Source organism: Theobroma cacao, chromosome 10 (genome assembly GCF_053813885.1).
Source record: "Theobroma cacao isolate CCN51 chromosome 10, ASM5381388v1, whole genome shotgun sequence".
In the NCBI taxonomy this organism is placed as follows: Eukaryota; Viridiplantae; Streptophyta; class Magnoliopsida; order Malvales; family Malvaceae; genus Theobroma; species Theobroma cacao.
The window spans coordinates 18,777,947-18,850,035 of record NC_142648.1 but is presented as its reverse complement, the minus strand read 5'-3'; the positions used below and the strand labels follow the sequence as shown (position 1 = coordinate 18,850,035).

General features: G+C 35.6%; 1 non-coding gene and 1 pseudogene across 1 annotated transcript; one reads left to right on the top strand and one right to left on the bottom strand.

Annotated features, from left to right (window-relative positions):
* Positions 1-32,051: 32,051 nt before the first annotated feature.
* Positions 32,052-45,114, bottom strand: LOC148760399 (uncharacterized; annotated as a pseudogene).
* Positions 45,115-47,747: 2,633 nt separating this feature from the next.
* LOC148760398 (small nucleolar RNA R71) lies at positions 47,748-47,854 on the top strand. The gene has a single exon (XR_016023316.1). It is a non-coding gene; the product is annotated as a small nucleolar RNA R71 (small nucleolar RNA).
* The last annotated feature ends 24,235 nt before the right edge of the window (positions 47,855-72,089 follow it).

Sequence of the window (72,089 nt, the reverse complement as noted above, 5' to 3'; positions counted from 1 at the left end):
TAAGAAAACCTTTTGACTAGTAGCCAAGCTTAAATGCATTAGGATTTTGCTCACAGTTGTTGTATACCATGATTATGAAATATGGCAAATGGATGTCACAATTGCATTCCTTAATTCAAATTTGCAAGAGGAAGTGTACATGACACAACTTGAGGGTTTTACATCCAATGCTAATGCCAATAAAGTGTGCAAATTTCAAAAGTCTATTTATGGACTTAAACAAGCTTTTGGAGTTGGAACATCCATTTTTATGAAACTACCAAAGGGTTTAACTTCATAAAAAATGAGGATGAGCCATGTGTCTATAAAAAGGCTAGTGGGGGCACTATTATTTTCCTAGTATTGTATATGGATGACATATTGCTCATAGCAAATGATATACCATTGTTGCAATCTACTAAGATCTAGTTGTCGAAACAATTCTCAATGAAGGATTTTTGAGAAGCAACCTACTTTTTGGGAATGAGGATCTATAGAGATAGATATAAAAGCTTGCTTGGTCTTTCCCAATCCACAAACATTGACAAGGTGCTAAAGAAGTTTAGCATGATGAAGTCCAAGAAGAGGCACTTGCTTATGTTGCATGGCATCTATCTTTCCAAAGAAATGTGTTTAAAGAACCAAAAGATGAAAGATTGCATGGATAAGATCCCATATGCTTTAGGAATAGGATCTATCATGTATGCAATACTATGCACTAGACTAGATGTATCTTATGGTCTAAGTGTCACAAGTGGATACCAAGCTAATCCTGGTGAGCATAATTGGAAAGCTGTGAAAAACATCTTGAAGTACTTACAAAAAACTAAAAATGTGTTTTTGGTCTATGAAGGAGGCAAACTCCAAGTTAAGGGTTATGTAGATGTAAGCTTTCAAACTGACAAGGATTAATACAAGTCTCAAAGTGGATATGTATTGATGCTCAATGGAGGTGCACTCAGTTGGAAGAGTTCCAAACAAGAGTTGACCATAGATTTTATAACCATGGCTGAATACATCTTTGCGTTTGTGTCATGACCCAAATCCCGAGCCATGACCGACGCATGGACTCAATGCACATAGCCACTAAGCCCAAGCAAGCCTATCTATGTGACTCCATTCATCGATTTCATCAAAAGTTGCTAAAGTTATATTTCATAATTCCAATTCAAAATAATGCTAACCATTGCCATCTCATAGTGGCATCACTAATCAAAATATACATATATTGTCTAAAACATATATCTTAATAATTTACATCGAGTTTGTCTATACACAACAAAAGGGATACTCAATTTCCAGCGGAGAGATTGGGGCGAAAGTTTGGCTATTGAATGCCGAGATACCTACCAAGGAAATGAATCTGCAAGGACACCTCGACCTAGTTACCGGCTATCTCTTGATCTGAAAAGATGAAGTTGAAAACAGTGAGTATAAACCCAGTGAGTGAACAAAGGAAGGGAACAAGCAATCGATAAGAGAAATTAAGAAATCATGATGCACTTATTTTAAAAAAAATTCAATTTAGTTTAATTCTTATTAAAACCCCTTATTAAGCCCTCAATTGGTTAATCGCTTGATGATGACGGATCCATACATATAAAAGAATTTGGAGAGTGAAAGCTTTAGTAGCATTTAAGCAAGTCAAGTGAAATGACGAGTCTTCACTGTAGCGGAAAGGCATTCTAGTTGTAGCAAAATTTGGGCTCAAATTATCAACTGACCAAGGGTTTCTTAGCTGGTCGAGGGTTTCTCACTAAAACCCCTCATTTTAAACTTAATTAATTAATTCCTTGATGTTTGAAGTCCATGATCAACTATGGTGCTAAAAAAGTGGAAAATAGGGCAGCAACCACACAAGGTATCAAGCAAAACATAATGTTTCTCGTTGCAGCAAGAAGCATCAGCAACTTTCTCGCTACAGTGAGAACCAAGCCATTGTAAACCTCCAAACTTGAGAGTTTTTTGCTGAAGTGAGAATGAATCTCGCTGCTGCACGAAACAGGGCACCAACAACAAGTTTCCATTCTCTCAAGAAAAGGCCATTTTTACTGCAAAGACAAAATCAACTTGAAAATGCTTAAAAATTTCCAAGGTTCAACATGCAAGATTTCACATATATTACAACCATATACCATACTAATGAACTTTCTATACCACACTTATTTATATATATGCATACATCATCAAGCATACCATCCCGCCACACTCAGCTCAATACGATATCATCATCATGTGTGCACTTCCTACTCGTACACTTCAACATCATCACGTGTGCACTCCTTACTCGCACACTCTATCATCATCAAGTGTGCACTCCCTACTCTCACACTTCAACATCATCACACAACATTATTCATCAGTGCACAACATATATTCATATATATACATACCAACATAATATAGGAGCACATGGATTCATCCTTTTTACACATTTCACATTTTCACAACATCAAAACATTTTATGAAGGGCTTGTTCTCCGACACACATTTTTAAGGAAAAATTGGATAAAATCATTCAAATGTTTCACCTAAATACATCTACATTTTCCAAAGAAATTTTGAAATGCAAGTTCACTCATTAGTCTTTATTGATGTTTTGGTGGGCTCTAACTTCGACTAAGGTTCCGAATGGAGGTGTGGGGTTTCGTTGGAACCTATCACACACAACAACATCACTATCAACCCAACTTGGCATTAATACTATTCCAAAGCTACTTTTTAAATTGAGTTCTACTAGTCATTCCTAACTAGCTTTCAACTACCATTAATGGCTATTATTTGCACTACTCTAATCACACTAAAAATGAATAAACAATCTCAACAATAAAACACTCACAAATCTAATTACTAGACATTATCAACACTTAAAAATCAACTCTAAGTCACTACTCACCTTGGTAGCTTTGTACTTGAAATTCCTTCCAAAAATTTTCAAGCTATTATAGAAGCTCTCTTTTTCTCTCTCTAAAACACCTAGCTAGTGAGAGAGAGTATGGAAGTAAGACTTTTCAAGGGTTTTAAAGTGAGAGTGAAATATCACAAAGGTTTTATGAAAGGGTGCACAAAAACATTAAAATTAGAGCTAGTTTGAGAGAAGTTATGGAGGTTTCAAAACAAGCTTCCACGAAGGATGAAAGCAACGTGAGATGGGAGGAAGAAGAAGAAGAAGAAGCTGTTGGAAATATGAGAAGAAGTTGCTGGAAGATGATATTTATAGCTCAAGCTTATCTAACTCCACTTAAATTATGAAAATGCCCTTAACAAGTTGGCTTGTTCTAATCTAATCCTTGATGCAATCTTTTTACTCTTTTGACACTAGGACAAGGTCCATAATAGTCTAGAAATACTCGGGTTCATGAAAACTTAAAAATTTTTAGTCAAGATGAAAAATGACAATTTTGCCGCTACCTTGGAAATCATCATTATTTTTATTTCCTTCATCATTTACCCTTATTTTCATCATTAATTTATGACTTAGGCCTACTTAGGTCTTAATATTGTTTGAAAGCTTACTTCTAGGGATTCACTAAAGAAATTATGAAATTACCCCTGGCCTGTGTTATCGCGTTTACACCTAGTTACAGGCCTATAGGGGTCAAGGTCTCATAGTTTAAGGTGGCCAAAGAGGCTATTTGGATTAAGAAGTTCATGGTTGAACTTGATGTGGTTTTAGCATTATTGATCTAAAGACCATTATATTGTGATAACAATGGATCCATTGCACAAGTAAATGAACCAAGGTCTCATCATAAATCCAAACATGTATTATGACGCTATCATGTGACCAAGGAGATCATTAGGAGAAAAGGCATTAGCATAGAGTGTATACCCACAAGGATAATGTTGTCGGTCCTCTTACTAAAACATTGTCCCAATAGATTTAGTCGAGTTCTAGAAATTCTCGTGTCAGTCAGTGGAGTTGTTGAAGTTAATGTAGAGTGTTGTTTATGGTTTGTGACTGCAGTACAAGTCATAGACAGAAGGCTATATAAACTCTTAGTCCTAGTAACCTACCCTTTTGCAATCATCATGTAATGATCATAAGTGGTGCCGTTGTTCGGGGTTCGAGATGCCACCAGAGACACGAGCTATTCTTGGAAGGATTTTAAAGCAAATGCTCATAATGAACAGTTACTATAATAACACATCCCTCCGACTAAGGATGGAGGAGAGTGGAGTTGGACTGATAGGTCTGAAACAGCTTAGTCATTTGGTGGAGTTATAACTTGAGCCCATGATTGTCAATGGGCTGAGAATTAAAGGACTATGGATTATATTTGAGGCTAATATAAAGGAGGACATACGATAATGGTAATAAGGGGCATATTTTGACTGGAATAAATAGTGATTGTTGAGATTCAGTTGAGGTTTATAAATCTAAGCCTTGTGGGAGGTGTAACCCAATACTTATGTGCACGGAGGTAAGTGCACTATGATAATTAAGCTTGTTATGCCCATATATAAATGGTGTTGGGCTTCTGAAATATTTTATATGTGAATATGTGGTAAATAGATGTATAGCAACTTAGATGGAGCTAATTTTGATTTCAATTAAGCGATTGCATGATTTCAAGATTTGGTTTGAACTATTATGGTTTATAGTTATAAGTATATGAACTAGCTTAAAAGTGAAAATCAGTGATCATTATAATTGATGTGTGGTCGTGAAGTAAAAGGTTAGTAAGTAAATATGCTCATAGGATGAGCTTAAATTTTGCTATGCTTAGTACGAAGCCAATGAATTAAGGGACTAGACGTAAATGTGGTAGTTTAAAGTTAAATGACTTAAGAAAGTTGATTCTAGTCTAAATGCTTTATGGAGTTTTATAATTGAGCTTGATATACAAATTGCTTTAAAGATCAATTTAAAAGTCTATTTGGTCTAAAGTGTGACTTATGATACAAGTGATCGGTCTTGAATGTGATCTCCTCAAAGTAAGGAATTTAAAAAATGTTGATTTTTGGATAAACTCTAAGAGGGAGCTTCTGCATCTTAAGTTTAGGAAATTTTAGTCTTATGACTGCAAAGTCAAGATACAACAATTAAGTCAATTGTCCATCTTAAAGATGTAATTGGTGAAGGATTGATGAGTAAAGTTAAGATCGCAATGCGAGGTGATGTACACTTTGATATTATGTACCTAAGAGTTATTTGGAGACAATCGTTTAATCAAAATTGCACTAAATGTTATGGTAAGGGAATATGATTGTTAGTAGTGAAATATACCTAAACGATAATTTTGGCATACGACAAAAAGGGTGAAATAAATATGTTGGTATTAATGTTCTGATAGCGTACAAATGATAGAAATTTAGTTTGTAAATTGTAGTTTTCATGATCAGGAAATGTATGAAGGTTATCAACATGTGAGCATACACTTGGAGTTGTAATTTATGAGTTTGGAGTATTTAAGCTATGATTGAAGGGAATTAGCATTAGTCAAAGTATATGAATCTTTTAATTAATTTCTGTGGGGTATGAATGATAGTAGAAAGAAGGCACATAGTGCCATGATACTATATGGTGATAATTGACCTAGAAATACACTATTTGAAGTAAATATGGAAGTAGGGAAAGAGGAAATTCCTAAATTAATAATAAGGTAAACAAATGGTGTTGATCCAAATGGATTAATTCATGACAATTTTAAGTTGAAGTGACTGGACTATGTGAGTTGCAAGATAAAGGCATGTTCGACACTTTAATAATAAGTGATAATAATTGTGGAAGGTACCACTAATTTGATTTTAAAAGATAATAATAGCCATAGATGAAGTATACTAATTGAATTAAAGGTAAACAAGGTGGACAAACCAAAATTCCTTATAAAGAAAGGAATGAAATAGGAGCCTAGAGTGGAATTAATGAATCAACGTTGACCTGAATTCGAGGATGAATTCTATTTAAGTGGGGGAGATTGTAATACCCCGTGTGAAGAAATGTAAGGGGGCTGGCTGAACAAAAGAAAAAGGAAGAAAAAAAATGAATAAAGAAAGAAGAAATGATGGTGGGGCCAACCAAATGGATAGAAAATTTTTGGTAGGGGTTGGCCAAAAACTAGCAAGGAAAAAGAAAGGAAAAAGAGAAAGAGAAAGCGAAAAAAAAGAGCTGAAAGAAAGAGAAAGAAGAAAAAGCTTGTAATGTCGGCTGAAAAAGAGGGAAAGAAAATCTGCCAAGCCGAGGAAAAAAAAAGAAAGAAGACAAGAGAAAGGAAAGGAAGGAGAATGATAGAAGGAAAAAGAAGAAAGGAAAGAAAAATAAGAAGGAAGAGAGAGAGAGAGCAGCGGTGTCGAGGAGAAGAAGAAGAAAGATGGAAGAAGAAAGAGAAAGGGAGCAGCGGCGTGATAAGGAGAAAAAGAAGATAGAAGAAAAAAGAAAAAAGAAAAAAGAAAAAAGAAAAAAGAAAAAAAAGAAGAAAAAGAAGAAGAAAGAGAAAGGGAGTAATAGCGTGCCGAAGAGAAAAAAAAAAGAAAAAAAAAGGAAAAAAAAAGAAAAAAATATAAATATAAATATATATATATATATATATATATATATTAAGTGGGTATCAATATTTAAGAGTAATAAGTAAAGATGGTGCGCTGTGGTGGCAAGTTGAAGAAAATAACGAGCCATTGAGAAGTAGAAATAGTGATGTAGCGTCCCGCTATTTTAGGTGAGTGGGTGTTAAATTTCAAAATTATATCTCGATAAATATATGATATATGTTATATTTGATAGTTGATGAAATTGTGGAAAACATGAGTTGGTAGAAAGCCTTAGGTTGTTTATGATTGCAATCAAGGATTTTAAATCCGTTTTCTCTATAGTATATATAAATATATATATCTACATGTTTTTAATTATGGGGAAACAAACCTTTGATAGGCTTTTCGCTTCAAAACCATACCTTGCAAGCTTGTGTGATGTTTGGGCCAATGGCCATAGTATTGATTTGTAGGATTTGATGTTAAATTATTTATTTCACTTACCATATCGATTTGATAGATATGCCATGTTTTTGAAATAAATTATACACTAAATTGCAATGATTTCCATTTTAATGTAATTGAGATATTCTGGGTAGGACCAGTTACCACATCAGGTCAAGTGTGGTTTTTGTGTACAAAGTAATAATTATTGATTATTGATTTTTTATTAAAAAAAAAGGGACCTAAAGCCCCGATTTATATATGGTGACATGGGTAGCTCCCACTAGTAGGTAAAGGGCATCTTGAAGCCCCGATTTATATCTGCTGATGTGGGTAGTTCCCACGAGTAGGAAAAGGGAGATCTGAAGCCCCGATTTATATTGAGTGGCATGGGTAGTTCCCATAAGTAGGTAAAAAGGGGGACCTAAAGCCCCGATTTATATATGGTGGCATGGGTAGTTCCCACAAGTGGGTCAAGGGGGACCTGAAGCCCCGACTTATATATGGTGGCGTGGGTAGTTCCCACGAGTAGGTAAAAGGGGAACTTGAAGCCCCAATTTATATTGGGTGGCGTGGGTAGTTCCCACGAGTAGGTAAAAAGGGGGACCTGAAGCCCTGATTTATATGTGGTGGCGTGGGTAGTGCCCATGAGTAGGTGATGATGTTTGAGAGAGTAAGCCTAAGGGCTATACTAAACCTACCTGAGGATGATGCTCACTTATGGATTTTTATTACATAATGCATGGCATTAATACTTGAAATTTACTATTAAATGGCAAGTGAAATTTACATATTCATTGTTGATCAATTATTTCGCATTTTTTTGTTTGAGACTCTTCATTCTACACTTGCCATTGGATTTATTGTTGATGGACATCAAAGTTGAAAGAATTTTCTAGTACCTAAAATACAACCATTTTCATACATGTTTACTTGTGATTTATTATTTTTAAGACTAGCAAGGTATAAAAACAAAATCCCTCAATTTAATGGAGTTTGTTTTCTATGCCTACTCTTGGTTTTATAAATATCCCATCTTTATGTTTGTTTCCCCTCCTCGCCTGCTCATGGGTTCGATGATGATCACTGAGTCTATGAGACTCACACCCTTTTTATTTCCCCTTTTTCAGGCAGGGATCAGCTTAGCTTGTACTCATCGGCGTGTTCAGTCTATTGAGAATAGGTAAAGGCATCTCTTAGCCCCTTCAAGTCACTCCGCTGTCTAGGGTCAAGTTACATAAGAATTTTTTTATGTTGTGAATTATTGTTAATTCATGAATATGTATTGTTAAAAACCTTGCGGTTGACACTTAATTGTCATTATTTGAAATGGGAAAATTTGTAGTATGATTATTATTATTATTAATCGCTTACGTATGTGAGAGCATATTTAATAAATGTCTCGAGAATTTCATAAAGGCTTGTTCGGGACTTGGCGGGATCTCCCGGAGGTCTCGGACGTAAGTAGCAACCGAGGTTGGGTCGTTACAGGTTAATAGTAAATTCATGTTAAGCGTAACAACCATTGTTTCATTCTTTTAATCTCCTTACTTAGTGAGCCTCTATGGGAGGTCTCACTTCATAATCCACCTAAAAGGATTTATCCTTTCAGAGACCCAGTCCTTCATGATCTAGATTCATGTCCGCCTGTAGGGAGTGACATGTTTCACATGCCAATGGGCCAACAATGGAGACCGTGGACTCTAGAATTACTAGCATCCTCTCCCACTCAATATTTTTATACTTAGGGTTTTGATTGACTTTTTTACCGAATTTTCTAGATGCATATTTAGAATATCCTAAGTCAAATTATGGGCTTGGTATTGTTTCCAACTAAACACTTTTAGTATATAACTAAGTCCATAATACCATCTTGTCTAGATGTGATTTATTTTCCTATATTCATTATGCATCTCATAGTATAAAACTCCTTTTAAACTAAAATACATAATGTATGCATGGCATTCCTTAAGAGATGTTAGCACCTTAATTCTAGATGACATGTTTTTAAGCATACAAATAATATCTAATATCATTCATATAAGTATTTATATATATATATATATATATATATATATATATATAATAAGCCACATTAATATCCATCTTAGAAAAAATAAAATAAAATTACAACTTGTAATTCTCTTCAATCTTGCTTACTTCCGCTGCTTGTTAGGATCACATCCATTTAGCACTTTTTTGAATTTTATGACTATTTAAAAATCCTCAATTTTAATTTTAATTTTAACCCAATTTGAGAAAGTAATTTTATTTTGTTCAATTAATTAATCTCATTAATTAATACCAAAATAAAAAATATATATATTTTTTAATCCAAGGCTAAAATTAATTTTCCAAAATAAAAAGAATTTTAGAAAAAATTTTAAGAATATATATAATAATATTTAAATATATATATATTTAAAATAATTTTATTAAAAAAATGGAAGAGGGCCCACCTTAATGGGCTGTTGCCCAAGAACAATTAATGTGAATAAACTAATTAATATATATATACTAATTGTTGGAGTAGGATCTTAGTGAATTAATGTGATTGTGTAAAGCATGAATTTAAAAAAAAATTACTTTTTATAAAGGAAGCAAGCAATCAAATTACACAAGGGAAAACAAACATTATTATTATTGCAAGCAATATAATCACATAAAAAAATAAAAGAAGAATCTATTAAATAAGAAAAATCATACCTTTATTTTGAGATTCTTACTTTCGGACAACACAACACCAATGAATGATTTCTCAACCAAATAAGTTTACCACTTATTCTTTAAGAATATTTTCAACTTGAACCTTGAGTGGACAAGGTGTGGACTGCAAGGTTATAAGATGGCAACCGATTTTATTCTTTTTTCTTTGAAAAAGCTTGGAGGAGGAAAATAGAAGAGATGGCTGAAATGTTTTTTTTTTTTTATAAAAAAGTACGTTCTCACATTTTCTTCCAATCTCTTCTCTTTTTATTAAAACTCTTGCTTTAAAGTTTTAATCAAAATGAAACACCTTTGAATCAATCTTGACCATCCATTTAGAGTTATGGAAGTATCAAACATGCTCCATAATTATCAAAATAAAAATTAAAGATAAATAATTTAATTCTTTAATTATCATTTAAAGTTCTTGATAAAATAAAACTCCTTATTGAATTATAACTCTTATTTTATTCTTATCCATCTTTATTTAAAAAGAATTAATAATAAATAAAATAGTAATATTCAAACATGGAATCTCTTTTTATCAACATGGATGTCTAGATTCATTTTGCAAGAATCTTCCTAAAATTATCTTAATTTAAGACAACTCTTATCTGTAATTAAGACAAAAAAATATTTTATCTTGTCTAAATTGAGAGAAATATGTTTTCTTGTCTAAATTAAGACAAAAATGTTAAAGCTGCCATTTTTGTACACAATATAATTAAACAAATTAAAACATGTATTCCAACTTAAACAAGTTGAATTCTACGAAGCTAAGTGGGGAATCTATTTGGACATAGACATTCCAAGCTCCAATAAACATAGAATTATTCTTAATCTCATTAAAAATAATTCAAGCTTATTAACCATGAAATCACTCCACCATAGATTCATGGTTGCACTCTTGGATTAACTATAATTACAAGAACAATTTAATACTTGATATTAACTGTTAGTTGTCCAATTGCAAACCTTATATTGTGAACCTTCATAACCATCTAATGACAAAAGATGAAATTACTGTTTTACCTTTTATGTCAATTTTATCCCCTAGTCTCAAATTTCATCCAATTAGTGATTCAATACTCTAGTTCTAATCTTTTGAGTATCCAGATGTGATGAGTAGCTAATTCATCAATCCACTAGGCCCAGATTAATCACCAATCTTCTTGAAATCACTAGAAGTGATGTTAATGCTATGAACTCCATTATCTGGATATATGTTCCCAGATGTTCATCTCGATTATAATCCTAAAATACGAAGTCTAGATCAATGCTTTATGATGATCATGCTCATGGTAAATCAAAGATTATAAGGAGATTAAACACGAGTCTACTATCCATCAGGATTTCGGTTCTACTATAAGCAAATGCATAAGTGTGAGATCAAGATTTAGATAATGGTAAAACTTAAATTTGATTCTCACATGATTCCAATTCATGTTATAGTGTCATTACTCGAAGTCAACCATTTCGATGATTTGAGACTCATCATTCCCTTAAAATGAATCACATTCATTTCGTTGCAAGTAATCTGCACACTATAGCCTTAACATAATAAAGTGACCAGCTTTATTAAATGGCCGTGAACAATTTTTTTTAGATTCAATTAAAATACATGTCTGTTATGTATGACTCTTCATACAAATGTATTTTAATATCCCAATAGAATCTTGGTACCTTAATAACTAGATAATGAATGCTTGCTAAAACAAACTCTTCATCTTATTATCAAAATATACTTTCATTACAAATAAATTTAATGAATTTAAGCATGAGAATATACTTGCTTTCTAGGGCACCATATTGTCAAAATTCCTAACAATCTATTTTTCTTTAAAAAAGATAAATACAAGAAAAACTCCTTTTTCAAAAAAATTAATAGTCATAAAAAATAGAGAGACCAAATATTATCTAATTACCCTTTTCCTTTTGTCTTTGAACTTCTTTTTCCATGGATGCACTAAATACATCAAGAAATATTAAAATTACATGGGTTTTCCTAGTTACATAAATCTAATGAAAAATAATAAAAAAAAATCAAGGAGGAAACATGGCGATGATAAGCCACCCTTCTTGTTACATAACCAAAAGAAAAATGTTACATGTAAAATTTTCTAGGACAATTAATGTGGAAAAAACCTTGAATCATGCATCATAACATACAACCATATATTGATCACATCAAGATAGTTAAACATATGCAAAGGTGCCAACCATGCAAAATAAATATAGGAAACAAACTTGCAATAATCCCTACTCTGATACCAATTGTTGGAGTAGGATCTTAGTGAATTAATATGATTATGTAAAGTATGGATTTCAAAAAAAAATTTCTTTTTATATTATAAAGGAAGCAACCAATCCAATTAGACAAGCGGAAACACATATTATTATTATTGCAAGCAATATAATCGCATCAAAAAATAAGAATCTATTAAGTAAGAAAAACCATACATTTCTTTTGAGATTCTTATTTTTGGACACCACCACACCAATAAATGATTTCTCGACCAAATAAGTTTACCACTTATTCTTCAAGAATACTTTCAACTTGAACCTTGAGTAGACAAAGTGTGGAATGCAAGGCTACAAGATGGCAACTGATTTTATTCTCTTTTCTTTGGAAAAGCTTGGAGGAGGAAAAGAGAAGAGATGGTTGAAACTTTTTTTTAAGAAAAAGTACGTTCTCATTTTTTGTTCCAATCTCTTCTCTTTTTATTAAAACTCTTGCTTCAAAGGTTTAATCAAAATGAAACACCTTTGAATCAATCTTGACCATCCATTCAGAGTTATGGAAGCATCAAACATGCTCCATAATTATTAAAATAAAAATTAAAGAATAAATAATTTAATTCTTTAATTATCATTTAGAGTTCTTGAGAAAATAAAACTCTTTATTGAATAATAACTCTTATTTTATTATTATCCATCTTTATTTAAAAAAAATTAATAATAAATAAAAGAGTAATAGTCAAACATGGAGTCTCCTTTTATCAACATGGATGTCTAGATTCATTTTGCAAGAATCCTCCTAAAATTATCTTAATTTAAGACAACTCTTGTCTGTAATTAAGACAAAAAAAATATTTTATCTTGTCTAAATTGAGACAAATATGTTTTCTTGTCCAAATTAAGAAAAAAATGTTAAAACTGTCATTTTTGTACACAATTTAATTAAACAAATTAAAACATGTATTCCAACTTAAACAAGTTGAATTCTACGAAGCTAAGTAGGGAATCTATTTGGACATAGATATTCCAAACACCAATAAACTTAGAATTATTCGTAATCTCATTAAAAATAATTCAAGCTTATTAACCATGAAATCACTCCACCATAGATTCATGGTTGCACTTTTGGATTAACTATAATTATAAGAAATAATTCAATACTTGATATTAATTGTTAGTTGTCCAATTGCAAACCTTATATTGTGAACCCTCAGAACCATCCAATGATAAAAAACGAAATTATCGTTTTACCCTTTATGTCAATTTTGTCCCCTAGTCTCAAATTTCATCCGATTAGTGATTCAATACTCTAGATCTAATCTTTTGAGTATCTAAATGTGATGAGTAGCTAATTCATCAATCCACTGGGCCTAGATTAATCACCAATCTTCTTGAAATCACTAGAAGTGACGTTAATGCTATGAACTCCATTACTTGGATATATGTTCCCAGATGTTCATCTCAATTATAATCCCAAAATATAGAGTCTAGATCAATGCTTTATGATGATCATGCTCATGGTAAATCAAAGTTTATAAGGAGATTAAACACGAATCCACTATCCATCAGGATTTCGATTCTACTATAAGCAAATGCATAAGTGTGAGATCAAGATTTAGTTAACGGTAAAACTTAAATTTGATTCTCACGTGATTCCAATTCATGTTATAGTGTCATTACTTGAAGTCAACCATTTCCATGATTTGAGACTCATCATTCCCTTGGAATGAATCACATTGGTTTCGTTGGAAGTAATCTGGACACTACAGCCTTAACATAATAAAGTCACTAGCTTTATTATATGGCCGTGAACAATTTTTTTTAAATTCAATTAAAATACATGTCTCCTATGTATGACTTTTCATATAAATGTATTTTAATATCTCAATAGAATCTTGGTACCTTAATAACTAGATAATGAATGCTTACTAAAACAAACTTTTCGTCTTATTATCAAAATGTACTTTCATTACAAATAAATTTAATGAATTTAAGCATGAGAATATACTTGCTTTCCAAGGCACCATATTCTCAAAATTCCTAGAAAGATTAGCCTTGAGGTAGGAGAAAATTTGATTTCCAGATGAGGCACTACAGTAGCCTTCACCAAGGTAGCATAAGGAGGAGGAATGCCTTGGCCTTGTAAAGCTCAATGCCATAGCGCTTAGGAGAAGCAGCATCTTGCATGCAATTTCCTGAGAGTATAGTGCCATAGTGCTCAAGAAGGAGCAGTGCGACACTAGATGGAAAACGAACAAAAAAAGTTATATAAGCCAGGAGTGCCACAACGCCTTTGGAGCAAGGCCACGACGCTTTGACGTGGATTACTAATTTGTAGCCAATCGAGAAATGAGTTTTTAGGGTTTTTTGAAGTCTATAAATGGGTCTTTTTCAATAGCTAAGAGATGAGGTTCAGAGAGGAAGTGAATGGCAACTTTTGAGGAAAAAAGAAAAAGGACTCTAACGAGGGAAACAAGAAGAAATCGAGGATCAAGAATGAAAAAAAGCTTTGATATTTATTTACTCGTCATTCCCTTCTTGTTATTTTGCTATAGAAATGGTCTTTCTCTTGATTTAATCATGTCTACTACCCTGAACAATGGTGCACTAATTTTTTTTTCTAGGATTATGAGTAATTTCATTATGTAGTTTGACTATTTGATATTTCCTTGCTTGGTATTAATTGAAATTGCATGGTTTATTCAATTTTGCACTTATTGCTTTTCATTGCATTATCACTATTTGAAATGTATTGGGTCTTTAAAAAGAACTAAATAGAGGTAGTTTAGAATAGACCATCATTTTAGATAGCCTTTGTTCGATTCACTTTGGAGTTTGATGATAGTTTCGTGTTTAGGATAAACATATAACTAATTACCTTAGGGATCCAAATTAGAACATGAACATAATGAAATTTTCCTAATTAATTTGCATAGACATATGGAATTAATTTAGAAAGCTATGTGTTCATGATCTTGACAAAGACATGTACATAATGTGGATTCTAAGTTAGCCATATATTACGTTAATCTAAGTTAAGGAGAATGATTTAATTCATATGAAGTTTTGAAAAACACAATAATCCTACATTTTGAGTATATATTTCTCTTAGTGATATTTTGTTATTCTTTAATTATTTAGTTAACTAATTAGTTTTAGTTTAATTAATCATTTAAAATCGAGTGCTTAGATAAGAATACTTTGTTCTAAAATTGATACTTAGTGAAAAATAGGTACAAATATTTATGGGAAACGATACTCGACTTACACTTTATATTACTTGCATGGCCATGTGCACTTGAATGTATTAAACCGACAACAAAGAGAAGCACTAAAAGGTTAACGAAACCTCAAGACACAAGTCAAAAGTCCTTCATAGAGAAGCTTAAGCCAATTTAAAGGCTAAAAAAAAGTAAAACTTGAAGATTACACAACTATAGTAGACTATGGAGGAAGCATAGTCGACCTCGACAAGTCAAAAGGCAAGAAAAGTCAAGATTACACAACCATAGTTGATTGTAAAGGAAGCAAAGTCAACCTTGACAACTTAGAGGCCAAAAAAAATCAAGATTACACAGCCATAGTCGACTATAGAGGAAGCATAGTTGACTATAGTAGGCTAGATTTGCAAAACACAAGCTCTCTCAAAGTTGATCAACTAGAGGAAGGTTATAGTAGACTATGAAAGCCTTAATTGTGAAATTTGAAGAACATAGTTGACCTTAAGAGCATTATAGTCGACCTTCAAGCTTTAGCAATGGTCAAATTTGATTCAAGCTTGTGTCTAATGGCTTCAAACATTGCCCCATCTATAAATAAATGCATTTGAGGCATTTTGAAGTAAGAGAAGGCCTAAACCAAAGCTTTGAACCTTAGAGAGACTACCCAAAGCTCATCTTCACTTTCTAGCATCTTTTTAGTCTTCCACTAAGCTTTCAGAGTTAAATTCTTGCTTCAATCAAGTTGAAATTTCTTATCTCACTATTACACCTTGGTACACACATCTTTTAAATGTTCTAGCTTAACCTTGAAAAGCTATCTTGTAAGGGTTATCACTTTTTATTTAAAAAGCAAGAATCCCTTTGTGGATTTCGTAAGGGTTATTGCTTAATCTTGTAAAAAACCATTGTAAGGGTTACCGCTTAATCCCATTTAAAAAAAAACAAGAATCCTTTATGGATTGTGTAATGGTTATCGCTTTCCATTAAAAAGAAAGAATCCCTTTGTGGACTCTATGAAGGTTATCACTTTCCATTAAAAAGCATGAATCCTTGATTGGGGAATTTCAAATACCTCATATGATTAATAATTCGACTAAGACATGTTTTAAATTTTTATGTATTCATGTTGATGAATGTATGTAGATATTTATTGACTTAGGCCCAATATGATTATGTTGTAATTGAAGTCTATTTTATCTCAAGTAGTTTGCATGTGATAAATTTATTTTATGCGATTTAATAAATGCTATGCAATGGAAAATAGTAAGCATGTGATAGATTTGTTTTATGTGATTAAATAAATGCTATATATGAAAAATGAGACCTTAATAAATTTGTAAAACAAAATCCCTCATGAAAATATTGAGTCACATGCTATGCATGTCTAAGTTACCTTACACCTTATAGCAAGATAAGCTAGCTGCTCTTTGAATTAGAGGCTTGTTGAGCACACTTAAGGCCACACTTTTACACAAGTATGTTTGAGCTATTGGTGGGTCTTACTCAATTAGTTTCATAAAATTCGGATGCTTGGAAACTTGATTGTTATAGAGCCTAGAGGCAATAGTTAGGCAAAGTATATATGATATACTTAGATAATAAGTTGTCACCTAATTGAATTTAAGAGTCACATAAGAGGTGTGATCAATAAATTAAGTTATCAACCCAATTAGACATATAATGGCTTGCTGAGCACATTCAAGGTTATGGTGTGTTGAACGAGGTCTTAGCCCACTAGAAAGATCTTCAAAGAGACTTTCCAGAATGTCTTTAAGGGTTATCATCATGTAGAAAATAGTGGGAGAACTATTTAAAATTTTAAAACCTTGTTCTAAATAGTTTATGCATGATATTTACTTATTGCTTTATTTTATCTATTTAGGCATAATTTATATACATGGTAAATAATTTGTCACTACGGAGCATCTTGGATGCAAATAAACTCATTGGACCAAACTTTCTCTATTGGTTTTGGAACCTCCAGATTGTCTTGAAACAGGAAAAGATATCCCATGTCCCTGACACTCTTATTCCACCAAGTCTTTGCTGATGATGCTAATGTTGACGCATGGGAAGCATATCACCATCACAAGGATGATGATGAGTAGGTAGCATACATGATGCTAGCTAGTGTGATCCCTAAGCTCCAAAAGGAGCAAGAACACATGGAAGTCCAATCCATGATTCTTCACCTTAAAGAACTGTTCAATAAGGAGAGGCACACTAAAAGATATAAGATCTCTAAGGAAATATTTCGATGCAAGATGATAGAAGGCAATTCTGTTAAACCCTGTGTGCTGAAGATTATTGGACTCATCGAGAGACTTGGACAATTGGGATTAATGATGGATAATGAGCTAAGTATAGACTTAGTTCTACAATATCTTCCTGACAACTTCAATCAGGTCATGTTGAATTTCCATATGAATCGATTGAAAGCCATTCTTCCTAAACTTTTGAATATGTTGGACACGGCAAAGAGGTCCATCAAGAAAGGTCAAGGATTGTTGCTTATTGTTTTTTCTTTAAAGGCTCATATGTAGCAACAAAAGAAAAAAACCCAAAAGTGGAAGAAGGTAAAATCCCAAAATAAGATGGCACTCAAGCCTAAGGGAGGTGCCAAAAAGGACAAATAGAAGGATATTTGCCATCATTATGGCAAACTTGGGCATTGGAGGAGGAATTGCAAAGAGCACCTAGCTATTGTGAACAAGAAAAAGAAGTTTATTGAAGTTTTTCATTCAAGTACCATTTGTTAAATAATTCTACTTTATATATTAAAGGAATATGATACCTCAAAGTTGGTTCTCGTATGTTTGACATACTCTAGGGACCAAAGATAAAGATGAGTAAGATCTTGGCTGAGGAGTTGACCACATAGACGGAATACATAAAACATTAAATGCTACATTGGATGGTCTCACTGCTATTTATCTAGACATGTTGGATAATTTATTGGGATGTTTTTGAAACATTATGTCACAGCCCAATTTTCGGGCCATGACTGGCGCAAGGGACCAATGGGCTCAACCTACCAAGCTCAAGCAAGCCTACTTACATGATCTTATATGTTAATCCATATTCCTTTAGAATCCGAAATTCATAATGCTCAATTACAATTCCTTTGAAAATAACTCATAAAACGCAGTCATGTATTTATAATGGCATCATCAACCATTATATACATACATATAATTTGACAAGTGAATCTCAACATTTCACAACAAATAGTCATATACACGTAATTAGAACTTGACCGCCAACGGAGTGACTCTAGGCATGGTTGCTAACATTTAATGTTACATTAAACCTACCAAGCAATGTATAGGGAGAAACACCTCGTCTTAGGATCCAATCTGTCAAGCCCAACTCTATAATATATTTATTATGCCATTCCTACATAAGAATACATGTTTGCTTACTTGGGTACCTCAAAAATTGTTAAAGGACGACATGTACCAAATGGTACAATTAAGTTGAATTAAGCCTTGAACTAGTCCAAATTGAGATTTTAAGATGAAATTGAGAATTTTAAAACCTCAAAATGACTTAAAATGGTGATTCGGAGTTTGAGGACCGATTTGGAGTCAAATTGGAATTTTTATGACCTAGGAGCAAAATGGTCATTTTGCCACCCAAGGTTAAGGTGTGAGTTTTGGATGAAATTTTTGACTAAGATTGATCATTTGGAGTATAATTTGAGTTTGAGAAGTGAAAATTTTTAATTTCGACATTTTTTCGAGCATAAGGGGCAAACTAATCATTTTGTAACCTAGGGGCAAAATTGTAATTTTATATCACCCAACACTTGTCCAACACATGAATTTCACCCATTATTATTATGGATAATTGAGGAATTTTAAATGGTGGAGAAAGATTGCTTAATGGGTAAGTATGACACATGGGCCAATGTAATGGTGACATGTGTTAAATTTTCATCCATTTATTGTTTGGCTTAAAAATCAGCCCATAACCCTCCCAACTCATTTCTCTTGGTCAGCCAAAGGAAGATAAGGGAAGAAAAGAAGAAGAACAAAAACCCTAGCTAAGAAATTCAAGAGAAATTCACCAAATTTCAAGGAATCAAGCCATTAAAGGTAAGATTTTTCAATTCTAGCTTGTGATCTACCTTTCCTGTGCATTCTTTTTCAATTTTCATGGTTGAGAATCAAGTTTGCATGAGGATGCCTTTGTTGCCTGGACATGGGGGGAGGAGTTTTGAACTTGGATTTGGTTAGATTTCAATATATTCTAGTATTTTTAGTTAGTTAGTGATGTGTAGCATGAAAAGCAAACAAGAAAAATTCATTTTCTTCCATCACCCTTCATTGGCCGAATCTTCCCTATGGTGTGTTGATGGTGGACTTGATTTTATTTCAAGTGATTTGGTTAAGAATTAATGATTTATGGTGTAAAAATCAAGTGGGAAAAACCATAGTGTTCATGCACTTACCTTGGCCGAAATTCCCAAGAAGAAATGTGAAGATGATCTTGCTAAATTTTATGTTACTTGACTTGAGTTTAATGATTTGGAGTATTGGGAGAGAAATGGAATTGTTTGGAGTTGAATTGGACATATTGGCCAATTAATCGGGTGATGGATCGAATTAGGCTAATACCATTTTATTTAGGTACACAATTGAACTTATATTGAGTGTCGTATTTAGATGGTTACCCAAGCATTTCACATCCCATTTCATGCATTAGTATAGAGCCTGAATTGGTTTTATAACAATTTAGCACAAATGTAGTAAATGGCTTATTATGAATTATGTCTAGGTGGTGAGCATTCTAGCAAGAGTAAAGAGATAGTACCCGAGGGTCAAGAATCGGAGTACTTGGAATTCAATTCCCATTACAGTGAGTAACCTTATCATCATCTTGATTATCTAAAGCGAATTTTAATTCGTTTTTGTGATTTTATGGAAAATGAGTTTAAATGGTAAATCTTTATATTTTATAAGCAAAATGTAATTAAATGAAATGATTTTATAAAATTGTCTTGAAATTGAATGATGGTTTTGAAAATAGAGTAATTGGATACCACTTGATGTGTTGTAAATTTATGGTTCTAATTAATTGGCTTATGGCAATATTGGCATGAATGGTTAAATTAGTAAATGTGCTGAAAATGTATGAACTGTTGATTTGCCTTGAGAGGCTATAAAATAAAATAATTGCCATGTCATGCTATCGCAATTTTTATTGTATGGTGGGTTTAGCTTGCTGCAGTGGGCGGATTTTGTAGACCAGCCTATTAGAGGGGCACGAAATCCGATTATTTTTTTACCTCGATCGGAGAGGCGCGTAAGGTAACTCCTGAGATAAAACTTTGGAGTTCATTTCATGCCAAACCACCACATGAGGGTGAACTCAGCTAACTCCAAGGAACCGGCTATGTTTTCAAAAAAAAAACATGATTTATGCGTACATGACTTTTTAGCAGCCTTGGCGGATTCGCTTGGGATAGCCCCAGGCCAAGGTATCCTTGACAACCGAGTATGAGAATGATTTTGGCAGGAGCCAAGCTTTTCAAAAAATCATAATCCTCGTTGTTTATTTGGGTGAAATGAATTTATTTTAGCTTATTAAAATGAGTTCGAAATGTTGTGAATCATTTTTATGCTAATTTTTTTTATTTGTCTCCATTTACTCAGTTTTAGATATTTTAGATGATATTTGTTTACTCATTGGGATTATATAATCTCACCACCTTCCTTTTCACCCATTTCAAGCTCTGGATAGTCTGTAGATAGTTGGTTTCATCGAGGGCTACAGTCGGATTTGCGTCCTCAAAAACCGTAGGTTCGTAGCCTTTGTTACTTTTGATCATTCGGGGGCCCACATGTCATTGTAAATTAGATTACACACTTTGGCTCACTGTGTTACTGTATGTACGAATTTATTTTGTTTTTACGCTACAAAAAATTATTTACGGATACCTCTATAAATATTGTTTTATAAGAAAATAGAATATTTTATTGAATATTTTTATTATATTCAAATATTTATAATTTCACTTTAAATGAATGTTTTAGACATCTAAACTTATTTTTGATTATGAAATATGTGTTTTGCACTCGCATACTATATTATTAGCTGGTTTCGAAATTTTTGAGGAAAATGACCAAAATACCCCCTGGAGATGAAAAATATTTTTTATTGTTTTGGTTTGGAAATAACTTATAATCTTTTAAAATATGATATTAGCAACTGTTGCTGGCAAGGGAGGTGAGAAAACTGATATTAAATCCTTGCGAGGTTTTGGTTGGCATTTCGGGTAATGAATGTCTATTGAGACATCGCGACGGTTGTCACGAGCTCGAGGAGAGTACCGGGTCATGACACAATCACCTTTAACTCAGGAAACCTAAAACATGAATTTTAAAAACATGAATACAAACTTAGTGAGTGAACATAGGAAGGGAAAAAGCAACATTAAGGAAGCTTAGAAATCATGATGCACTTAAGTTCGAAAACAATACAACTTAGTTCAAGTTCTTATTAAAATCCCTCCATTTAACCCCTGGTTATTAAATCATTTAATGATGAAGGAACCATATTTAGCATGAAATTGGAAAGAGAGGAAATTTTCAGCAATTATCCAAGCAAGGCAGTATAAATAGAATGTTTCTTGCTACAATAAAATCAATTCACAAGTAAATGGGAAATTTTCAAGATTCATCATGCCATATGATCACATATTATAATCATAATCTTTCTATTGCATATACATATACTTAAGCATATACTTAAGCATATATCAACTAGTATATCACCACATCTCATCTAGCTCTTATGCATCCCCTCACATCGTGCACATAGCCGGACATCCCATCTCACCCAGCTCATGTGCATCCCCCCACATCGTACACATAGCCAAAGTCATCGTGTGCATCCCCCCACATTGTGCACAAAATAATGCCATCGTGTACATGCCCCCACATCGTGCACACGGGCAGTGTCACCATCCATCTCCCTCACACTGTCATCACTGGCAAATGCAGCTCACCCCGCACATGCACGGTTGCATTTGTCACACAATGGTATCATTTATGACATAGTATATATATATATATATATATATATATATATATCCACATACAAAAACATATGAATTCATCACACTATCCATTTCATAACATAAAAACATTTCATAAAGGCTTGTTCCCGTGCAAATTGTTGAAGAAAAACCAATAAAATGCTTTAGAGGATTCAATCAAACATAAACGTGTATATCCCAAAACATTTTAATGCAAGTTCACTCACTTGGCAACAACGAGATATTAAGTCGTTATTTGTTTGGAGGTGTTTCTAACTATTTTCACTGGCCGGTCGCTTGTTATTTGCTTCGGCATGCCACCACAGTACTCTAACCGTATCTTTGCACTTCCTAACAGTAATAAGAACTCAATATATTTAATTATATATGTATATGGGCAGTACTTCAATCAATTGATCCTTACTCAAATTTATATTTTTCATCCTGTCATGAAACCATCTTCAATTAACTCACATCTTAATACAGTTTTACTAAAATTACTTATATCCATTGTTTACGTAATTCCTTAAATTATATCACCGACAACTTAATTATGATGTCACGTGTCTACTTCAACCTTTCTAAATAAGTTCCACCCAAATCCATCTTATATTTCCACACATAATCCACATAAATGGCAGCAACAATCATTCTAACTTTCACTCGATTATATTTCCACACATGCATTGTTATCTATCTAACTTTCAATACTTTGTTTCTCAATCCTCCATCCACAATATTCCTTTTTCATTTATTTCAAACAACATGCCATACAATCTTAATAATTTTCAACTAGCTTAGGCAAATAAATCCTTTCAACAACCATAATTCCTCACAATATTCAACTAACCGTAGGCTTTAAAACATAATGTTAAGCTTACCATTTTCCTTTTCCACTTTGAGTCCTTCATGTACCCATGGGTTTATTGGCTTACATGTTATCAATTTTTCTCCAATCAAGCCAATCTTTGTTGCCACAAGACATTTCTCTAAGTCACTAACTCATTTTCAAAGACTACTCAAGCCAAAAACAAGAATTCTTACTGTTCCTTGCTTGAATCACCAAAACCAAGCTTTTTCTTCCTTTTTCTCTTTTTCTTTCTTCTCCTCCTAGGGTTTTGGTGTGCTAGAAATTGGGGTTAAAGGCTATAAATTTAATGCCCAAGAAGTTTGGAGAAGAAAGGAAAAGAAAACATGGAAAGGAAAGTGAAGAAAACTTGATTTCAGGTGGATAAAGAGAAAATGGCATGGAAGCTTCAAGAATGGCCTGGGGCATGGATGAAGAAGAAGAAAAATCTGCTAGGGGAAAGGATAAGGTCGGTTTTGGCCTAAAAAAATCAAAGTCAAAGCTTCATTTGGAAGCTTTGACCAGACTTCACATAAAATTACTTTATTTCCTTCCATTTTAATTTAGTCCTCCCAACACTCATTTAATTCTAATTTCCTTCTATTACCTTTTCCTACACATGCACAAACAAAGTATGAAGTTTGTACTCCAACGCGGTGTCCCCATAATATTTAAAATATTTATTTACCCGTGCTATTTTTACTTAATAAAGACACGCGGCCCCATTAATGTCTTTCTCCAAAAATCCTCTCATTCTTCTTCCCCCCCACTTAGATTGACCATATACTCCTTCTTCATGGAAAATTTTGACACTAAATAAAATATTAATATTTTAATATTATTTTATTCATAAAATATTATTTTATTTCAAAAATTTCCTCTTGTCACCTTGGTACCCAAAATACCTTATTATGCCTCAATTGACTTCCGAATCACTTTTTATCTTGCAAATTCTTCTTCGATAAAAATATTATTATTTTATTATTATTTCCTCGTGTGCGGAATATTTTATCCCAAACTATTCCTTTCATCTTTCATCATTTCTAAACATTATAATTAACCTCAATTGGCATCCAATAAGCTTTATTAGTCACCATATCAAAGTACGGGGTATTACACATTAATTATGTTATTAACATGGGAATGGCTGGTAAAACATTTGTTTTTTGCATTTGAATGTGAAAGCTTATATGTTTCAAGTTTGAATAATTATTTGAAATAATTATGTCATATTTAATTATCCATGCTTCATGTTTATCCTTGCAATGATATTTGATCAATTATAAATTATGTACAATTGATCAAAAGGTTGAAAATTGATTCATATAAAATGGAACTTTCTTAAAAACAAAACATAAAGATGAATGTTCAAGAAAGAAAGCAACTTCATATTGCGATATGATTTGGTCCATATCTCTCCAACATATAAAGCCCATTATGATATTCCAAACTAATATGATTCCAAGCCTATATTGAGATGTATCTATCTGTGTAACATCATGAAATATTCAAAAAAGTTTGAATATTACTCTCACAAATGATCTTGGATTTAATGGGAGCACAATGACAATAAAAAAAATTAAAGAGGGCTAAATGGCATACACAGAATGACATATGGACATGATGCATACAGCATAGTCTACTTGAAATGGTTCCAAGGAGCAAAAGCGACTATACGTGCACATAATAAAGTCATATGCATCCTATTAAAAAGGGCTTTAATAGGAAGATATTTAGATCATTAGTCCATGGAACTAATAAAGGGTTCTAAACATTGTTAATGTAATAATGGAGCCATACTAGTAGAATCTGGGTCTCATTGGATCTGGATATAGCAGTATGACATGATTGCTGGGATTCGACCTCATGCTCAAACATGAAAATAATCAAAAAATTAAAAAAAATATGATGCAACAAAAAAAATAAACTAGTATTTAATCAGAGAAACAGTTGACTCCTACAAGATCAATGTTTTGTGTTTTTCATGTAACTTTAAAATTAATTATGAACACTCATAAGTTTAAGAGTTACATACCTTGCTCCACTTATCGTAATCAAAAGCCAATTAAATCCAAAAAGCTTTTGATGGAACAAAAAACTCAAAAAGAGAATAAAACGGTCTAAAATCCTTCAACTGAAATCTTTGCTTCTTCACTTTTAGGATTTGTCATATCTTCAACCACCCAAGTGTGTGGCCTCTAACAATAATCCACACAGTGACCGAATAAGACCTTTTCAAAGGTAAGATTTTACTTGTGCTAGCAAGTTTGGTTTTTAAAACAAAAAGACCTAAAGTTTTTGCTGAATCTTATTTTGTAAGACAAAAAAAACTATTTTTCTTTTTTTATTTATGAAACGGCTAAAAAATGACTGGAGGCTTAAAGTTTTAGCTTGCTAACATAATATATGTATAAAGCCAAACTAAGTTGTAATTCTAAATACAACAATTGTGTTTTAATTTAATTAAGTCTTTGTGAACTTGATTAATTTCCCACTTTATTTTGTTCTATTCTAATTAAGTCCAACTTAATTAATTATCCTTATTTAATCCCAATAATGTCACTTAATGTGTGTGACCCATGTCACAGCCCACATTTCAGGCTATGACAAGTGCATGGGCTTAGTGGGCATAGCCTACTAGGCCCAAGCAAGCCTCTTTATGAGATCCTGTTCCTCATTCCATCCATCATCTTTAAAACCATGTGTTGTAATTCTCAACGATGAATGTTTCAGTAATATTTTATAGCAACCGAATATTCATATTTGTATTATCTCAAAATACTATCATTCATTGTCATCTCATAAGGGCATCATCATCAATCCAACAAATACGTACTTTATTTATAACATGCCTCTTAGTAGTTTACATTACATATACGTGTACACAGACAAAAGACTCTCAACCATCAGCGGAGTGACTTTAAGTGAAGGTACCACTACTGACATGCCATAGTACCTACCAAGAAGACAAGCATACGTGGACACCCAATCTATGTCCCAACTGCCTCCAAATCTGAAAAAATGAAGTTTAAAAATGTGAGTACAAAACTTAGTGAGTGAACATAAGAAGGGAACAAGCAATCAATAAGAAGAACTTGGAAATCATGATGCACTTGTTTCAAACACAATGCAATTGTTTTAAGTCCTTACTAAGAACCCCTTATTTCAAACTTTGATTAATAACCTCATAGTGTTGCAAAAACCCATGATCAATCCATGAAGTTAAATGGGTGAAAAATATGTCAAAATCAAGCAAGGTAACAAGCATGATAGCAAGTTTTTTACTGCAGCGAGAAACATTCTTGATTTGCATATGTTTTGGTTATTCAAGAATATCTCCCACTACTAAAGTCCAATTGACATTATTTTTAAACCATTAGAAAGCTAAGAGGCTAGGATACAACTTTTATGTTTACTACTTTGCCCAGTTCTAACCGGAAGGTGGTCAAAATCCATGTCAAATTGAAGGCACTACACTAGAAAATTTAGAGCCACCCAAGAGTTTCTCGCTACAGCGAGAATCCATTTTCACTGTAGCAAAATTCCTTGCTGCAACGAGAAACAGGGCTGGTTTGTGCCCCCTCCACCCAAGAGTTTCTCCTTATAGTGAGAATGCATTCTCGCTATACCGAGATTCAAGGCAGATGACAATTAAGGGATTTTCACATGCCACAAAATCCATTCCTACCATATTGCATATCAAAGTGAACACATTGACAATAATCAAGTTTCTCATTATTCATTTCAGTCACATATTATAATCATAAACTTTCTATCACATATACATATATAAAAATGTATAAACACGTACACCACCCCATTTCATTCATCGTCAGGTGCACTTCCTACTCGCACACTTCAACATCATCATGTGTGCACTCCCTACTCGCACACTTCAACATAATCACACAACATTATTCATCAATGCACAACATATATTGTCAGTTAAAATCCTACAACGCAAGTATATGTATCGAATAGATAATATATTAGCAAGCAGGGTATCGATCCCACAGGGAATTAATCTAAAACTGTACTAATTACTAAAATTAGAACAATTCAATCTTATCTAAACAATCAAAATTTATTAATTAACTAAAACTAATTAACTAAAATTAAAACCAACAAGAAAATCAAAATAATAATTACTTGAAAAAATATCAAATCAAACAAGCCTAGGATTACAATATCCCTCACACTTCATCTAAATCATACCTTTCTTCCTTAACTTATTTCAATGGGTTGAATTGCTAACCTAGAGTCCTCCATTATTTATAAGGGTCTCCCGACTCGTCCTATAAAAATATCTATTTTAATTAAAACACTATATCCCTATATGAATTGAAATTAAAACAAACTCATTAAGTTCAGTCCCTAATTTGGCTACATATGGCCTATAGGTATATTCCTATCCTATACGCAAATCAATTAATATTATCATATACTATCCAAATTTTAGTTTACTCTAAACTCCCTTTCCCAAGTTTGTTTAGGTTCCTAGATCATTTTAATTGGTGGCCAAGCAATTAAAAGCACTAAGAACAAATTGGAATAAACAATTCAAATCCCATTAAAGATAAGTAAGAAAGAGATTAAAAATTTAGACTACATGTGGTTCAATTGCAATCCTAGAACAAGAAATTTAGCTACTCATAATTGGAAAATAAAATAAAATTGTATAAAATTCAACCATTGAAAGTATCAAGAAAGATAAAAGCTAAGGAAGAAAACAAAACAATATTTTCCGCCTTGATCTCCAAGTTTCAGCCTCAACTTGTAACTTCTTCAATATCTCAAAAGTTGTCTACTTAATGTTGTTCAACATATCTTATTTATACTAATAGACTAAACCTAAAGTTCCTTAAGCTGACCTAGGGTTTAATTGGGCTTAAGAGTGTAATAAAAGGCCTAAAATTCAATTATCAGTCTTTACAAATTTTCATTCCGGGCATAGTACGTCTAGCCATTTTTTGACACAGTTTTCTCTATCTTCGAAGCAGAACTGGACAAAGTGATCTTCATGAAAGTTTTAGCTCTGTCTCTTATCTTTCCAATGGTCCAAGAATCATATCATTTCTATAACTTGAGATATGGCTAAAATACTAAAACATACGCAAGCAGATTTTGGGTCTATCTACACCTTACTTTCCAAAATTAAGCCCAATCACTTTTAATCCTACAAAAAAATATAAAAACTAATAAATAATAACCAAATTAAACGGAATAACATAAAATTAAAATAACTAACTTAAAAGTAACCTAATTATAAAAACAACTAAAAATAAGTAAATTATAATTGAAAATTGAAGACTTAGCTAATATTTAATAACAAAATTGAAATAAAATAATTCTATAAAATAGAATTATCACACCCCCAAACTTGAAATTTTGCTAGTCCTCGAGCAAAAGAAAATCAGAAAAAGAAAACTGAATCATAAAAAATCCTTAAACAAGCGATAGAAATACCAGATCATGATTTTCCAATTTTTCCTCAGAAATTAACTCCAATTCCAACTTAAGGTAACATATAACTAATCCTTAAATTCATGCATCAATTCAAGTGAAAACTTATTTTTCGAATGGACTTCCTGTGTATGTGTGAATATACTCTTACAAAGAATATCATGCAATTCAGATTACTTTATGCCAAATCTAAGTATTGATTAGTACTAAGATCCCATAAGTTTGCTTTTCATCTCTCTCCCCTCTAATGTAGATTAACACTTATTTAAGGATCAATAGATCTTTATCAAGCTTGTAATGTAAGGCTAGGGTCAAGGTAGGATAAAAGATATACTTAGGCTCAATTTCACCCTATGCACTTAATCAATCTAGATCATATAAAGAGCTCAATTTTTTTTTTTTGTATAGCACCCCTCAACTTGAAGTAAACTTTCCTTTGTACAACACACTTTATTTCTTTTCTTTTCTTTTTTTTTTCAACCCCCAAACTTATTTTTGACAATTATAAACTAGGGCTAATTTTACTAACAACCTTCACCTTTTTTTTTTCACACTTTTCTCCCTCAATTTATCTTTAAGTTCAAATCATTCTTTAGAAAGATTAAAATACTTAGAGGGTGAGAGGTTCAAATTGCTGGAATTAAATAAACATGCTAAGGCTAATATAACTGTGTAATTACAAAGAAAAGGTAAATTAGGCTCAAAAAGGGTGACTAAGGATAAATATAACAATGTAGGCTAAAAAAGGCTCAAACGATCCAAAGATGGCCTAAATCACTTCCTATCCTAAGTATTATTTAAGATTTCGCCTCGAGAGAGAATCAAACAAATTCTAGAATTCTTGACTTCACTATACTTTTTTATCAATATAAAATTTCTCTAAATCACACAAAAATTCTAAGTAAAAGAGTATAGTGCTCAAATTGTTGGAAGTCACATTCTAAAATAAAGCTAACACAAGAATATCACATAAAATTAAATCATAACTATATGCTTCCCAAAAGCTAAGAATCAAAAAATAATTAAAACATCATCCTAGGATTGGGACAATCATGAATGAGGTACAACTATCTCAAATTTTTTTTTCGAAAACACAACAAAACTTGCAAATATAAATAAAAACAAGCAAAATACTAAAAATAAACTAACAAAATTCTAAACTATTCCCCCAAACTTGAAGTGAACATTGCCCTCAATGTGATAAACGAAAATAAAAGACAAAGGACAAGAATACTCCTCTCACGCGAAATCGGTAGTCTACAAGTCCTCCTCATCATTACCACCAAAATCATCTTTAGAGTCAGAATCCCTAGGTAACGAAGGAAAAGCTGACATATCCATCCCAACGTGTGTAGCATAGGCTCGCATCATCTATTCAATTGCTCGATTTTGCCTTTCCTAACGATCTAAACGATGATCAATGCGCTCCATCCATTGAGCAACATTATGTGTGGGCGTTGCTTGTGCAGGTGGGGGAGCGGCTTAGGAAGAATTACCAGCAATCGGTGTAGATTCCTGTAATCTCTTAAGAATGGCCATGGTGATAAGCAGTTTTGGTTGTTGAAGCTCTTCTTTATCACTCTATTGCACACCAGCTCGGGCACATAAGGCAGTGATGAGGGAAGGAAAATTGATACCATCTCGTTTAATGCGACTCGTATGTTGGATGGCATGAGAGATAACCTTACTAACATCAATGGATTTATGTGTGACAATGGCATAAATAAGCACTGCACGATTCCTCGTGACATCACTGATATGAGTATAAGGGAGTAACCGCGCCGCTACAAAGTGTAACGAAACTTTCAACTCCTTTTTCATGGTACTCCGTTTGAATGAAACTGGCTCACCATGCGATGTCTTCCATTAGGCTCCTTCAGCGCACAATGTCGATAAAATCTCATTACAATCTTGATGATCGCCCAAGTCTTAGCCATATTCATCATTTTCAATATTTGGAGTTTTGAAAAATTCGTTGATAGCTTGACTATGAAAAGAAACACGTTTACAACGAATAAATGCCACACCATCCACATGCCCAACAACATTGGCATAAAACTCTCGAACTTCAGAAACCACTACCCTTTCAGGTTGGTTACAAAATCGATGCCAATATCTGTCACGAACCATGTTATGAATCTCCTTGTAAGGCAGAATGGGGATATCTATCCCTCGTTTGGGAATTGGCACTTTGTTGATCAAAGACGTATGATATCGCGCAGAGGCTTCGGCAGATATGAACTTCAATCTATCAAAAGATCCACTGGAACTTGATTTGGATCATTTTGGTGCCATTCCTACAAAAGAAATTTAATTATCAAAACAAATCCAACGGAAAAATATGCAAGTAGTATTGTGTGAACAAGGATGAACATATGAAAGATTTACAAGCATGAGTTTGATTAGTGCCTGTCCAATGCAACAAATCAAATTCAAGAGTTCCTTTGACAATCTTACTTCTTAAGATGCAACCTAAAGTCCCTCTACCCCACAACATTAAGACAACCTTCTCATAATCATAGTTTTCACAATGCCACAATCCAATAAAAAATCTATGACAATGTACTCATCCAAAATTACTAGATATGGCATATGTTGCACCACAATTCCAAAATTTATTTCTACTTGTTCAATTAAGCAACAAAAATTAAACAAATCCAACATGCAACTATATCAACATAGTATTGATCAAGTGTATTGGTAGCAATAAACAAATCCATGAATCCATTAGATGGGAAATAAAAATTAAGCACTAATCATAAAATTTTCTGCACTTCAAGCATTAATCTTGAGAAAGTATGAAAAACCCGTTAACAATCATCCACAATGGACTCATTCAAGGGGTAAAAATTTAGAAAATTTAACACCAACTTCATCCTTTCACAAAATAAATGAAAACTAAGTGTTGGGAGGAAAGAAGAAGTACTTATCGTAGGCATACAATGAGTGCAGTGGTTGTATGTGAAAATAGAAAACAAATCCAAGTAAAGATAAAATGCAAAAATTTTGAGTGAAAAAGGAAGAAGAAGACGACAGTGAAGTTGAAAGGGAATGAGGAATGGGGGAAGGCATTTGACGGCAGGAGCAGAGGAAAGTGAAAAAACAAAAAAAAAAAAAATAAAGGGTTTTTAAATGGTTGTGGCTGAGCCTCGACCCATATCCGCGGCCCTTACTTGTGAGGGCCACGACACTCAATTTCATGTCTTGAAACATCACGCTTCGTGTTTGAGCGTCGCGACACTCAACCATTCTGTTTCTTTGGGTTATTGTTCAGCGTCGAGGCTCTCACATTAAGGGCCGCGGTGCTGAATCATTCTGTTTCAGCCCAAATTTTAGCTTCATCCAGCGTCGCGACTCTCCCTCTAAGGGTCGTGACCTTAAAACATTTTGTTTCAGCCTAGATTTTAGCACTTTCCAGGGTCGCAGCTCTCAAGTTGAAGGTCGCGGCTCTAACCCCTCTTTCTTTTTTTTGGAATCCAATGACCTGCAAAAAGAAAAAAATAAATTAAAAATAAAAATTAAAGTAAAAAAAATGAAATAAAATAGAATAACTTAAAATAAAAATGAGTAAGGTTAAGAAGCTTGGGTTGCCTCCCAAGAAGTGCTTCATTTATAGTCTTCTCCTAGACTGACTTAGACTTTAGATCGTATCAAGCAAGTGAACTGAGGACTTTTGACGATTAATTTTGCCTCCCCAATAATGCTTTAATCTTTGGCCATTGACTTTAAATTTCGACCATCTGTCCCTCTGACTTTGATCGTTCCATGTGGGAATACCTCATTGACAATGAAAGGACTAGACCACCTTGATTTGAGCTTTCCCAGAATTAATTTCAAGCGAGAATTGTAGAGTAACACCGCTTGTTCTAGCTCAAAACTTCTTGCCAATATCTTCTTATCATGTCATTGCTTTGTTTTCTCTTTATAAAGTTTGGCATTCTCATAAGCTTGAAGGCGAAATTCATCAAGTTCATGTAATTGCAACAACCTCTGCTCACCTGTTGCTTGTAAATCAAAATTTAACTTCTTCACAGCCCAATAAGTATTGTGTTCAAGTTCCACCAGTAAGTGACAAGCTTTGCCAAAGACCAACTTATATTGAGACATACCAATCGGGTTCTTGTAAGTAGTCCTATATGCCCACAGTGCATCATCCAATCTCTTTGACCAACCTTTTCTTGTGGGACACACGATTTTCTCCAAAATCCTCTTGATTTCGCAATTCGATACTTTCGCTTGGCCACTAGTATGAGGATGGTACACAGTGGCAACCTTATGTTTAACTCCATATTTGCCAGAAAAGGCATCAAAATATTTATTGCAAAAGTAACTTCCCTCATCACTAATGATTACCCTTGGAGTGCCAAATCGAGTGAAAATATTCTTCTTGATGAAATTCATTACCACCTTCGAATCATTATGAGGAAAGGTTGCCGCTTCAACCCACCTAGAGACATAATCCACAGCAAGCAAAATGTATTTGTTGTTATATGAGGATATGAATGGACCCATGAAGTCAATACCCCATTCATAAAAAATTTCTATCTCCATTATGTTGTTGAGAGGCATCTCATGTCTCCTTGAGATGTTTCCCACTCTTTGGCACCTATCACATTGTAAAACAAAATTGTGAGCATCCTTAAATAATGTAGGCCAATACAAACCTGATTAGAGGACTTTAGCAGCAGTCCTAGTTCCTCCAAAGTGTCCTCCATAATCTGAAGAATGGCAATGGTGAAGCACACTTTGAATCTCTTCTTCTAGGACACATTTTCTGAACATCTGATGTTTACACTGTTTGAACAAGTAAGGCTCATCCCAAAAATAAAATTTAACATCATGCAAAAATTTCTTTTTCTGATGAAAATTTAAATCAGGGGGAATAATATTGCTTACCAAATAGTTTACAAAATCAACATACCAAGGAAGTGATTTCTTACCAACTTGAAGGATTTGTTCATCAGGAAAAGTCTCTTTGATTAAGGTTGAATCCTTACCTTGAGCTTCAATCTCTAATCTTGAGAAGTGGTCTGCAACTTGATTTTCTGTTCCTTTTCTATCATGAATCTCAAGATCAAATTCTTGAAGTAAGAGAATCCACATAATCAATATTGGCTTAGCATCCTTATTGGCAATCAAATACTAGATAGCTGAGTGATCAGTGTACACTATCACTTTTGTCCCCACGAGATAGGAGTGAAATTTGTCAAAAGCAAAAACCACAACCAAGAGCTCATTTTCTGTCGTGGTATAATTTTTCTCAGCCTTATTCTGTCACGACCTAAATTTCGGGCCATGACCAGCGCAAAGGTCCAATGGACGTAATCCACTAAACCCAAGCAAGCCTATTATTTATCTTACTTATAATTCCATTTAATATCACTAAGTCATATTTCATAATTTTGAATCAAAATAGTGATATACATTGCCAACTCGTACTGGCATTACTCCTTAAAAATTTACATACAATGTCTACAAAATGTATCCTAATAATTTACATTAAGTTCGTCTATACAAAACAAAATAACACTTGACTTCCAGCGGAGTGACTCGGATGAATATACAGCTACCGAATGCCAAGACACCTACCAAAAGATGGACATACGTTTACAAGGACACCTCATCCTAGTTACCGGCTACCTCGTGATCTGAAAACATGAATTTGAAAATGGTGAGTATAAACCTAGTGAGTGAACAAGGAAGGGAACAAGCAACAACAACAAGGGAGAATTTAAAATCATGATGCACTTGTTTCAAAATAGTGCAATTTAGTTCCATTCATATTAAAAACCCCTCACTTTAAACTTAACTCATTTTGTCCTAAATGTTGGAAGTCCATGCTAAGATATGGTAGCAAAGAAGTGAAAAATAGGGCAGCAATTGGACAAAATAGGAGACAAAACAGAAAGTTTTTCGTTGTAGCGAAATTGTTACCCAGAAACATAAAGTTTTTTTTTTCGCTGCAGCGAGAATGAATTTCATGCAGCAAGTTTTCAACCAGTCTACCCCTCCAAACCCTTGAGTTTCTCGCTGCAGCGAGATGCTATAGTGACTATCTTGCGACAACGAGATTCATTTTCGCTGCAGCGAGAACCAGTTCTGGTGAAAGGTCCTCAAACCCGAGAGTTTCTCACTGCAGCGAGCATGAATTTCACTGCAGCGAAAACAGAGCAACAAGAGAAACATTTTTCCTCACTCAACAAAAAGCCATCCTGCTAAACTAACAAAATCAATATAAAACTCATGAAAATTCTCAGAGTACAATGTGTCAAATTTCACATATATGTCAACCATATATCACATTCATGAGCTTTCATTTTATAAATCTAGATATGCATAATTACATAGACAAACATCAATATCATCATAATCACCCCCGGCTCATGTACATCCCCCCACATCGGGCACATAGCCGGCACCATCATGTGCATCCCCCACATCGTGCACAATCGGTGCCATCGTGTACATCCCCCCACATCGTGCACACGGGCACTATCATCATCTATCTCTCACGCCACCATCATCACCGGCATGTGCATTCCCCACATCATGCACACACACGGTTACAGTCATTACTAATGCTTGATATGTAAATGCAAAAATACGTCCGATTACCTCTTAATTGCGATATCGATTAAATTCGACCGATCACCCGATTAATTGACGATTGTGTCCAAATCACCTTCAAATTAATCCATTTCTCCTCTAATACCTTAATTTACCACATACCATTTAAATAAAGCCAAATTCAGCATTAGAACCCTCATAGTTCCTTATAGAAAAATTTAGTCTTTTGGTGCACTAGCACCAAAATTTTTTCTACATAACTGTTTCACCTTAATTCAACATTTTCCAAGCCATTTTCCTTGAAATGAAAACAATCCCCCTTTGATATTCAGCCCTCATGGTTCGACCAACAACGAGCCCTAGAGAAATTGATTATTTCTTTTGTGTTTTTGTTCATAACCATGCTTAACTATCCCTAAACACTAACATAGTCTAAAATCAAATTATTCCAACAACAATTCCTCTTCCATACCCATTTTTCAGAATTGAATTCATCATGATAACTCAATATTCAACCATGAAAATCAAGAACAAAAGCATGGGTAAGCTAGGTATCAAGGAGAATTAAAGAAATTCTAACTTACCTAGCTTGTTTCCTTGATTTCTTAACTTTTTCTTTGAATTTTGCACCTAGGTTTTTTTGTTTTTCCCTTTATTCTTCCTTTGTTCTTGTTGCTAGTTGCCTTGGCTGAATATGGTGAGAGAATTGGAGATTTAATGGGCTAATTTCTATAGAAAATAATAAAATAATCAAGCATGCCACATGTCACATGCTTATTGGCCCAATTTTTTTAACTTTTTGACCTTTTCTTTTTAATTTTCCACCACAAATATTCTGGCATTTATCCAATCCTACCACAATTAAAATCCCTTGGTCTTGACAAGTGCTGGGGCGAAAAATTTACCGATTTGCCCTCGGAGCGAAAAAATTATAATTTTGCCCCTATACTCCGAAATGTACCAGAATCACATTATTTCTACTTTTCAATCTCAAATAACACTAATATTGATCAATATTAACCAAATGGGGCAAAAATCGTTTTATAAAAATTTCTGTTTAGTCCTCTAGAGGCAAAATTATCATTTTGCCCTTGTGCTCCAAAAATATCGGGAATTACAATTTTTCACTACTAAACATCATTTTATACTCCAATAAACATAATTATATTTCATATAATTATTCTTGGTCAAATGTGATCAAATCTTGGCTAAAAATCTCCATTTTATCATCAAATGGTAAAATGACCGTTTTGTCCCTAATCGGTCAATTTTCCTGATGGACTCCAAACTGTACCTTGAACTCCGAATCACTATTCTAAGCCATTCTGTGGGTTTTAAAATTTTCAAATTCCTCTTAGAATTTCTACTTGAACTAGTTCAAGGTTCGATTTAACTTACTTGTACCACTCGGTATAATACCGTCTTTTAATCGAGCTTGACAGGGTCTCACATTTTCCCCCACTAATAAAAATTTGGTCCCTGAATTTAAATCCAATGTAGAGTGGCTTACCTTTACATATCGAAAAGGTGTGGATGCTTTGTCCGCCTTTCATCCTTAGCTTCCCATGTTACCTCATCGCTAGTGTGATTCCGCCACAACACTTTCACTGAGGCTACATCCTTTGAACGGAGCTTTTTAACTTGCCTATCAAGGATAACTATCGGTTGTTCCTCATAAGTTAGATCATCTTGCAATTAAATGGTTTCATACTATATTACATGTGATGGATCCGGGTTGTACTTCCTAAGCATGGACACATGAAACACGGGATGAATATACGAAAGGTCTGGCAGTAATGCCAAACGATAAGCCACCGCTCCAACCCTTTCTAAGATCTCGAATGGCCCTATATACCGAGGACTTAACTTCCCTTTCTTGCCAAACCTCATTACCCTTTTAGTTGACGAAACTTTCAAAAATACATGATCTCCTACTTGGAACTCCAAGTCTCTCCGTCGATTATCAGCATACGATTTCTGTCTCCTTTGTACTGTTAACATCCTCTGACAGATCATGCGTATTTTCTTGGTTGCATCTGCACCAATTCAGGCCCCAAAAGTTTCCTTTCTCCCACCTCTAGCCATCCAATGGGTGACCTACATTTTCCGTCCATATAATGCATCAAATGGTGCCATTTGGATGCTAGTTTGGAAACTATTGTTGTAGGCAAACTCCACTAAGGGTAGATATTGATCCCACCTGACACTATCACACAAGCTCTCAACATATCCTCCAATGTTTGTATGGTCTGTTCAGACTGTCCATCAGTCTGAGGGTGGAAAGCTATGCTAAAATCCAACTTAGTGCCCAATGCTTCCTGCAACTTTCCCCAAAACCTACTAGTAAACTGAGCTCCTCTGTCAGATACTATAGAAATGGGAATACCATGCAGTCGTACTATCTCATCCACATAAACTTGAGTGTATTGGGCAGCCCCGTAAGTAGTCTTAACTAGAAGAAAATGAGCTGACTTTGTTAACCGGTCTACTACTATCCAAATTGAATTATATCCCCCACTAGTTCGAGGCAAACCCGTTACAAAGTCCATAACAATATGTTCCCACTTCCACTCGGGTACTAGTAATGGCTGTAGTAGCCCTGCAAGCTTTTGATGCTCAACCTTAACCTGCTGACAAACCAAGCACTTGGAGACAAACTCAGCTACATCTCTCTTAAGTCCTTTCCATCAATACACCTCTTTCAAATCTTGATACATTTTTGTAGCCCTAGATGTACCGCATAAGTTGCCATGTGAGCTTCCTCCAATATTTCTCTCCTCAACCCGTCACCATCAGGCACATAAAGTCTGGTTACATACCTCAACACTCCATTTATGCCTTTCGTAAACATTTTTCCCTTCCTTCCCTGAGGATCTTGTAAGGCCTTGACCACAAACTCATCTTTACTTTGTGCTTCTTTGATTCGGTCCATTAAGATAGGCCTCACTCTAAAATGTGCTAGCAATGCATCTGTCTTCGTAACTTCCAAATGCACACCTATGTCTCCCAAGCTATGGATCTCTCTAACCAATGATCTCCTATCAATAGAAATATGTGCCAAGCTTCCTATTGGTTTTCAACTCAAAGCAATCGCCACTACATTGGCCTTACCGGGATGGTAAAGAATAGTACAGTCATAATCCTTTAGCAACTCCATCCATCTATGTTGTCACAAATTAAGATCCCTCTGCTGAAATATATACTTCAAACTTTTGTGGTCCGTGTATATCTCGCAAGTCTCACCATACAAATAATGTCTCTAAATTTTCAAGGCAAACACGATTGCTGCCATTTCCAAATCGTGTATGGGGTAATTCTGCTCATGCCTTTTAAGTTGCCTAGATGCATACGCAATCACCTTCCCATGTTGCATTAATACATATCCTAAACCAACCCCCGATGCATCACAAAACACCGTATAACCCTTCATTCCTTGTGACAGGCTTAACACTAGAGCTGTGGTGAGACATGCCTTAAGCTTCTCAAAGCTATTCTCACAAGCATCAAACCACTCAAATTTTGTATCCTTACGTGTCAGCTTAGTCAGAAGGGCGACTATTTTGGAGAAGTCCTTCACAAAGCGACGATAATAGCCAGCCAAACCCACAAAGCTTCTAATCTCCATAACTGATGTTGGCCTTGGCCATTTTTCCACTGCTTCAATTTTCTTTGCATCAACTTGTATCCTATCCTTAGATACCACATGCCCCAAGAATGCAACACTTTCAAGCCAAAACTCACACTTGGAGAACTTGGCATACAATTGATGTTCTGTCAAAATTTGGAGCACTATCTTAAGATGCTGCTCATGCTCCTCTCGGCTCTTCGAATATATCAAGATGTCATCAATAAACACCACCACAAACTTATCCAAATAAGGCTTGAACACTTGGTTCATCAAATCCATAAAGGCTGCAGGAGCATTCGTAAGCCCAAATGACATCACCAAGAACTCATAGTGCCCATATCTTGTTCGAAATGAGGTCTTGGGTATATCTTCATTTCGGATTCTCAACTGATGGTACCCAGATCGTAGATCTATCTTAGAGAAACATTGTGCTCCTTGTCGTTGATCAAATAAATCATCTATCCTTGGGAGAGGATACTTATTCTTCACCGTCACTTTCTTAAGCTATCGATAATCAATGCACAGCCTAAGTGACCCATCTTTCTTCTTTACAAATAACACAGGTGCTCCCCATGGGGATACACTAGGACGGATGAAGCCTTTATCCAACAAATCCTCTAATTGATCCTTAAGCTTTTTAAGCTCTGCCGGTGCCATTCTATATGGGGATATGGATATAGGTCTAGTGTCGAGAATTAAATCTATGCAAAATTTAATCTCTCACTCGAGAGGTAAACTTGGTAGCTCCTCGGGAAATACATCCACGAACTCCTTCACCACTGACACTTGACTTATATTTCCAACCTTTGCCTTAGTATCTCTTACCACGACCAAGTAACCTATACAACCTTGTCGTAATAATCTTCTGGCAAAAATGACCGATATCAAATTGGTTGGAGCATTACTCCTATCCCCCTGAATACTAAATGATGGTTTACCAGGGAAATCAAATCTAACCAATTTATGATAACAGTCCACACTAGCATGACAGGGTGATAACCAATTCATCCCCAAGATCACATCAAAGTCTAAGTTGTCTAACACCACAAAATTCACCAAAGTGTCCTTGTCCTTGACTCGTACTACACAAGACTCATAGTCCCATTCGGCCACAAATATCTCCTTTAAAGGAGTAGACACCACTAATTGTTCCTCTTTCCTAACACGATCTTTACCCAACCGAAATGCAAAACATGGAGAGATAAAAGAATGGGTAGCACCAGGATCAAATAAGACTCGAGCATTCATATCATAAATTGAAGGAATACTTGAGACTATGGCATTGGATGTCTGGGCCTCATGCTGTGTTAAAGTAAACACCCTCGCCTGGCCTCTACCAACAGAACTCTAATGTTTGGACCCATATGGCCTACCCTGAGAGGAAGTACCAGCACCTCTACCTCTCGATCCACTAGCCTCCTAGCCAGATGAGGCAGCAACTGAAGGAGTAGATGAAGCTGGCTGGGTGGAACCACGTGCCGAATCTTGTGATTGATGAGCCATCGGACAATTCCTCCTAATGTGCTCGGGTTGCCCACACCCATAACAAACTGTTGCAGTACGTAAGCATCGTCCACTATGTCTCCTCCCACAGATATTACAAGGGTGGATAACTTGACTACTTTGTCTCGAATCTTGTTGCCTCCTAGCATTGAAAGTTCTCTGTCCCATCCCAACACTAGCACTAGGCAGGTCACTCCTCTGCTGGGATAATCGTGAATCCCTCTTTGGACCCTGATGGCTAGAAAATGAACCACCACTGCTGAAATCTCTACGGCCCTGATAACCCTCTGTCTTGGCCCTCTTTGCTTTATCCCTCGCAACCCTACTCTCACTGGTCCTTATCTCAATGCACTGAGCTTAATCTACTGCTGCAGAATAGGTAGTGAAATCTCGAGATGCCACAGCCCTAAACAGTAGCTCTACTAACCCATCCACAAACCTCTGAATCTTCATATCCTCAGTAGAAATGAGATAGGGAGCATACTGAGACAACTGTGTGACCTTGATGTCATACTTTGACACCGTCATACTCGAAGTCCATACCAAAGTATCAAACTCCCTAGCTCTAGCATTATGTACACCGAGTGGTAGAAATCGATCCAAGAAGGCTACACTAAACTCACTCCAAGCCAATGACGCTTCATCCGTCGGTTTACCTCTACACAAAGAGCTATACCACTCTTGTGCCATATCCTCTAATCGGAAAGCAGCTAACTCAACTGACTGAACACTGGAGCATCCCAAAGCTTTACATATCTTCTCCATCTTATCCAAGAAAACATGGGGTTTCTCTGATGCATTAGACCCTCAAAATGATGGAGGCTTAAGCTTTAGGAAATCGGGAAGAGAAATCTCTAAGTGACCCCTCTCAACCTCACGATATTGGCCATCGGCCTGTCCTTGGGAAATAGGGGATTCTTGTACTATAGGTCTCCCCTTTACTACCCTCTGTATATCCTCTATACGGGTCGCCATCATTTTTACAACCCGATTAACTCCTTGTAGGCTTGCTGCCAAATCCTCAATAGTAATACCCCAAGCTGGGTGTCTATCTACATCACCTGAGGACTGTCCCTCCTATTGCCTACTCACAGGCATATCCGACCTCATTGGCCTAGTGGCCCTGCCACGTCTACCTTGGCCTTTTCGGGTGGATGCCCGTGGCCTATCTACCATCTCAATAGGAGAATCTTGCTCCCTCATTAGTCTTGAGACGGCTCGTGTCTTAGGCGGCATTCTTATCTAGATAAGAGCAAACACCTGATATTAAACACATATTATAATCATACTTAAGGCAAAATGTGGTTTCTAAGATAGGGAATCTATGCGGTCATTTGGTTGTAAAATGTGCCGCGGTTCATACTTTACAACTAAAGTTCCCACATAAAGACCCGACTTTTCATTGGAACAACAAAAGGAAGTTCTAGGACCTAGACAAACCTAGGGCTCTGATACCAACATTGTCACGACCCAAATTTCGAGCCATGATCGACGTAAGGGTCCAATGGACGTAATCCACTAAACCCAAGCAAGCCTATTATTTATCTTACTTATAATTCCATATAATATCACAAAGTCATATTTCATAACTTTGAATCAAAATAGTGATATACATTGCCAACTCGTACTAGCATTACTCCTTAAAAATTTACATACAATGTCTACAGCATGTATTCTAATAATTTACATTAAGTTCGTCTATACAAAACAAAATAACACTCGACTTCCAGCAAAGTGACTCGGATGAATATACAGCTATCGAATGTCGAGACACCTACCAAAAGATGGACACAGGTCTACAAGGACACCTCGTCCTAGTTACCGGCTGCCTCGTGATCTGAAAATATGAATTTGAAAATGGTGAGTATAAACCCAGTGAGTGAACAAGGAAGGGAACAAGCAACAACAACAAGGGAGAATTTAAAATCATGATGCACTTGTTTCAAAACAATGCAATTTACTTCCATTCATATTAAAAACCCCTCATTTTAAACTCAACTCATTTTGTCCTAAATGTTGAAAGTCCATGCTCAGATATTGTGGCAAAGAAGTGAAAAATAGGGCAGCAATTGGACAAGATAGGAGACAAAACAAAAAGTTTTTCGCTTCAGCGAGAATGAATTTCGTTGCAGTGAAATTGTTACCCAAAAACAGAAAGTTTTTTTTTTTCCCTGTAATTTGAATGAATTTCACTACAGCTAGTTTTCGGCCAGTCTAACCCTCCAAACTAGAGAGTTTCTCGCTACAGCGAGATTCGTTTTCGCTACAGTGAGATTCATTTTCGCTGCAGCGAGAACCAGTTCTGATGAAAGGTCCTCAAACCCAAGAGTTTCTGGCTGCAGTGAGCATGAATTTCGTTGCAGCGAAAACAGAGCAACAAGAGAAACATTTTTTCTCACTCAACAAACAACCATCCTACTAAACTAACAAAATCAACATAAAACTCATGAAAATTCTCAAAGTACAATGTGTCAAATTTCACATATATGTCAACCATATATCACATTCATGAGCTTTCATTTTATAAATCTTGATATGCATAATTACATAGACAAACATCAATATCATCATAATCACTTCCGGCTCATGTACATCCCCCCACATCGTGCACATAGCAGGCTCCATCATGTGCATCCCCCACATCGTGCACAATCAGTGCCATCCTGTACACCCCCCCATATCGTGCACACGAGCACTATCATCATCTATCTCTCATGCCACCATCATCACCGGCATGTGCATTCCTCACATCATGCACACACACTGTTGCAGTCATTATACACAATATCATTCATCATGCACAACACACACATATATATATCATCATAATACAATAGTGCATGAATCCATAGCAATCACATATTACAACATAAAATCATTTTTCAAAAGTTTGTTCCCAAGGCACTTATTTTCATGAAAAGCTTGGTAATTCATTCAAATGGGTGGCAATTTCATTATATTTCCCAAAACAAGTTTTGAAGGCAGTCCACTCACAGGTGTCGAAAATTCAGATTTCGGGTGCATTTGGACTAATAGTCCTCAAGCACAATTCCTTTACCTTTTTCGAAAGTCTCACTACCTTGACAAATAACAAAGTCGAGGAATTTACTATATTGTCTCTAAATTGATATAAACTAATTTAAATTACTAATGCTTGATATGTAAATGCAAAAATACGTCCGATTACCTCTTAATCGCGGTATCGATTAAATTCGACCGATCACCTGATTAATTGGCGATTGTGTCCAAATCACCTCCAAATTAATCTATTTCTCCTCTAATACCTTAATTTACCACATACCATTTAAATAAAGCCAAACTCAGCATTAGAACCCTCATAGTTCCTTATAGAAAAATTCGATCATTTGGTGCACTAGCACCAAAATTTTTTCTACATAACTGTTTCACCTTAATTCATCATTTTCCAAGCCATTTTCCTTGAAATAAAAACAATCCCCCATTGATATTCAGCCCTCATGGGTCGACCAACAAGGAACCCTAAAGAAATTGAATATTTCTTTTGTGTTTTTGTTCATATCCATGCTTAACTATCCCTAAACACTAACATAGTCTAAAATCAAATTATTCCAACAACAATTCCTCTTCCATACCCATTTTTCAGAATTGAATTCATCATGATAACTCAATATTCAACCATGGAAATCAAGAACAAAAGCATGGGTAAGATAGGTATCAAGGAGAATTAAAGAAATTCTAACTTACCTAGCTTGTTTCCTTGATTTCTTCACTTTTTCTTTGAATTTTCACCTAGGTTTTCTTGTTTTTACCTTTGTTCTTCCTTTGTTCTTGTTGCTGGTTGCCTAGGCCGAATATGGTGAGAGAATTGGGGATTTAATGGGCTAATTTCTATAGAAAATAAGAAAATAATCAAGCATGCCACTTGTCACATGCTTATTCGCCCAATTTTTTTAACTTTTTGACTTTTCTTCTTAATTTTCCACCACAAATATTCTGGTATTTATCCAATCCTACCACAATTAAAATCCCTTGGTCTTGACAAGTGCTGGGGCAAAAAATTTACCGATTTACCCCTGGGGTAAAAAAATTATGATTTTGCCCTTATAATCCGAAATGTACCGAAATCACATTATTTCTACTTTTCAACCTCAAATAACACTAATATTGATCAATATTACCCAAATGGGCCAAAAATTGTTTTATAAAAATTCTCATTTAGTCCTCTAGTGGTAAAATTACCATTTTATCTTTATGCTCTAAAAATACCGAGAATCACAATTTTTCACTACTAAACATCATTTTATACTCCAATAATCATAATTATATTTCATATAATTATTCTTGGTCAAATGTGAATAAATCTTTGCTAAAAATCACCATATTATCATCAAATGGTAAAATGACCGTTTTGTCCCTAATCGGTCAATTTTCCTAATGGACTCCAAACTGGATCTTGAACTCCGAATCAGTATTCTAAGCCATTCTGTGGGTTTTAAAATTTTCAAATTCTTCTTAGAATTTCTTTTTGAACTAGTTCAATGCTCGATTTAACTTAGTTTACCACTCGGTACAATACCGTCTTTTAATCGAGCTTGATAGGGTCTCACATATTCAAAGTCTTGCTAGCATAATAAATGGAATGGTAGATTTTATCCTTCCTTTGTCCCAAAACAGCTCCCACTGCATAATCACTCGTATCACACATTAGCTCAAACGGAAGAGTCCAATCAGGACTAATTATGATAGGTGTAGATATTAATCTTTTCTTCAATTCATCAAAAGCAACAAGACATTCATTGTCAAACTTAAATGGCACATCTTTCTCCAATAAATTGCAAAGGGGTTTTGGAATTTTTGAAAAATCCTTAATAAATCTTCTATAAAAACCAGCATGACCAAGAAAACTTCTAATACCTTTGACATTTATTGGAGGTGGTAATTTCTCAATTGCTTCAATTTTTGCTTTATCTACCTCAATGCCATTACTAAAGATCTTGTGCCCAAGAACAATACCTTCTCGCACCATGAAGTGACATTTCTCCCAATTGAGCACCAAATTTGTCTTTTTGCACCTTTTGAGTACCCTAGCAAGATTTAAAAAACAATCATAAAAATTATTTCCAAAGACTGAGAAATCATCCATAAATACCTCAAAGCATTTTTCCACCATGTTTGTGAATATGGCCATCATGCATCCCTGAAAGGTGGTAGGTGCATTAAATAATGCAAATGGCATTCTTCTAAAAGCAAAGGTGCCATAAGGACATGTAAACGTAGTCTTTTCCTGATCTTCAAGAGCAATAGCAAATTGGTTCTAACCGGAATAACCATCAAGAAAACAATAATATTCCTTACTAGCCAAACGATCTAACATTTGATCAATGAATGGGAGAGGGAAGTGATCTTTCCTTATGGCTTTGTTAAGCTTGTGGTAGTCCATGCATACTCTCCATCTAGTCACCATTCTTGTTGGAATAAGCTCATTATTGTCATTGGCCACCACAGTCATTCCTCCTTTCTTAGGAACACATTGAATTGGACTTACCCATGAGCTATCATAGATAGGGTAAATTATTCCGGCATCCAATCACTTGATGATTTCCTTCTTGACCACTTCCTTCATGATGGGATTCAATCTTTGTTGTTCAATTGTGGCTTTGTGATCTTCCTCAAGAAGAATTTTATGCATGCAAATAGAAGGGCTAATTCCTTTAATATCAGTTATGGTCCACCCTATTGCTTTCTTGAATTCTCTAAGTGTTCTCAATAACTTCTCCTCTTGCAAGCTAGTAAGAGCATCAGAAATAATAACCAGATGAGTGAAAGATTTTCCAAGAAAAGCATACCTCAAGTGTGTTGGTAGAGGTTTGAGTTCCAAAATAGGTGGCTCCTCAATGGAAGGCTTAGAAGTTGGCACCAAAGAAGCTAAAATATCTAAAGACTCAAATTGATAATTAGTTCTAAATCTGGAGTGAGCATTCAACAAATTTGAATATTCAATAAACTCATCATCATCCCTATCAGAGTTAGTAACTAAACATGCTTTAAGAGGATCATTGGAATTTTCTTCTAAGAAAACATCATGTGTCAAATTGTTCACTACACTCACAGAAAAACAGTCTTCAGATGTCACAGGCAATTTTAAAGCTTTGAAAATATTAAATGTTAACTGTTGGTCTTGAACTCTTAAAGTGAGCTCACCTTTTTCAACATCAATCAAAGCTCTAGCAATTGCTAAGAATGGCCTCCCAAGAATGATTGGAATTTCCCTATCTTCTTCCATGTCAAGAACTATAAATTCAACTAGAAAAATAAATTTATCTACCTTGACAAGAACATTTTCAATAATTCCCCTTGGGTACACATAAGAACGACCAACCAGTTGCAAAGTTATAGAAGTGGGTTTGCATTCTCCCAAACCAAGTTTCTCAAAAATTTACCAAGGCATTAAATTGATACTTGCACCTAAATCAGTTAAAGCTTTTGCAAAAAATAAATTACCAATAATGCAAGGGATTGTGAAACTACCTAGATCTTTGAGTTTTGGTGGCAGCTTGTTTTGGATAATTGCACTACACTTTTCTGTAAGGGAAACAGTTTCAAACTCACCTAGCTTTCTCTTTTTGGAGAGGATGTTCTTCAAGAACTTGACATAACTGGGCATTTGTTCCAAAGCTTCAGCAAAAGGGATATTTATGTGTAATTTCTTGAAGACATTGATGAACTTCTGAAATTGCTTTTCCAACTTTTGCTTTTGGAGCCTTTGGGAAAAGGTGGTGGAGGATGGATGACTTGAGAAATTCCATGATTTTTAGCCTTGACATCTTCTTTCTGTTTGACTTCACTCTCTTTTTCGTACATTCCTTCCCTATCAACAACTTCATTCTTAGGTTCATCTGCTTTTTCATTCACTTCTTCAATCTCTTTTCCACTCCTTAAAGTGATTGCTTGGCATTGTTCCTTACCTTTAGGATTGATTTATGTGTCACTAGGTCGAGAACCTTAAGGTTTATTGTTGATGGAATTTGCAAGCTGTCCCATTTGGGTTTCAAGATTTCTCAAGGATGCTCAAAAGCTTTGAATTATCGCATCATTCTTGGATATATACTGCAAGAGAAGTTTTTCCACTTAGGGCTTCTTTTCAGGAACTGGTGGTCTAACTTGTTGTTGAAATCCTGGAGGCATGTTGGGTTTTAGATTGGAAGGCCCTGCATTATTATTCCATGAAAAATTGGGATGGTTTCTCCAACCAGGATTATAAGTATTGAAATATGGGTTGTTCTGCTATCTGTTAAAGTTCCCTACAAACGGGACTGATTCAGAATTGTATGGACATTGATCATTTGAATGGCCATCCCCATACATCTCACAAATTGAATTTTGAACTGCATGAACTCCTATTGTGTCAATCTTCTTGGACAGTGCAGCCACTTGTGCGGCTAAGTTGCTCATTGCATCAATTTCATAGGTTCCAACAGCTTTTCTTGAACTCGACTTTTCTGAAGGCCATTGATAATTATTTGAAGCCATCTCTTCCAACAAATTATAAGCATCTGTCGCATTCTTACTCATCAATGCCCACCAGCAACAGCATCAATTGTGGTTTTAATTGACCCAATCAGCCCATTGTAGAATGTCTAAACTTGCAGCCAATCAAGAAGCCCATGATGTGGTCATCTTCGTAGTAGTTCTTTAAACTTCTCCCAAGCTTCATACAAGGACTCACCATCGAATTGTGTGAATGAGGTGATATCGTTCCTCCACTTTGCAGTCTTTGCAGGTGGAAAGAACTTTGCGAGAAACTTTTGAGCCAATTCCTCCCATGTAGTGATAGACCCATTATGTAGTGAATTAAGCCAGCTTTTTGCTTTATCCCTAAGAGAGAATGAAAATAGTCTCAATCTAATAGCATCATCAGTTACTCCATTGTATTTAAAAGTATCGCAAATCTCTAGGAAATTTACTAAATGAGCATTAGGATCATCACTGGTTAACCCACCAAACTGGACTGAAGACTGAATCATCTGAATATAGGCTAGTTTAATTTCAAAATTATTTGCGTTGATGGAAGGTCTCCTAATGCTTTGGTGCAAACCTTGCAACAGAGGAACTGCATAATCTCGTAATGCTCTATTTGCTTTGGGAACCACATTAATGGCATTATTACCATTATTAATGTTATCCTCGGCTATTGTCTGATTTAAAGCTACAACTTGTAAATTCTCCCTTCGACGTCTTTTGAAAGTTCTTTCTATCTCAAGATCAAAAAGAACAAGATTCAAGTTGTCTCTTCTTTGCATACAATGACCAAAGATATCTGCAAGAAAACAAAAGCTAAAATTAAAACAAGGAAAATAAATTTTGAAGTAAGACTAAATTGCTTTGTATTAGTATTAGTAATAAATCTAGAAATAATTCCCCGGTAACGGCACCAAAAACTTGTCAGTTAAAATCCTACTACGTAAGTATACGTATCGAATAGATAATATATTAGCAAGCAGGGTATCGATCCCATAGGGAATTGATCTAAAATTTTACTAATTACTAAAATTAGAACAATTCAATCTTATCTAAACAATCAAAATTTATTAATTAACTAAAATTAAAACCAACAAGAAAATCAAAATAATAATAACTTGAAAAAATATCAAATCAAACAATCCTAGGATTACAATATCCCTCACACTTCATCTAAATCTTACCTCTCTTCCTTAACTTATTTCAATGGGTTGAATTGCTAACGTAGAGTCCTCTATTATTTATAAGGGTCTCCCAACTCGTCCTATAAAAATATCTATTTTAATCAAAACACTATATCTCTATGTGAAATGAAATTCAAATAGACTCATTAAGTTCAGGCTCTAATTTGGCTACATATGGCCTATAGGTATATCCCTATCCTATACGCAAATCAATTAATATGATCATATGCTATCCCAATTTAAGTGTACTCTAAACTCCCTTTCCCAAATTTGTTTAGGTTCCTAGATCAATTTAATTGGTGGCCAAGCAATTAAAAGCATTAAGAACAGATTGGAATAAACAATTCAAATCCCATTAAAGATAAGTAAGAAAGAGATTAAAAATTTAGACTACATGTGGTTTAATTACAATCCTAGAAAAAGAAATTTAGCAACTCATAATTGCAAAATAAAATAACATTGTATAAAATTTAACCATTGAAAGCATTAAGAAAGATAAAAGGTAAGGAAGAAAACAAAACAATATTTTTCGGCTTGATCTCCAAGTTTCAACCTCAACTTGTAACTTCTTGAATCTCTCAAAAGTTGTCTACTTAATGTTGTTCAACATATCTTATTTATACTAATAGACTAAACCTAAAGTTCCTTACGCTAACCTAGGGTTTAATTGGGCTTAAGAGTGTAATAAAAGGCCCAAAAATTAATTATCAGTCTTTACAAATTTTCATTCCCGACACAGTACATCCGGCCATTTTTCCGACGCAATTTTCTCTATCTTCAAAGCAGAACTGGGAAAAGTGATATGCATGAAAGTTGTATCTCTGTCTCCTAGCTTTCAAATGGTTCAAGAATCTCATCATTTGAAGTTCTATAGCTTGAGATATGGCCAAAGTACTAAAACATACGCAAGCAGATTCTAGGTCTATCTACACCTTACTTTCCAAAATTAAGCCCAATCACTTTTAATCCTACAAAAAAATATAAAAACTAATGAATAATAACCAAATTAAAAGGAATAACATAAAATTAAAATAACTAACTTAAAAGTAACCTAATTATAAAAAAACTAAAAATAAGTAAATTATAATTGAAAATTAAGGACTTAGCTAATATTTAATAACAAAATTGAAATAAAATAATTCTATAAAATAGAATTATCATTTATTCATATATATACATACCAACATAATATAGGAGCACATGGATTCATCTTTTTACACATTTCACATTTTCACAACATCACATCATTTTATCAAGGGCTTGTTCCTATGCATAATTTAATGAAAAGCCAAGTAAAATCATTTAAATGCTTCATCCCAACACATATGTATTTCTCAAAAACAATTTGATGCAAGTTCACTCACTAATATTTGTTAAATCTTTAATTGACTCTAGTTTCGATTATTGCTTCAAACGGACATGTAAGGCCTCGTTGGAAGCTATCACACACAATATAACCATAAAAAATATAACAACCCACAATTCTAATTATTAGCCATTTCTAACCACCTAAAATCAACCTTAACTCATCTCTCACCTTTGTGGACTTATAGTTGAACTCCTTTTCAAGAGTTTTCAAGCTACTATGGCAAGTCTCTCTTTTTCTCTTAAACTTCCAGGTAATGAGAGAAAGTGTTGAACAAAGACTTTTGAGGGTTTTAAGGTGGGAGATTGAAAGAGCACAAAAGGTTCTATGAAAAAGTGCTCAAAAGCATGAAAATTGAAGCTAGAAAGAGAAAGTTATGGAAGCTTTAAGGGAGGCTTCCATGGAAGATGAAGAAACATGAAATGGGAGGAAGAAGAACAAGAAGCTGCTAGAAAAATGAGGAAGCTGCTGGAGAAATGAGATATTTATAGCCTAAGCTTATCCAAACTTCACTTAAATTATGAAAATACCCATAACAAGTTGGCTTTGTCTTCCTTCAATCCTTTATGCAATCCTTTTACTCTTTTGACACTGAGATAAAGTCCATAATAGTCTAGAAATACTCGAGTTCATGAAAACTTAAAAATTTTGACTCGAGATGAAAAATGACCATTTTGCCCCTATGTTAGAAATCATCATTATTTCTATTTCCTTCATCATTTTATCCTTATTTTCATCATTCATTTATGTCTTAGGCCTAATTAGGCCTTAATAATATTAGAAAACCCACTTTTAGGATCTCGCTAGGAAAATGACCAAACTACCCCTACTCCACATCATAGGGTCTACCTCCGCTACATGTTTGTGAAGGTCGAGGTCTCACAACCTATTAGGCTTCTAACATGTTGGCAATAAATATAAATCTTAATCAAATATCAATTGGATAATTGATTTGTATTTATAGATCGTGTGCAACATCTAGCAATACATCATGACCACCAAAATGTTAGAAAGTCAATTAAAGAATTTGACAAAGCCCTTCAGTGTTAAGCCTCTCAGTGCAATACGGTCCTTTCATCAAATATCTTGGATATGTCATTAAGCATGGCTCGATGTCTACTTATGACATTCCATATTAGTTCTCATAATCTTGACTAACGCTATGAATTTAGGAAGCTACCTTTGTTCAAATTCATCATGCTTTGCCCAAAGACTTTATACAAGTTAATCAAGAATTGAGAACAACTAAGATACATCCCCTTATCTCACTTGGGGTGATGAATCCTTTCTTGACTAGTCATTCACCTTGGTATGCTTCATGGCATACCTAAAAACACCCTGTTTAGGCATATGGTCGCCTCTAAACTCATAAGGGTGAAATCAAAGTATGTCATTCCCCAAACAAGATGATATGGTGTCTCAAGTCTAAGGACTAGTTGCACAACTATGACAAGAGCATATATTCCATAGACATTTAAGTGAAATACTAAATGGAGTTCTCATAACAAGTGATGTTCAATTAACTTGTTCTTTAACAATGTAGTACCCCGTATTTTGATACAGTGGCTAATAAAGTTTACGAATGCCAATTGAGGTTAATTACTGAGTTAAAAAGGGTAATTCAGAAGCGAAGCTATGAAATCTCGATCTCTATAGACACGAAACTAGAAGTAGACTCGATAATGCAGACCATAGGTAATTTCGTAATTTCTATTGGTAAGCTCTTACGAGTGGGTTTTTTTTATGCTACTATGGTCTAAATATGCCTAAGGAATGAATAAATGATGCTTATGATGATAAATAAATGAGGAAGATAAAAATAATGATAATTTTCACAATAGGGGCAAAATGGTCATTTTACATCTCAAGTATAAATTTTCAAGTTTTGTCAACTCGAGTACCTTTAGACTATTATGGACTTTGTTTCAGTGTCAAAAGAGCAAAAAGGTTGCACAAAGGATGGGAGGAAGACAAAACCACCATGTTAAAGCCATTTTGGTAATTTCTGTGAAAATTTGGATTAACTTGAAGCATAAATATCTGAGCTCTAGCAGCTTCCCCTTCTTTTTCTTCCTTCCCTTTCACGTTCCTTTTATCCTCCATGGAAGCTTGCTTTGCAACTTCCATAACTTTCTCTCTCTAGCTTTAATTTTCATGCTTTTGTGCACCTTTTCATAAAACCTTTTTGCTTTTTCACTCTCCCACCTTAAAACCCTCAAAAATCTTTGTTCAGTACTTTCTCTCACTAGTTAAAAGTTTTAGAGAGAGAAAAAGAGACTTGCCATAGTAGCTTGGAAGCTTTTGAAAAGGAATTCAATTACAAAAAACCACCAAGGTGAGTAATGAATTAGGTTAAATTTTCAAGTTGTTGATGATGGTTGATGATTAGAGTGGTGAGTTAATCTATTGTTGAGATTGTTAATTATTTTTAGAATGACAAGAGTAAAGTAAACAAATAGCCACTTAATGGTAATTGGGAGCTAGTTAGGAATAACTAGTTGAGCTTGAATTAGGAAATAGCTTTTGAGAGTGTATTAATGCCAATTTGGGTTGGTTGTGATGTTGTGTGTGTATAGGTTCCACTAAGGCCTCACATGTCCATTTGGAGCTTTAGTTAAGGTTAAAGTCAAGCAAAAGAATCAATAAGACCAGTGAGTGAACTTGCATTTCAAAATGGTTTTGGGAATGTGAATGTATTTGCACAAGATCTTTGAATGATTTTATCCAAAATTTTTTCTTAAAACGGGTGCCTTGGGAACAAGCCCTTGATAAATTGTTTCTATGTTGTGACATGTGGCTGTTATGGATTCTTGTACTACTACATTGTGTTGGTATATATATATATATATGTTATGCATTTATGGTGGATATTGTGTGATAATGATAATTGTGCGTGTGCATGATGTGGGGGGATGCACAGGCCGGTGATGATGGTGGTGAGGGAGTTGGATGATGAGAGTACCCATGTGCACGATGTGGGGGGATGCACACGATGGCACTGACTGTGCACGTGTGGGGGGATGCACATGAGTCGGATGAGACGATGGTGGTATTGGCATTTATCTATGTATATATGTGTATATATGTTTATGGAATAAAAGCTCATAAATATGGTATTTGATTGTAATGCATGTGAAAATTTGGCATGTTGAAATTGGCATGATGAATCTTGAGAATTTCCCATTTTCTTGCAAATTGATTTTTATTGCAACACCAAATGGATTTTTAGTGCAAAGGAGGTCCTTTTTACACTTAAGTGCCCTGCTTTTCGCTATAGCGAGAAACATTTTGTTTTGGCAGCCAACAACTCGCTGCAGCTAGAATAAATCTCGCTGCAGCAAGTAAATCTCGGGTTCTAGTGCAGTGCTTTCACTTTAATGAAGATTTTGACCACCTTCCTATCTGAATTGGGAAACGTGGTAAACATTAAAGTTGTATCCATGCCTCTTATCTTTCTAATGGTTTAAAAATCAGGTCAATTGGACTTCTGTAATGGGAGATATGATTGAAAAACTTAAACATATGCAAATTGACACTTTTTCTCACTACAGCGAGAAACTTTCTGTTTTGGCCCCTAAATCTCGCTGCAGTGAGAAACTTGCTGCCATGCTTGATAACTTGCTGCCATGCTTGATACCTTGCTTGATTTTGACATATTTTTCACACATTTAACCTCATGGGTTGATCTTGGGTTTTTGCAACACTATGAGGTTATTAATCAAAGTTTGAAATGAAGGATTTTTAGTAACAAACTAAATCAATTATATTGTTTTTGAAACAAGTGCATCATGATTTCCAAATTCTTCCTATTGATTGCTTGTTCCCTTCTTATGTTCACTTACTGAGTTTTATACTCATGTATTTAAAATTCATGTTTGCAGATTTGGAGGCAGTTGGGACCTAGATTGAGTCGCACACATATGCTCGCCTTCTTGGTAGGTACTATGGTATCTCAGTAGCTGTACTGTCACGACCCAAATTCCGGGTCATGACCGGCGCATGGGTCCAATGGACGTAATCCACTAAACCCAAGCAAGCCTATTATTTATTTTACTTATGATTCTATTTATTATCACTAAGTCGTATTTCATGACTTTGAGTCAAAATAGTGATACACATTGCCAACTCGTACTGGCATTACTCTTTTAAAATTTACATTTAAGTTCATCTATACATAACAAAATAATACTCGACCTCCAGCGGAGTGACTCGGATGGATATACAGCTACCGAATGCCTAGACACCTACCAGAAGATGTACACAGATCTACAAGGACACCTCGTCCTAATTATCGGCTACCTCGTGATCTGAAAACATGAATTTGAAAATGGTGAGTATAAACCCAGTGAGTGAACAAGGAAGGGAACAAGCAACAATTAGGAAAAATTTAAAATCATGATGCACTTGTTTCAAACAATGCAATTTAGTTCATTCTTATTTAAAACCCCTCCAAACCCCAGAGTTTTTCGCTACAGCGAGCATGAATTTCGATGCAGTGAAAACAAAGCAACAAGAGAAACATTTTTCCTCACTCAACAATAGCCATCCTGCTAAACTAATAAAATCAACCTAACATTCATGAAAATTCTCAAAGTATAATGTGTCAAATTTTACGTACATTACAACCATAAATCATTGTCCATCAATTTGCTATATCACACACATTTACATATGTATATATATATATACGTATATACCCATCATCATCATCTCATCAACCCATCATCATCATCACCAGCTCATCATCATCATCATCACCAGCTCATGCGCACTCCCTACTCGCACATGGCTGGGTCATCACCGGATTATGCGCACTCCCTACTCGCACATAACCGGGTCATCCTCGGCTTATGCACACTCCCTACTCGCACATAGCCGAGTCAACATAATTACACAACATTATATTCAAGCATATATGTATATCAACATAATGCAGCCACATAGAAATCCATAATAACCACATTTCATAACATAAACCTTTTCTCAAAAGCTTGTTCCCAAGGCATTCATTTTCATGAAAAATTTCATAAAATCATTCAAACACTTTGTTCAAAATAGTCATATTCCCAAAACAATTTTGATAGGCAGTCCACTCACAGGTGTCGAAAATTCGGATTCCGGGTGAACTCTGACTAATAGTCCTCAGGCGTAATTCCTTTGCCTTTTCCGGACGTCTCACCACCTTGACAAATAACCAAGTCGAGGAATTTACTATATTGTCCCTAAATTGATATAAATTAATTTAAACTACTAATGCTTGATATGTAAATGCACAAATATACCCGATTACCGCTTAATCACGGTATCGATTAAATTCGACCGATCACCCGATTAATCGACGATTGTGTCCAAATCACCTCTAAATTAATTCATTTCTCCTCTAATACCTTAATTTACCACATACATTTAAATAAAGCCAAATTCAGCATTAGAACCCTCACAATTCCTTATAGAAAAAAATTTTGGTCATTTGGTGTACTAGCATCGAATTTTTTCTACATAACCGTTTCACCTTACTTCATCATTTTCCATGCCATTTTCCTTGAAATAAAAACAATACCCCATTGATATTCAGCCCTCATGGTTCAGCCAACAAGGAACCCTAGAGAAATTAAATATTTCTTTTGTGTTTTTGTTCATAACCATGCTTAACTATCCCTAAACACTAACATAGTCTAAAATCAAATTATTCCAACAACAATTCCTCTTCCATACCCATTTTTCAGAATTGAATTCATCATGATAACTCAATATTCAACCATGGAAATCAAGAACAAAAGCATGGGTAAGCTAGGTATCAAGGAGAATTAAAGAAATTTTAACTTACCTAGCTTGTTTCCTTGATTTCTTCACTTTTTCTTTGAATTTCCACCTAGGTTTTCTTGTTTTTCCTTTTGTTCTTCCTTTTTTCTGGTTGCTGGATGTCTAGGCCGAATATGGTGAGGGAATTGGGGATTTAATGGGCTGATTTCTATAGAAAATAATAAAATAATCAAGCATGCCATGTGTCACATGCTTATTGGCCAAAATTTTAACTTTTTGACTTTTTCTTCTTAATTTTCCACCACAAATATTCTGGTATTTATCCAATCCTACCACAATTAAAATCCCTTGGTCTTGACAAGTGCTGGGCCGAAAATTTTACTGATTTGCCCCCGAGACAAAAAAATTACGATTTTGCCCTTATACTCCGAAATGTACCGGAATCTCATTATTTCTACTTTTCAACCTAAAATAACACTACTATTGATCAATATTAACCAAATGGGGCAAAAATTGTTTAAAAAAATTTTCGTTTAGTCCACTAGTGGCAAAATTACCATTTTGCCCTTCTACTCTATAAATACCGGGAATCACAATTTTTCACTACTAAACATCATTTTATACTCCAATAATCATAATTATATTTCATATAATTATTCTTGGTCAAATGTGATCAAATCTTGGCTAAAAATCTCCATTTAATCATCAAATGGTAAAATGACCGTTTTGTCCCTAATTGGTCAATTTTCTGATGGACTCCAAACTGGACCTTGAACTCCAAATCACTATTCTAAACCATTCTGTTGGTTTTCAAATTTTCAAATTCCTCTTAGAATTTCTATTTGAACTAGTTCAAGGCTCGATTTAACTTAGTTGTACCACTCGATACAATACCGTCTTTTAATCGAGCTTGACAGGGTCTCACATTCTCCCCCACTAATAAAAATTCGGTCCCCGAATTTAAATTCAATGTAGAGTGGCTTACCTTTACATATCGAAGAGGTGTGGATGCTTTGTCCGCATCTCATCCTCAGCTTCCCACGTTACCTCCTCGCTAGTGTGATTCCGCCACAACACTTTCACTGAGGCTACATCCTTTGAACGGAGCTTTTTAACTTGCCTATCAAGGATAGCTACCGGTTGTTCCTCATAGGTTAGATCATCTTGCAACTGAATTGTTTCATACCGTATTACATGTGATGGATCTGGGTTGTACCTCCTAAGCATGGACACATGAAACACGGGATGAATATTAGAGAGGTCTGGTGGTAATGCCAAACGATAAGCCACCGCTCCAACCTTTTCTAAGATCTCGAATGGCCCTATATACCGAGGACTTAACTTCCCTTTTCTTGCCAAACCTCATTACCCCTTTAGTTGGCGAAACTTTCAAAAATACATGATCTCCTACTTGGAACTCCAAGTCTCTCCGTCGGTTATCAGCATATGATTTCTGTCTACTTTGTGCTGTTAACATCCTTTGACGGATCATGTGTATTTTCTCGGTTGCATCCTGCACCAATTCAGGCCCCAAAAGTTTCCTTTCTCCCACCTCTAGCCATCCAATGGGTGACCTACATCTTCGTCCATATAAGGCCTCAAATGGTGCCATTTGGATGCTAGTTTGGAAACTGTTGTTGTAGGCAAATTCCACTAAGGGTAAATATTGTTCCCACCTGACACCAAGGTCTATCACACAAGCCCTCAACATATCCTCCAATGTCTGTATGGTCCGTTCAGATTGTCCATCAGTCTGAGGGTGGAAAGCTGTGCTGAAATCCAACTTAGTGCCCAATGCTTCTTGCAACTTTCCCCAAAACCTACTAGTAAACTGAGCTCCTCTGTCAGATACTATAGAAATGGGAATACCATGTAGTCGCACTATCTCATCCACATAAACTCGAGCATATTGGGCAGCCCCATAAGTAGTCTTAACCGGAAGAAAATGAGCTGACTTTGTTAACCGGTCCACTACTATCCAAATTGAATCATATCCCCCACTGGTTCGAGGCAAACCCGTTACAAAGTCCATAGCAATATGTTCCCACTTCCACTCGGGTACTGGTAATGGCTGTAGTAGCCCTGCAGGCTTTTGATGCTCGGCCTTAACCTGCTGACAAACCAGGCACTTGGAGACAAACTCAGCTACATCTCTCTTAAGTCCTTCCCACCAATACACCTCTTTCAAATCTTGATACATTTTTGTAGCCCCTGGATGTACCACATAAGCTGCCATGTGTGCTTCCTCTAATATTTCTCTCCTCAACCCGTCACCATCAGGCACATAAAGTCTGGTTCCATACCTCAACACTCCATCTGTGCCTTTAGTAAACATTTTTCCTTTCCTACCCTGAGGATCCTCTAAGGCCTTAATCACAAACTCATCTTTACTTTGTGCTTCTTTAATCCTGTCCATTAAAATAGGCCTCACTCTAAAGTGTGCTAGCAAAGCATTTGTCTCCGCAACTTCCAAACGCACACCTATGTCTCCCAAGCTATGGATCTCTCTAACCAAAGATCTCCTACCAATGGAAATATGTGCCAAGCTTCCCATTGATTTTCGACTCAAGGCATCCGCCACTACATTGGCCTTACCGGGATGATAAAGAATAGTACAATCATAATCCTTTAGCAACTCCATCCATCTACGTTGCCGTAAGTTAAGATCCCTCTGCTGAAATATATACTTCAGACTTTTGTGGTCCGTGTATATCTCGCAAGTCTCACCATACAAGTAATGTCTCCAAATCTTTAAGGCAAACACGATTGCTGCCATTTCCAAATCGTGTATGGGGTAATTCTGCTCATGCCTTTTAAGTTGCCTAGATGCATACGCAATCACCTTCCCATGTTGCATCAATACACATCCTAAACCAACCCCCGATGCATCACAAAACACCGTGTAACCCCCTGTGCCTTGCGGCAGGCTTAACACTGGAGCTGTGGTGAGACATGCCTTAAGCTTCTCAAAACTATTCTCACAAGCATCAGACCACTCAAATTTTGTATCTTTACGTGTCAGCTTAGTCAAAGGGGCAACTATTTTGGAGAAGTCTTTCACAAAGCGACGATAATAGCCAGCTAAACCCACAAAGCTTCTAATCTCCGTAACTGATGTTGGCCTTGGCCATTTTTCCACTGCTTCAATTTTCTTTGTATCAACTCGTATCCCCTCCTTAGATACCACATGCCCCAAGAATGCAACACTTTCGAGCCAAAACTCACACTTGGAGAACTTAGCATACAATCGATGTTCTCTCAAAATTTGGAGCACTATCTTAAGATGCTGCTCATGCTCCTCTCGACTCTTTGAATATATCAAAATATCATCAATAAACACCACTACAAACTTATCCAAATAAGGTTTGAACACTCGGTTCATCAAATCCATAAAGGCTGCAGGAGCATTCGTGAGCCCAAATGACATCACTAAGAACTCATAGTGCCCATATCTTGTTCGAAATGCGGTCTTGGGTATATCTTCGTTCCGGATTCTCAACTGATGGTACCCAGATCGCAGATCTATCTTAGAAAAACATTGTGCTCCTTGTAGTTGATCAAATAAATCATCTATCCTTGGGAGAGGATATTTATTCTTCACCGTCACTTTATTAAGCTGTCGATAATCAATGCACAGCCTAAGTGACCCATCTTTCTTCTTCACAAATAACACTGGTGCTCCCCATGGGGATACACTAGGTCGTATGAAACCTTTATCCAACAAATCCTCCAACTGATCCTTAAGCTCTTTAAGCTCTGCAGGTGCCATTCTATATGGGGGTATGGATATAGGTCTAGTGTCGGGAATCAAATCTATGCAAAACTCAACCTCCCGTTCAGGAGGCAAACCTGGTAGCTCTTCAGGAAATACATCCACGAACTCCTTCACCACCGACACTTGAGTTACATCTCCAATCTTTGCCTGACTATCCTTTACAACAGCCAAGTAACCTATACAACCCTGTCGTAATAATCTTCTGGCAGATATGACCGATATCAAATTGGTTGGAGCATTACTCCTATCCCCTTGAATACTAAATGATGGTTCACCGGGGAAATCAAATCTAACCAATTTATGATAGCAGTCCACACTAGCATGACAGGGTGATAACCAATTCATCCCCAAGATTACATCAAAGTCTAAGGTGTCTAGCACCACTAGATTCACCGAAGTGTCTTTATCCTTGACTCGCACTACACAAGACTCATATTCCCACTCGGCCACAAATATCTCCTTTAAAGGAGTAGACACCACTAATTGTTCCTCTCTCCTAACACGACCTCTACCCAACCGAGATGCAAAACATGGAGAGATAAAAGAATGGGTAGCACCAGGATCAAATAGTACTCGAGCATTCATATTACAAACGGAGAGAATACCTGAGACCACGGCATTGGATGTTTGAGCCTCCTGCTGTGTTAAAGCAAACACCCTCGCTTGGCCTCTACCAATAGAACTTTGATGTCCGGACCCAGATGGTCTGCCTTGAGAGGAAGTACCCGCACCTCTACCTCTCGATCCACTAACCTCCCGGCCAGATGAGACAGCAACTGACGGAGCAGATGAAGCTGGCTGAGTGGAACCACGAGCAGAATCTGGTGATTGATGTGCCATCGGACAATCCCTCCTAATATGCCCAGGTTGACCGCACCCGTAACAAGTTTTTGTAGTAAGGAAGCACCGTCCACTATGTCGTCTCCCACAAGTATCACAAGAGCGAATGACTTGACTACTCTGTCTAGAATCTTGCTGCCTCCTAGAATTGAAGGTTCTCTGTCCCACCCTAATATTAGCACCAGGTGCGTCACTCCCCTGCTGCGGTAACCGTGAGTCCCTCTGTGGACCCTGACGGCTAGAAGATGAACCACCACTGCTGAAATCTCTACGGCCCTGATAACCCTCTGTCTTGCCCCTTTTTGCTCTATCTCTCGCAGCCCTACTCTCATTGGTCCTCATCTCGATGCGTTGAGCACGATCCACTGCTGCAGAATAGGTAGTGAAATCTCGGGATGCCACAGCCCTAAATAATGGCTCCACTAACCCATCCACAAATCTCTGAATCTTCATCTCCTCAGTAGAAACGAGATAGGGCGCATAACGAGCTAGCTGCGTGAACTTGATGTCATACTCAGACACCGTCATGCTTGAAGTCTGTACCAAAGTCTCAAACTCTCTAGCTCTAGCATTACGCACACTGAGTGGTAAGAATCGATCTAAGAAGGCTACACTGAACTCACTCCAAGCCAACGGTGTTGCATTAGTCGGTCTGCCTCTACATAAAGAGCTATACCATTCCTGCGCCACATCCTCTAATTGGAAAGCGGCTAGCTCAACTGACCGAACACTAGAACATCCCAAGGCTTTACAAATTTTCTCCATCTTATCCAAGAAAACCTGGGGTTTCTCCGATGCATCAGACCCTGAAAATGTTGGAGGCTTAAGCTTGAGAAAGTCAGGAAGAGAAATATCTAGATATCCCCTCTCCTCCTCATGATGTTGGTGATCGGCCTGTCCTTGGGAGCTAGGGGATTCTTGTACTGTAGGTCTCCCCTCTACTACCCTTTGTATATCTTCCATGCGGGTCGCCATCATCTCTACAACCCGGTTAACTCCCTGTAGGCCTGCCGCCAAATCCTCAATAGTAATACCCCTAGCTGGGTGTCTATCTACATCACCTGAGGACTGTCCCTCTTCTTGCCTACTCACAGGCGTATCCAACCCCACCGGCCTAGTGACCCTGCCACGTCTACCTCGGCCTCTCTGGGTGGATGCCCGTGGTCTATCTGCCATCTCAATGGGAACATCTTGCTCCCCTGCCCGTCTTGAGGCGGCTCGTGTCTTAGGCGGCATTCTTACCTAGACAAAAGCAAACGCCTGTTATTAAACACATATTATAATCATACTTAAAGCAACAGGTGGTTTCTAAGATAGGGAATCTATGCGGTCATTTGGTTGTAAAATGTGCCGCGGTTCACACTTTACAACTGAAGTTCCCACATAAAGACCCGACTCTCCGCTGGACTAACAAAAAGGAAGTTCTAGGACCTAGACAAACCTAGGGCTCTGATACCAATACTGTCACGACCCAAATTCCGGGTCATGACCGGCGCATGGGTCCAATGGACGTAATCCACTAAACCCAAGCAAGCCTATTATTTATTTTACTTATGATTCTATTTATTATCACTAAGTCGTATTTCATGACTTTGAGTCAAAATAGTGATACACATTGCCAACTCGTACTGGCATTACTCTTTTAAAATTTACATTTAAGTTCATCTATACATAACAAAATAATACTCGACCTCCAGCGGAGTGACTCGGATGGATATACAGCTACCGAATGCCTAGACACCTACCAGAAGATGTACACAGATCTACAAGGACACCTCGTCCTAATTATCGGCTACCTCGTGATCTGAAAACATGAATTTGAAAATGGTGAGTATAAACCCAGTGAGTGAACAAGGAAGGGAACAAGCAACAATTAGGAAAAATTTAAAATCATGATGCACTTGTTTCAAACAATGCAATTTAGTTCATTCTTATTTAAAACCCCTCCAAACCCCAGAGTTTTTCGCTACAGCGAGCATGAATTTCGATGCAGTGAAAACAAAGCAACAAGAGAAACATTTTTCCTCACTCAACAATAGCCATCCTGCTAAACTAATAAAATCAACCTAACATTCATGAAAATTCTCAAAGTATAATGTGTCAAATTTTACGTACATTACAACCATAAATCATTGTCCATCAATTTGCTATATCACACACATTTACATATGTATATATATATATACGTATATACCCATCATCATCATCTCATCAACCCATCATCATCATCACCAGCTCATCATCATCATCATCACCAGCTCATGCGCACTCCCTACTCGCACATGGCTGGGTCATCACCGGATTATGCGCACTCCCTACTCGCACATAACCGGGTCATCCTCGGCTTATGCACACTCCCTACTCGCACATAGCCGAGTCAACATAATTACACAACATTATATTCAAGCATATATGTATATCAACATAATGCAGCCACATAGAAATCCATAATAACCACATTTCATAACATAAACCTTTTCTCAAAAGCTTGTTCCCAAGGCATTCATTTTCATGAAAAATTTCATAAAATCATTCAAACACTTTGTTCAAAATAGTCATATTCCCAAAACAATTTTGATAGGCAGTCCACTCACAGGTGTCGAAAATTCGGATTCCGGGTGAACTCTGACTAATAGTCCTCAGGCGTAATTCCTTTGCCTTTTCCGGACGTCTCACCACCTTGACAAATAACCAAGTCGAGGAATTTACTATATTGTCCCTAAATTGATATAAATTAATTTAAACTACTAATGCTTGATATGTAAATGCACAAATATACCCGATTACCGCTTAATCACGGTATCGATTAAATTCGACCGATCACCCGATTAATCGACGATTGTGTCCAAATCACCTCTAAATTAATTCATTTCTCCTCTAATACCTTAATTTACCACATACATTTAAATAAAGCCAAATTCAGCATTAGAACCCTCACAATTCCTTATAGAAAAAAATTTTGGTCATTTGGTGTACTAGCATCGAATTTTTTCTACATAACCGTTTCACCTTACTTCATCATTTTCCATGCCATTTTCCTTGAAATAAAAACAATACCCCATTGATATTCAGCCCTCATGGTTCAGCCAACAAGGAACCCTAGAGAAATTAAATATTTCTTTTGTGTTTTTGTTCATAACCATGCTTAACTATCCCTAAACACTAACATAGTCTAAAATCAAATTATTCCAACAACAATTCCTCTTCCATACCCATTTTTCAGAATTGAATTCATCATGATAACTCAATATTCAACCATGGAAATCAAGAACAAAAGCATGGGTAAGCTAGGTATCAAGGAGAATTAAAGAAATTTTAACTTACCTAGCTTGTTTCCTTGATTTCTTCACTTTTTCTTTGAATTTCCACCTAGGTTTTCTTGTTTTTCCTTTTGTTCTTCCTTTTTTCTGGTTGCTGGATGTCTAGGCCGAATATGGTGAGGGAATTGGGGATTTAATGGGCTGATTTCTATAGAAAATAATAAAATAATCAAGCATGCCATGTGTCACATGCTTATTGGCCAAAATTTTAACTTTTTGACTTTTTCTTCTTAATTTTCCACCACAAATATTCTGGTATTTATCCAATCCTACCACAATTAAAATCCCTTGGTCTTGACAAGTGCTGGGCCGAAAATTTTACTGATTTGCCCCCGAGACAAAAAAATTACGATTTTGCCCTTATACTCCGAAATGTACCGGAATCTCATTATTTCTACTTTTCAACCTAAAATAACACTACTATTGATCAATATTAACCAAATGGGGCAAAAATTGTTTAAAAAAATTTTCGTTTAGTCCACTAGTGGCAAAATTACCATTTTGCCCTTCTACTCTATAAATACCGGGAATCACAATTTTTCACTACTAAACATCATTTTATACTCCAATAATCATAATTATATTTCATATAATTATTCTTGGTCAAATGTGATCAAATCTTGGCTAAAAATCTCCATTTAATCATCAAATGGTAAAATGACCGTTTTGTCCCTAATTGGTCAATTTTCTGATGGACTCCAAACTGGACCTTGAACTCCAAATCACTATTCTAAACCATTCTGTTGGTTTTCAAATTTTCAAATTCCTCTTAGAATTTCTATTTGAACTAGTTCAAGGCTCGATTTAACTTAGTTGTACCACTCGATACAATACCGTCTTTTAATCGAGCTTGACAGGGTCTCACATGTACCTTCACCCACGGTCACTCTGCTAACGGTCAAGAGTCTTATGCTTGTTTACATGTATAAGTAATGAAGACCATTAACATTCATGTTAAAAATCAAATATGTATATTTGATTACTGATGTCACTGTAAGGTGGCAAATGAGTGATACTATGTTATCATAATACAAATGTGAATATTGGATTACCATAAAATATTATTAAAATACGTAAAATTGAGAATTTAAATGTGGTTTTAGAAATGACGGTTGAGAATGATGATTGGGATTGCATAAAAAGGCTTGCTTGGGCTTAGTGGGCTATGCCCATTGGGCCAATGCACCGGTCATGGCCTGAAATTTAGGCTGTGACAAACAAGCACCAACATGTTATCCTCAAGTATCCTATATACTTCAGTCTATGAGATCGATTGTTTACTTCCCAAGTAAGGAGGCTTAACATGTACTAGTCTTTGAGCATTGTCAATGCCCTGTCTTGACAATACAATGACTAGGAACAATTTTAGGAACATGGCTTTTAATGCATAGTGATCTTATAATTGTAACAACTTTACAATTCTCCTGCAAGACCTTTATATTCCATGGGCTTCATCCAATTAGTGCTTAGGAACTCCTTATTATTGCACTAATATGAAGGAAAACCTTTATCACATATAGTTATACGATTAAATATGCATTAAATGACAATATATATTCGCAATCATGTGTACTATTGTTAGAGGCCAAGCACTTGATTGGCTAAGGTTTTTGCTCCTTGTGGTGTTCATGAGATTACTTTAGGAAGTGCCATTATGGGTATGAAATTACTTGGCAAGGTAGCATTCTGAGTAATAATTAATTTTGTGCTTTTATGTGTTAAATATTACCAAAGTGATTCATGGGTGGTGTTATGTTTTGGTTGTTCAGTTATAAAGTTTTAATTTTCTTTCTACTGCATATTTTTTAGCATGCCATCCATGGCCAAACCTATCATGAGAGTGCTGAGGATGACCATCGTAGATGAGGAAGTTTCAGCCTATAGGATTTTGTAATAGGGTTGTAAAGTTCAGCTAATGAATTTGCAAAGTTCCGTTCTAGGGGACATACACAATTTGAGGAAAGGGTTGACTTTAGTTCACATGATCTAGATTATGTGCCTCGGTGTGAACATTAGTGAGGGCTATTGAGGTTACTTTGGTAGATTTTATGAATTCAAAACCTCTGCTTTTAACTAGATTAAATGTGAAGAAAATCTGTAAAGATTTTTAAAGGATATGGAATGTATCTGTTCAAGTTTGGGATGCTACACACATTGGTCTGTTGAATTAGTGGGATGCAAACTAAAAGATGTAGCCATAATATGGTTTGTATGTGAAACCCGACCTTATAAACACATGTCATAACATACATGCACTGAGTAACATGTTATTACGCTAAGAAAGCTCCTAAGAATAGACGAAACCCGGTATTATACCTAATGGTACACTTGAGTTGATTTAACCTTGAACTAGTTCAAATAGGAATCGTAGGATGAAATTTAATATTTTATAGTCCAGGAATGACTAAAAATGATTGTTCGGAGTTCGAGGGTTCATTTGGGAAAAAATTTCAAATTTTGATGTTCAGGGGTAAAATCATCATTTTGCCACATAAGATAATAATTTGATCATGGAGTGAAATTTTTGACCAAGATTTCTTTAGAGTATAATTTAATGATAGGAAGTAAAAAATTTTAATTTCGACAATTTTCGAAACATAAGGGCAAAACTATAATTTTGTCACGTCGGAGTAAAACCATAATTTTCACAACCCAAAACTTGTCAAAATCATAGGATTTATTTATTTTTGGTATGAATAACTATGGTATTTTAAGTGGTGAAAAATTGAAGTTTAAAGGATGAAATTTTAAAAACGGGCTAATGGAAAAGTGACATATGGCACTTTTAATGACTTAATATTATTTTAAAGGAAAATCAACCCATTTAAACCCCACATTAGGTGATAGTCGGCCATAAGGAGAGAATAAGAGAGAAAATAGAGAGGAAAGGAAGAAAAGAGAAAAACCAAAGGAAAACTAGAAAATTCAAAGGGAAATTCGCGTTTTTCATCCGCTTACACATCTAACGGTAAGATTTTTCGACTTTGGCTTGATTTCTATCTTTCCTATGCCTTTGTTTCCATTTAGCATGCTTGAGGAGAGAGATCAAAAAGTGATACCAAGGGCTAGCTGAATTTCAAGGGGGAGGATTTTAAAATTTTTATGTTTTGATTCTTAGTTAAATTGGTAGTTTTAGTTAGTTAAATGTGTATAGAAATCAAATAGGGCAAGAAACCATGAAATTCTCACAATACCCACCCTTGGCCGAATATTCAATGATTTACAATGATGATCAACTGATTTTTATTCTAAGAGAAATGAAGAGAAAATGATGAAAAATGGTTAAATGTGATAGAAAAACAAAGTGGAAAATTAACCGAGTTAATGTCCCATTTTTGATGAATTTTCCAAGGAGGAAAGTGAGCTGATTTTGGTGATTTTAGAAGGTTATTCGCTGATATTTACTGGTTAAAAATGTTGGAGAGAAAATCGGACAATTTAGAGCTAAAATGGAGCGCGTTAGCAATTTATCGAGTAAAGTGCCAAAAATAGGTTAATACCGCGTTTAAGCCGTTTTAGGCTATTGCATTTCATACCATGCATTAGTATAGGATTTCAGTCAATTATATAGTGATTTAGCATCAATGTGGTGAATTGTGTAATTTTGCAATGTGTCTAGGAGGAGAGCCTTACGGTAAAGGCAAGGAAGTCGTACCCGACGAACAGTGATTGGGGCACTTAGAAAGCATTTAATTTGTACAAACAGTGAGTAAACCTATTATTATTGTAAATTATCTAGAGTTTATTTTTAAATGCTCTTTATGTATTTTATGAAACGAAAATGAGATTTAAATGGGACTTTTGATGCTTTAGAAATAAATGTGACAAATAAATATATTGTGTTGATTATCTGAAATAAGAAACTTTTGATCATGAAATTGAGTAATTTGAGGCTGCCAATTGTCTTGAAAAATATATTTTCCTATGAATAGCTTATGATATATGAGTATATGTGACTATATTTTAGAATTGCATCGGGAATTTATGTAAGCTGTCTTTTACTATGTAAGCTGGATAAATAAATAAAAGCCACGTTATATTGTCGAAATTTTATTAAAATTGGTGGGTTTAGTCACCGGAGTGACGGGTTTCTGTGGACTGCCTATTAGAGGGATATGGTAAACCTAGTTACATAGTTACTCCCGTTGTAAAGGCGATGAGGGTAACTCCCGGGGTAGTGTTAGAGCTCACTTCATGTCGAACCCCCAAGTGAATGTGTAACTTGGCCAATGCCAAGGAACAGCTTGTTTTCAAAACTAACATGTGTTTAACATGTAAATATCTTAACAACCTTGGCAGACTCAGTTAGATGCCTCGCCTAAGGTATCCCTGAGGACTAGTTTTTAGCTTGAGCCCTACTTCTAATAAAAGTCATAAGCCTTAACAATTGTTTTGGTAAATTACAAATATTTTATGGTTTCAGAAATAAATTGAAAACCTTATGAAATGGTTTGTGATTTGTTGTTTAAACTTGCCTCCATTTTATTCGCCTTATATATTTATAATAATGTCTATTTACTCATTGAGATTGCAAAATCTCACCCACCTCTTTTCCAAATATTTCAGGCCTGTGGTAGCTTGTAGATAGCCGATTTTGTCGAGGATTCCAGTTGACCCCTCTATCTCACAGACAGTAGGTTACTATCACCAACACTTGGTGTATTTATGGGCCACTTGTCATTGTAATTATTATTGTACATTATAACTTTGTAAATTATTGTATGTATGAATTTATTTTGCTTCCACGTTACAAAAGATTACATATATGTATTTCTATAAATATTGTTTTATATAAAAATACTATATTTTAATCAATATTTTAAATAATATATATTTGTCTATAAATCATTTAAAAAAAATAAAATAATTTTTGTCTTTCGATTTACTTGAGTCAGAAACGACTAGTAATTGTTTAAAACGGAATGTTTAACAACGATTGCTCCCAAGAAAGGCAAGAAACTGATACGTAAGTCTTACGGGGTTTTGATTAGAATTTTGGGTAATAAGTGTCAATTGAGACGTCGTGGAAGTTGTCATGGGCCCGAGGAAGGTTTCGGGTCATGATAATTCGGTTGGTATCAGAGCTTTCGGTTTAAAAGCTTATGGTTTTGAAAGAAGTTTTGATTTTTAAAGTTCTTGGATTTAAAGTTATTTTAAAATAATTTACAATGTTAGTGTGGCCCAGTTAAGATTAGTTAGTTACATGTAATTTCATATAAAGTCTTAAGTTGTCTAAACCAATTCTGTTCTTTTTGTAGATCATTATGCCTCCTCAACATGAGCTACCACCTATCACTAGATCTATAGGTAGGGGAAGAGGTCGCCCCAAATAGAGTTGGTCGGATTCCATAGAAGAGAAATCGGCTGAGTTTTCTTTTAGAGCAACTCTTATTGTTGAGTATACTAACATTCCTGTACCTCATCCACCACCTGTTGCTGCTCTTGGCGTGCCTGCCATGTCACTCGAGATAGCTCAGGCATTAGCTACTTTTCTCGCTGCTCTTACGGGCCAAGCTCAGGCTGGTCCAGTTCCACTCGCTGTTTCCCTTGTAACAGCCCCAGTACCATCACCTCCTATTCCACCCCAGACACTAGACGTCTCTATTTCTAACAAATTGAAGGAAGCTAGACAGTTAGGTTGCGTCTCATTTACTGGTGAGTTAGGTGCGATCGCAGTTAGGGATTGGGTTATTCAAGTATCTGAGACATTGGCAGATATGGGATTAGATGATGAGATGAAATTGAAGGTGGCTACACAGTTATTTGAGAAGAGAGCCCGTACTTGGTGGAGTTTAATAAAGTCTCGTTCTCCTATATCGCTGACTTGGATAGATTTTCTCCGAGAGTTTGATGGTCAGTACTACACCTATTTCTATTAGAAAGAGAAAAAGAGAGAATTTTTGAGCTTGAAACAAGGGAACATTACCATTGAGGAGTATGAAACTCGTTTTAACGAGCTGATGTCTTATGTACCTGAGTTGGTGAGATTAGAGCAAGACCAGGTAAACTACTTTTAGGAGGGACTCCGTACTGAGATATAAGAGCATATGATAGTGACTGGCAAGGAGTCGTATAAGGAAGTTGTGCAAATGGCCTTACGGGATGAGAAACTCGCCACTAAGAATAGACGGATCTGAGCTGAGTTTGCAAAGAGAAGGAATCTGCCTACGTTCTAGGGTCAGTCTTCAAAGAGAGGCTGAGATTTGACATCTACTGCAAGAAGTACTACCTCAGCGTTTATGGCATCCACTAGACCTTCATCTCAGCAGTCACAGCCGAGATCTTTTAGATTTGATCGGCCAGTGATGACTAGTCGGGGGGGACTTCAGGAGGATTGGATAGATGTCGTAATTGCGGAGGATTTCATGTTGGATCATGTAGAAAGCTTGTAACGTGTTTTCAATGCAGCCAACAAAGACATATCAAGAGAGATTGTCCTCAATTGAGACGGGGTATAGTAGCTACTTCTACTCTTTCGACTTGTCCTAGTTTACTGCGGAGAGACACTTTAGGGTCACAATCTAGACAGGGCCTAGTGATATGGTCAGGCATGGGGAGTAATACCCCAAAATAGCCATATTTCAGACCGCAGCCCCATATTTCAACCAGGGTTTTTGCAGTGACTGAGGATGAAGCTCGGGTTCGACTTAGCACAGTGACAGGTACTATGATTGTGTTTGATAGAGATGCACATGTTTTGATAAATTCGGGCTCCAATAGATCAGACATGAGCATATAATTTGCATCATTCTCAAATAAGAACCTATCACCATTAGTTAAAGAGATTGTAGTGCATACTCCTCTAGGTGAGCGGTTAGTAAGAAATACGTATTATAGAGATTGTGGTATTAAAATTGGGAAAGAAGAATTTATGGGTGATTTAATCCCTTTGGAGATTCGGGACTTTGATATGATCTTGGCTATGGATTGGTTGTCCACTCATCGAGAAAAGGTGGATTATTTTAAGAAAGAAGTGATTCTCTAGAGTTTAGAGGGAGCAGAAGTTGTATTTATGGGGGAGCGTCGAGTATTACCGTTTTGTGTAATCTCAGCCCTCAAAGGTTTGAAATTGGTGCAAAAGGGATATCTGGCATACTTGGCTCACGTGATTGATATATCGAGGGAGGAACCTAAGTTAGAGAATGTCCCCTTAGTAAGTGAGTTCCCTGATGTACTTCTTGATGAATTATCGGGACTTCTTCCCGATCGTGAGTTCGAATTCACCATTGACTTACTTTCGAGTACTACCCCTATCTTTATTCCTCTATATAGAATGGCTCCGACAGAGTTGAAGGAGTTGAAAGTACAGTTGAAAGAGTTAGTGGACAAGAGTTTTATACGCCTTAGTACATCTCCGTGGGGAGCACCGATTTTATTTGTGAAAAAGAAAGACGGTACACTTCGGTTATGTATAGATTACCGACAGCTTAACAGAATGACCATTAAGAACAAGTATTCGTTGCCGAGGATTGATGATCTTTTCGATCAATTATAGAGAGCTACAGTGTTTTCTAAGGTTGATTTGAGGTCTGGGTATCATCAATTGAGGATTAAAGAACAAGATGTACCCAAGACAGCGTTCAAGACTCGGTATGGTCATTATGAGTTCTTGGTCATGCCTTTCAGGCTAACTAACGCACCGGTAGCTTTTATGGATCTCATGAATAGGGTGTTCCATCCTTACTTGGACAACTTTGTTATTGTATTCATTGATGACATCCAAGTTTACTCGAGAGATAATGATGAGCACGCTACCCACTTGCGTATAGTATTACAGACTTTGCTGGAAAGACAGTTGTATGCAAAGTTTTCGAAGTGTGAGTTTTGGTTACAGGAAGTGGTATTCTTGGGACACATAGTATCGGGAGCTGGAATATATGTTGATCCCAAGAAGATAGAGGCAATTTTACAATGGGAGGAACTTAAGACAGTGATGAAGATTCGTAGTTTCCTCGGATTAGCCGGTTATTATCAGAGGTTTGTTTAGGGGTTTTCCTTAATAGTAGCTCCTTGGACCCGTCTAACTCGTAAGGGAGTTAAGTTTAAGTAGGACGATGTGTGTGAAAGTCGATTTCGGGAGCTGAAGAATCGGTTAACATCTACTCCAGTATTGACACTTCCTGTGAGTGGTAAGGGATTTGTAGTATATAGTGATGCCTTAAAGTTGGGGTTGGGGTGCGTACTAATGCAGGATGAAAAAGTTGTGGCTTATGCTTCTAGACAGCTAAAGAGGCA